We start from the raw sequence: 62,530 nt of genomic DNA, 5'->3' as shown, positions 1-62,530 counted from the left end.
ACAGAGACCCAGCCCCGCGCAATGGGATGTCCACGGGCGCCAGGTGAGTCCCCTGCCAGGGGGTCCCCTGCACTGCCACCCAGCGTCCAGCATAGTGGCCTCCGTGAGTCATGTGCGGGCGGGAAGTGGCCCCAAGGACGACCGTGTCCTGACCCCAGTGGGGGACGGGCTAATGCCTCAGAGAAGCCCACGTCCCAGTTCTCGAAACCTGTGAGCCCCGGACCTCAGGCCGGGTCGCTGGAGGCTGCAGGGGTGGCTTCTCTGTCCTTTCTCCTGGCTCCGAGGGCTTGCTAATGGGAGGCTGGACAGGGATGGCCTTCTTCTACAGAGGCCTCCTGTGACCCTCCTGACCTGCCCCGAGGACCCCTGGGGCTTGGAGCAGGAGCCCAGGGCTTCCTGGGGCTTGGAGCAGGGGCCTTGGGGCTCCCTGGGGCTTGGAGCAGGGGCCTTGGGGCTTCCTGGGGCTTGGAGCAGGGGCCTTGGGGCTTCCTGGGGCTTGGAGCAGGGGCCTTGGGGCTTCCTGGGGCTTGGAGCAGGGGCCCAGCATCAGGGTTTCCTGGGGCTTGGAGCAGGGGCCCAGTATCGTTGCTTCCTGGGGACCCAGCACCAGTCCACTATGCACCGAAAGGCACAGCAGGGCAGGACCCCTGTCCCCTGGCGTCACCTGTCACAGGGGCAGGACCCCTGTCCCCTGGGTCACCTGTCACGGGGCAGGCGCTGCAGGACAGGATCCCTCTCCTCCTCGTGCCGGTGCCTGGCGCTGTCGCGGGGCAGCTGCACCCCGGGCTCCGAGGTCCCCCGCGCCATGAGCCCCTGGACGCGGGCGCGGTGGGCTGGTCCGGCGGCCCGGGCTGCGCGTCGGCAGAGACGCCATTCAATTATCCCCGTCGGCCTCTTTTCCTCTATTCTTCTTCTTCTTCTTTTTTTGTCTCCCTGAAATTGCTTTTTATTCCGGTGATGGATTTTCTCGGCGGAGAGATTGTTGGGTAATACGATAACATTGCCTCTTGCCGCCCTCGGAGGGCGATTATGAATGTTTAATAAGGAGGGCGCCCGACGCGCGAGGACATTAGCGGCCTCTCCAGCCGGGCCGCTGCGTCCGGGTAATGAGAATAAATCACGCCGTTGCCTCGCGTCCAGAAATCAATTGGCGCTTCCCACGGCCCCGCCGCCGCCCTGCGCCCGGCAGTTAATTAATGAAGTCGCACGAGCCGGGGAGGCCGGCGTCGGCTGCGCACACGCTCATGCCCAGCGCGTGGACACGGCTTCCCTCCTGCTCGGGGTCCCCGGTCCCCGCCCGATCCGCGACTCTCCTGCAGTTTGGGAGGGTCAGGGCGCAGAGCAGGCCACCCTGGGTCTCCGTGGGTCCCCTGCAGCAGGTTGGGGACAGAGAGGTGGAGCTGTCATTCCCTGTCCTCATCATCAGCTCAGAGAAGGAAGGACCCTCAGGGCCCCCACCTCTGCCTCTGGTAGGAAATGAAGCGCCGATTTCTTGGCGGGGAAGATGGATGATTTTTCTTAGACCACGGCCTCTGCAGGAGACCACGGCCTCTGCAGGAGACCAGGGCCTCGGCAGAGCCGACCAGCATTTCAAGAGGTGCCTCCCCAGCACATGTCCCCAGGGCTTTCAAACGGTGGCTCTGTTTGCAAACACTCATCAAGGGCAGGACCCGGGGCAGGGGTGGCCTCTCCTGCCCTTGATCTGTGAGTCTGAAGTGGCTTTGAGCGCCCTTCAGGGCTACGTGTGTCTGTCCACCTTATTATCTACCCACCTCGTCTACCCACCTACCTGTCCATCTGTCCATCAGCTGCTCATTCCTCACCCTCTTCCTTCCTGTCTCATGTCAGTCAATCCCCTGTGGACACCGCAGTCCACGTGCTGCCCAGGGTCCCGGGACCCAGCCCTCTCTGCACCTGCTGAAGCGAGGCCCACCAGGGGAGCTCACCTGTGCTCCCCCCCCCGTCCCGCCCACCTGGGGCCTGGGCTTCTCCCAGCCGAGGCCCAGCTGGATATGGGAAGAGCAATGATTGACACCGCTGAGCTCCGCCCCTGCCGGGGTCCTGAGTCTGCGCATGCCTTGACTTCACCTGCAGCCCCCTGGCGGGCTCCGAGCAGAGCTGGGTCCTGACCCCCTCGGGCAGTGGACACCAAGTGGTTGGCGCCTGGGGTGGGGCCAGAGGGAGGGTCTCTGGCTGCAGCCTCTGGACACGGGTCAGTGCCAGTGGGCAGCGTGGCCTCTGCCTAGTAGACCTGCAGCCACGGAGCCTGTCCATCTCTGGGTGCACGTGGACAGCTCGCAGGAGGGCGGAGGTGCCCCACCGGAGGGATCCCAGCTCTGCCTCAGGGGCGGCCTCCTGAGGACTGGGTGGGCTGTGGGCTGCTGTCCACCCCCTGCTGGCAGTTCTCCACCAGTGGGGGTCCTGCTTGAGGGCCTGAATGAGGGGATTCCCTAGAAACATCAAGATTTAAAAGGTGGAGTGAGTTACGCCAGGCCCAGTGGCCCACACCCGGCATCCTGGCTGGGGAGGCCGAGGCAGGAGGATGGCGAGTTCAAAGCCAGCCTCAGCCACAGGAGGCCCTGAGCAGCTCAGGGAGACCCTGTCTCTAAATAAAATGCAAAATAGGGCTGGGGACGGGGGCTCAGGGGTGGAGGGTCCCTGAGGTCAATCCCTGGTACCGCCCCCCTCAAGAGTAGTGTATTTAAGATATTATCAAAAGTCTTATTTAAAGTATTGTTAAAAATAATAGCGACACACGTCGGCGCACCGCTGTTGGAAAGGTTGACTGACAGCCCCGCGCGTTCCCAGGAAAATCCAACTCACCCACTGGCTGCAGACACCGTGGACGACCCGAATTACCCCTTAACCATGAAATAAATTGGACCAGTCACAAGCCATAACTATGCTCCCCCAGCAAACGGAATCCGTTCCGAGCAGAATCTACCAAACATGTCAGGAAGGAAAAAATAATCCCCCTATTATGCAAATCCCCCCACCTGCCCGGGTTTCTAGATGTGCAATCTGTAGTGGAAGAGGAAGCGCCATCTCCATAATACACCCGAGCACGTAGGTTGCACTTAACCGAGAAATAAAGACGCTTGAAAATACCACACTGTATAAGAGAGTTTTTTTTTTTTTTTTTTTAAATGTTAAGGGCCTAGGAATGAATTTAGCAAAAGATGTCGGGGATTTATTTATAAGGAAACGGATAACACTTTACTTTTTTGGAAGGTGCTGTGTTCGTTTCCTGTTGCTGCGTAACAACTTACCGCCTAGAAGAATCAACATCTGCTCCCGGGGTCCCCGGGCAGCTGCAGCCTCACGGGTTTTAAATGAGACCCCATTTTTCTTTTCTTTTAAAATCAGGGATGGAACCCAGGGGTGCTGAAGCGCCGAGCCACGTCCCCAGCCCTTTTTATTTTTTATTTTGAGACAGGGGTCTCGCTGAGTTGCTTAGGGCCTTGCTAAGTGGCTGAGGCTGGCCTCCAACTTGCGGTCCTCCCGCCTCAGCCTCCCAAGTGGCTGGGATCACAGGTGTGCACCGTGGCACGCGGATAATTGTGGCTTTTCAGTGTCTCTTAATGAACTCGGTGCCGTTCCATTTCTGCCACACTGGGGAACGGGCAGAGCCAAGCGCTGCCATTTTGAGGGATGCATGCTTAGGTGCCTCAACTATCTTTAATTCTTTTTTAAATCAAGAAATCAAAGACGGCCCGATGCCGGGATGATAGCCGCGGGGCACCGTGTCTGGAAGTTGGCTCTTCGGAGGGACTTTGGGGTGGCTGGGCATGCTCCCTCCCGACCCACCCAAGAAACAAAGACAATGTCAACTATGAGCAGAGAGACGGCTCCGCCGCACCTGCCACCTTCTCCTCTGCCTCTGTTTGCTTTGCACACGCACAGCCCAGCGGTCGAGTGGCTTTTCTGAGTTTGTCCGGCCTTGCCGGGCGGGGGACAAGTTCCTTGCTCACAGGTGGCAGGCGGCTGCGGAACAGGGATCCCTTTCCTTCTGAGCAACCTGAACAACTGTCCTGGTCGGTCAGGACCATCCTCAGGCTGAGCCTGGGAAACCCCGATGCCTTCCTCCGACTGCAAACGATTGCTTCCTTTTTAAGCAGAAAGTCTGGGAATTTGGTGCAAAAAAAAAGGGGTCTTTTTTTTTTCCCCTTTAACAACCCCCTGAAGACCACTTTCCAGCTGTGACAGCACTTGGCTGAGTTTACAGACTCCAGGCCGACACCTCCCCCTCCACAAGTGGCCCGACGGTGACCTCTGGTGACCTGACATTCCTGGCGCAGGAAGGCGGGTCTCCTCGACAGATGGCTTCCATGTTCACCTAAGTGGTATCACATGGCTCCGTGCAGCGCGGCTCTCGCGGGAGGTTCGCAGGCAGCAGCGGTCAGGCCCGGGCAGTCAAGACGCCGTGGAAATGGAAGTCAAAAAGCACCAGAGTGCTGGGCGCGCTGCCGCCCACCTCCAGTACCCGCCCCTGGGGAGGCTGAGATGGGAGGATCCCAAGCTGGAGGCCCCAAGGCACCGAGCAAGACGGTGTCTCTCAATAGAAATAAAAAGGGCTGGCGACGGGGCTCAGCAGGTAAGGGAGCCTGGGTTCAGTCTCCAGTACCAAAAAAAGGGATCCCTGTGAGATTCATCCCGGAATCAGAGGGAAGGAGAATCTTTGGGTGGATGCTGGCGCGGAAGGCGGTTCGCTCTGGGGACGAGCTGAGGCCGGAGCTGCCCGCACCCGGGACGGGAGTGGACGGCAGGTGGAAGGAAAAGGCAGAGCCACGGGGGTCAAGGGATCCCCTGTCCTCCCCTCACCCCTCACCCTCCAGCAGCCCGATGGCTCCTGATGGCTCAGGAGGGACCTCCGTGACACCTCCTCACGACAGCTGCGCGCAGCTTGGGGCAGCGAGAGGATCCCACAGAGCCGCCCGGGACGTGAGGTGGTCCCCCTGGACCCTGTGTATCTTTATCGGGGACCTGTCAGTTCGCCTTAGGCTGGGGAGAGCCGCGTGCACGTCGGAAGGCTCCCCGCACCCTGCCTGGGTCTCTGCCCCCCAGGACATTGTGCTTCCTTTTGTCTTAAACCCTCGGTGCCTCCCAGGTCCTTGGGCCATGGCGGGTATTAGAGTCCCGGCTTCTGCGGAGGAGGCCCCCGGAGCCTGCAAACGGCTGCATCCTGCGCGGGGCAGACCCCGGGGCTGGGGAGACTGGCACCTTCTGAGTCGCCTTCTGCACAAACCCCCGTTGATTCCCGAGCATTTGCAGCCGTGAAACCGTAAGACACGTTCAGGTTGGGTTCTCTCAAGGTGCACTTCTATGTTAGGCCTTTCTGGAGACAAGTGGGGAGTGTCTTGTGGGCCTCGGGGCCAGGCACATGCTCACAGCCTCCTGGGGTGGAGGATGGCGGGCAGCCGGGTGGGGGAGGGACCCCTGGGAGGCCACCTGTCCACCTCCCTCCACAGCCAACTCTATTCTGTCTTCCACGGAGAAGCAGGTCCTGTGTGTGGGCTGTGTCCACCCCTAGGTGGATCCTGTCCTTGGACTCCACCCTGTCCCTGGCCTCTCTCTGTGCTTCTGCCGCCCTGGGCCTAGCAGGTCCCTTCCGCCCCGGGGTGGCCAGTCGTGGGCTGAGTCCTCTGAAACCGTGAGCCCACACCTAAGTCCTTCTCAGGGATTTGGGCCACAGGGACCCGAGGTTGAGGGGACCCAGGAATCCAGGTGTCTGCGAGCTGCGAAGCAAGAGGCCGAGAGAGCCACCCCAGGAAGGTGGGAAATGAGGTCTTGGGGCGGACCTGGGGTCCATGCCTTGCTGAGGCCCATCGTCAAGGGGCGGGTCCCTGGTGCCGTGGTACCTGGGGACGCTACTGTCCCAGACAAGAGGGGACCTCCGGGGGCTCGAGACAAGGTGGCCGCCTGTTGTTTTCTGCAGAGAACCGTCAGGTGTTGGCTAATGGGACGGATTCTAGAGAAGGAAATCCGGGGTCATTAAGGGGGGACCGGCTTGCAGAGCAGATGAAAGGTGTCCCCCACGCTGCAGCCCAGCGGCTCCCCGACTGGGGGGGCCAAGGACACTTGAAAGGTGGCGAGCCTGGCCAAGGGGGGACCCGCTTAGCATTGCATCAGGAGTGATAATGAGGTGAACTGGGATCCCAGGAAGAAAGGACGAGGGGGGGGCGCCTGGACTGTCGGGCTTCCAGTCCTGCGCAGACGGCGAGAGGCCTGAGCCGAGGAGCCGGCCACGAATGCGCGCTTCGAGGCTCCGTGTCCACCTTGGGCGGGGTGGACAGGACCAGTCCTGGGAGCAGGGGCCTGGGGCACACACTGGGACCTGCAGGATCGTCCTCGGATGCGTCCATCCACAATGGCCTGCGAGGTCCCGGGCCGGCTTCTCCCGGGGCGCACCGAGCGCGCCATGTGGACCCCATGGCCCCCGAGGACCCCGCAGCCGGAGGTGGCGACTCACAGCAGCCGGAGGTGGCAGAGGCTCCCTGGGTGGCCTGGAGCCGCCCGAGGCTGTGAAATGGCGCAGCTCAATTAGAGTCCAGCCTCCCCTCCCGGCGCCCACAGAAGGGGGCTTTTGTTAGGAGACCCCACCTCGCTGGCCGCGGCTGTAAATCTCAAGAAGGGGACGTGGGCTGGCCCTGGAGGAGGGGTGAGGGGCCCTCTGCGGATCGTGGGTCGGAGAGGAGGAGGGTCGGGGAGGGACCCCCATGTTTACGAGGCGGTGGCGCTGGGGAAACCAGTGGGTCCCCCATGGGGTGCGCGCTGACGCTCCGCCCGCTCCGGGGTCCTTTGTTCCCTTCCGCGATGTATCTCTCGGCGGATGGAAGTGAAACGAGGATTTATCCCTGAAAACGGACGCGTCTTCGTGCCAAAAAAACCAACAGGGCGCAGCCCAGGTGCCGAGGGGCCGCGGGTGGCTCATTAGCCCCGTGGTTTGTGGCCTCGCTGGGCTCCAACGGGGACGAGCGCGCAGAAAAAGCGCTAAAAATGAACACCCGGGGCGCCGCCGGGGAGCCACCCACCGCTCGGGTTGGACACGGGGCCTCGAGGACGTCACTCCTGGGGCCGGCCCTGCAGTGTCCACGTCCCCAGGCGGCGCGCCCCGCCTCAGCGCCCTTCTGTCTAGGCCCCAACCGCGGGGAGGGCTGGGCTCCCGGGGCGGGTCCTGCCCTGGGGGTTAGAAACCACCTTTCCGGACCCTGTTTATTTTAAGGCCCGGAAAGCGGCTTGGGGCCTCGCTGCTAGCCATCCCCGGGCCTCGGCTGTCCAGGGGCTGCCGGGATTACAGGCCTGAACCACTGTCTCTGTCTCTTTTTTGGGTACCAGGAATTCCACTCAGGGGACCTTAACCGCTGAGCCACCCCCTCGGCCCTTTTCATTCTTCATTTTGGAGACTGGGCCTCTGACTTGTGATCCTCCTGCCTCAGCCTCCAGAGCCACTGGGCTGACAGGTGTCCACTCTCACGCTTGGGCCAGGATGTTGGCTCGGAGTCGGTGACAACTTGCCCAGGGCCACTGCAGGGGAACAATCCCCTTGTCACTTAGTGATGGAGCCCACTGTCCATGCAGAGTGCTTGGGTCCCTGAAGCCAGGTTCCTGGGGTCCCTGTGTTCCGAAGGGACGCCCCGCAGGCTCCTTTTCCCTCCTTGTCTCCCGAAGACCGAGGCTGGACCCGGCCAGCAAGACGGAGCCCAGGAAGGAGGCCTCCCCTGGAGCCAGGAGTTATTTTAAAAACCTTGGTGACTTGGGCTCAGGCACCGATCCGGAAGTGGACGCCCACAGACGCGGCCTCCTTTTACCTCTATTTTTAACTTTTAAGGCCAGGAGACAGGACAAGATGGGAGATTAAAAAAAAAAAAATCATCTGGCCCTGAGTTGATCGGAAGGAAGACGCTCTTGGGAATTCCCGGGGGGGGCCCAGCCCGTGGGACGCGGCCGCCCACGCTGGCCCTTTGGTGGAGAATCTCCCAGCAATTTCTGGGTAAAACCGGAGGCTGAGACTGTTTGCAGTCAGGACTGCTCGGGCCCAAGGTCTGTGAATCCGGCGTTCTCCCGAGGCCACGGGCAAATGGGTGCCCAGGGGAAGGACGGTGCGAGACCATCTCCCAGCCCAATTGCTACCTGCACCCAGTGCAGAGGCCCCTTGGCCCGGAAACCAAGGATTTCAGGGTGACAGGTGAGGGGACCCGGGAACATGTTCCCAGGACAAAGTGTTGGTCACGTGCAGAACTGAAGGACACTGGGCCCCACAGGGCCTGACGTGTGAGCCCCATGAAGGGGACAGGCTGGGGAGTGCCACGTCCCACCCGTCTGGGGACGGCAGGGCGTCAGACATGCAGTGACTTGGGTTCTGTGGTGTCCCCAAGTGCCGGCGTTTCGTGGTGAGCACCCTCATCTGGACAGCTCCGGAATCTGCACTTCTTTTCAGTGACGCTCAGAAGGTCAGCTGCGAGGGGTCAGATGGGTGGGCCCACTCGGTGTTGGCAGGGAGGGTCTTTGGAGAGGGCGTGAGCAAGGTGACGCTTGGGGTCAGCTTTTTCATTGCTGTGACCAAAAGACCAGATGAGAACAACTTAGAGGAGGAAAAGTCTCTAGGGGGCTCATGGTTTCCGAGGTTCAGTCCCTGGGGGCCGACTCCATGGCTCTGGCCCAAGGGGAGGCAGAACAAGATGGCGGCAGGGCCTGGAGGAGGAGAGCAGCTCAGGACAGGGCACCAGGGATCAGAGAGAGCTCTGCTCACCAGGGACAGGACAGAGACCCCAAAGGCACAGCCCAGGGACCCCCTCCTCCAGCCACACCCCACCTGCTGCAGTCACCACCCAGTGAGTCCATCCAAGTGGATTAATCCACTATCAGTCTACACCTGTCATAATCTAATAATTTCACCTCTGAGCATTGGGACCTTGTCTTCTGGGCTTTGTGGGGAACACCTCGTCTTTTTCAAGGAAGGCATCTTGGCTACGAATTTCCCTCTGGAGATGGCTTTGGCTGCACCCCGTAGACATTTTCTGGGTAGGTGTCTGTGGTTATGAATCTCCCTCTTAGAACCGCTTTAGCTACGCCCGGCAGGCTTGGGTACATTCTGTTTCCCTATTCACTCGTCCCAGGAAATTTTTAAAAATCGCTCCACTGATCCACTGGTCACCACCCACATCCCACATGTTTGGGTCATTTCCAAAATGATGCAGAATGGCCCTCTGGTGGGACCTGCAGCCCCCGGGTCCTCTGCCAATGCTCCGTCCCTACAGTCTCAGCGGTGACCCTCTCTGCTTCTTCTTTGAGATCTTTGCTGGCATAACGAGTCTCAGGTCCCGTGTCTTGTGGTAGATTCTGCATTTCTGTCAACTTTTACCTATTTGTCTGTTCTCTTTAGATGCACACGGGACTAGAGCGCATTTCGGCACTTCCCACTTACGTGGTGTGTAACTTCCCATTCTTGCGGTTGGATGTGATGTGGACAGGTCGTGGGTTCATGTATGAACCCGGAAAAGTGATGTCTGAGTCATTCCACTCTGTTTCCTGTTCCCATCCCCCACCCCGTTTAATCCTGGGAACCTCCCCTCCCCCCTATTGTGAGTCAGCATCTGCGTATCAGGGAGAACATTCAGCCCTTGTTTTTTTTTTTTTTTTTTTTGGGGGGGGGGTGTTGGCTTATTTCACTTAGCACGATCGTCTCCAGATCCATCAATTTACTGCCAAATGCCGTTAGTCATTGCGTTCTTCTTTAAGGCTGAGTAATATTCCACAGAGTATATGCACCATATTTTCTGTATCTATTCATCTGTTGAAGGGCACCTAGGTCGGTTCCACAGTTGAGCTATCATGAGTGGAGCTGCTCTGCACACTGATGTGACGGTGTCCCTGTAGGGTGCTGATTTTAAGTCCTTTGGGTATAGACCAAGGCATGGGATATCTGGGCCACACGGTGGTTCCATTACGAGTTTTCTCCTAGATGGAGTGTCTCCCTGCCCTGCACACCCGACCTGCTCCAACCCCTGCAGGATGAACCCGGGCTTCAGGAGAGGCCCCCGGGGAGCATTCGTGTGACATCGTGTGACATCGTGTGACATCGTGCAGGGGTGTGGAGAGTGCACCTTTGCACCGACCCCGGCTTATGGAAGCATCAACCTGGGGAGTCTTCAGGACATTTTTTCTTTCTTTTTTTCTAATTTACCGGAGAACCCGGCCTTCCGTTGGGGGTGGCGAATATTTGCTAAGAGAGTCCCGCTCCATCGCTCAGGGGGACTGACAGCTTCCAAACACGGGCCGTCAGCGCGCGGTGACCCGACGCCGTGTTGATGCTCCGACTCTAAATGAACCAGACACATGTGGATCCAATTTACTTCTTAACGCGTGGGCTGAAAGGGCTTGGGCCAAAAAGCGATTTGGTGCGCAACGGGCGCGCTAATCCCCGACCTTGGAGCGATGGTTGGAGACGCCTCTGTAAACACCGGAGGCCCCCGCGGGCCCTGAGTGACAGCGGAGGGCGCACCGTCCCCCTGGGCTGCTGGGGAGGCCCGAGCCTCGTGTGTTAGACGTTTGCAGAAGGCTCGGGGGGTGAACAGTGGGTTTGGGGGCCTTGGAGAAACGGCGGGAAAGGACAGTTTGCAGGTGCCCAGGTGCGTTCCAGGGCTACCCAAGCCTCACTTCGGACCCTCTGGAGTGTACAGGTCCCTGTGCCCCAGCTTCCCCGGGAAGGTGGCCTGACTGGTCATGCTGGGGTGTGTCCAGAGCACGAGGCATCCAGGCTGCCCCCCGGGTCACCGAGGGCTGCACCTCCAACGGCCCATGAACCTTTAGCCGGGCCGACAGCGACCCAGGCACCTCCGCCAGCCCCGTCTCCAGGGTTCTCAATAGACCCCGCGGTTGGGGACGCCCAGATTCCTGTCCCCACCCCCCTTCCGGGGGTCCCCACCGTCTAATGAACGAGGGAGACGTTCAAGAGGAAAAGGGGGAGCGAGCCGTGTCACCAATTACACAAACACGTCGGTTTGTTTGTATCAATAAGGCTCACGGGAGCCGGGTCTCCTGCATCGAGTGTCGCTCGGGCCGCTGTCACTCGGCGGCGGGATAAGAGCGGCGCGGGGCGGGCGCGCGTCTCTCCCGCGCTCCTAATGGCGCTTGGCACCGCTGTCAGGAAGACAGGGCTGGAGAGGAGCCGCGGACCATTAGGGATGAAGCCGCGAATGATGGGAACAAATAGGGTCTTAATCTCCCGAGAAGGCGACGTCGCCGCTGTCCCCTGCGAGGGAGGAGCACCGGCAGAGGCGCTCGGGGGCGGGTGGCGTCACCTCCGCCGTCGCCGTGGCTCGGCAGGGCAAGGCCTCTGGACCCGGCAGGGAAGGGGGCACCCGGGCGCGCGGGGACTGCGCTCCGCAGAGGCCCCCAAACGCAGGCGGGTCCGCGGTGCGCGCGGCGGTTAGGGAGGGCTTTGCATCCAGCAGGAAGGGGACTGGACGCTGGGCACAGACCACCCCCCAGCCCCCTGGGGTCCCGTGCTTGCCCTTGGCTTTGGGGAGGTCGCCTCTGAAGGGCAGGTGTGGCTTGGGGTGGGGAAGGACCGCCTCAGGGTGGCGCGCACCGGGCCAGGACGCAGCGCCATTCACTGCCGAGTTTGGGGCCCAGGGACCCGTCGACTGGTGTCCGAGGCCTGCCTTGTGCCTTGTGCGCTGTCAATCAATCCCTGGTCCCCGGACAACCCTCTGTGTTGAGTCCACCCTCCTCAAAAGGCTGGTGACTGGCTCTTGAGTGGCTCCTTCATAGATTCACGTACCAACACCAGCCGCCTGTGGCTTATTTCAGGGTCATTTCTTGGAGAATGTATTTTCTCGTCTCCAGAAAGTCCACAACGGGGTCAGGAGCATGGTCTGCACCACAGAGAGCAGGACCTTTTACCCTTTTTCATGGCCGAATGATATTCCACCACATGAATCATGGTTTGTGGGTCCATTCACCCTTGGACAGTTGGGTTGCTCCAGTCGCCGAGTTTCTTGCACACAGTATGTGCTCAATAAATGCACGGTGGCTGGAACTCAGGCGGCAGAAGAGACGCCACCCGCATCTCGTCCACCACGCGTGGATCCAGGTACTGGGTCGTTATTTTCCTGATCGGTAAGTTTTCCCTCTCGGTTCTTCTCCCCTGTTTGTCGCGGCTCGGCTTCATCGCCACAGCAGACTGGAAGGTCCACTCCGGCTGTTGAGCCAGACGGACCCTCTTGCCCCTGAGACTGAGATTCTGTCTTTTGAGGCTTATTGAGGGCCCTCATCCTGGTCACGATTTTGTGCTTGTGAAACTTGGGCCCTGATGGCTGCTTGGACCCTGTCCTCCTCCTTGGCGGCCTCTGCTGGGCTCCTGGGAGACGGTCCTAAGGACCAGGAGACAAGGCCACTTCAGTTCTAGTTGGAGGGGGAGTCTGCGGAGTTCAGAGACTGAATTGGTGCTTGCTGATCCCTTGATGGTCTACATCACTTCCAAAGAGGCGATGTTAATTGATAATCAAAGGCCGTGAAAACGGATAATTCTGCCTTCGTCCCGAGAGTTAAGAGGCAGAAGCAACCCAGCATCCCCCCACGGAGGGCCACATAAACGGAACACGGCCCCTCCACACAATGGAGTGCTACGCAGCCAAGAAAAAGGGATGGGGCTCTGACACATGCTACCGTGTGGGCGGACCTGGGGCACGTCATGCTCGGTGACACAAGCTGGTCTCCAAAAAGCCAGTGACAAAGGACTCCATTTACACGTGGTCCCTAGAACTGTGAAAATCCCTGAGACAGAAAGTGGGGTGGGGGTGGGGTGCCGGTGGCTGGAGGGAACGGAATGGGGGGAGAAGATGGGAGGTTTGGTGGCCTCTGACCATCCTGCGCCCGGGGGAGGGTCCAGCCGCTGTCCCTTCCCTATGGGGACAGCTGAGCTGGGGCGGTGGCAGTGTCCACTCCCTCCGACTCTGATCTGTATACGGTCACTGTTGTTTGTACCATTTGCAGGAACGGCCGCTGGGGGCTGCTCGACCAGGGAGCTGCCCCGGGATCAGGCAGCTCAGGACAGTGCTGACCTCCGCCCCGTGAGGAGCCGAGCCTCCGGCCTCTGCGGAGCCGCTGGATCCTGCGCTAGGGACACGGATCTCGCCGTGTCCACCTGACGTCCAGGTTTCTGAGGTTGCACCAGATGATGGGCCTGCAAGGAATCTCCACTGTCCCTGTCCAGTCCCCTCATCAAGGAGGACCCGAGGGTCTGAAGAGGAAAGTCCCACATCCCTGCAGACCACATCTCCTCCTCTGAGACCAGAGCAACTCGTCCGCACTCACGGAACTACCCGGTAAGGGGTGGCCCTGGGATGTCACAAATGGTCAGCGTCCTGGTGGACACAGAAATAAAATCCCGGAGCCCTGCATTCCATCACCGAAGCCTCAAAGGAAACCGGAGACACCCCGCCTGGTGGGCCTCGTCCAATCAGGTGAAGGCCTTGGGGTCAACACAGACAGCAGAGGGAAATGGCTCCTGCCAATGACCTCCAGGCATGGCCGGGCAGAGGAGCTGCTGCCTGGGTCTGCAGCCTGCTGGTCTCCAATCGGCCTGTGTCTACCATCGTGTGACCTGACCTCCTCTGCAGGTTGCTTGGACGCACTGGTGGCCCCGGGAGGCTATTCCAAGCAGGGGGCCCCCTTCCAAGTGGCCACCTCTCCTGTCCCTGGTGCAGGAAGGCGATGCGCCCCACCTGTCCGCTCCCGGGAGTGGGCGAAGCCGGCCCAGCGCACACAACCGACCTCTGAGACTTCCTCTCTGGGGCTCAGAAGTGCCATCGAAAGTCTCGAGTCCCAGGGGGTCCGCCGACCTGGACAGACTTTTGAACCCGTAATGTGTCCAGTGACCCAGGGGACACCTCCTCCCCCCCTAGCAGGGCCGGCCCCGGTCGGTTCAGTGGCCCTTGTCCCCACCAACCTCGTTAGGACAGGGAGTCGCCTAGGGCCACCAGTCCCCTCCCTTATTAATATACATCAGCGCCGCTGGCCGGTCCCCTTCCCAGCCCTTATTGTGACACATCGGGCTCCTTTGTTCCTCAATATGGTGCTGATGCCTGTAAAGAACCCGTGTCACTTCTCGTTAGGGGGACGGAGCCGACCAGGATGGATGGAGCTCTCCACCTAATGCTGTTATCCCGAACCCGGTTGGTTTGTTTAATGAACGGAATGTCACATCGAATCTCCCTTCCGCTGACGTCTGCACCCGCCAGGCGGGCCACATGTCGGGGGCAGGTTTCGGTGCCAAGTCGGGGAGGGAGGGAGGGGGACCGGGCCGGATGCACTCATTTAATTTTCATGCCATCCCCCCGATAAAGGCTCCTCCGTCTCGACACAGGCTCGGGCCTGTTCTTCTTTAATCCCTCATTTGTCAGCACATGTCCTGGGTGGCCAGGGCCCGGCGCGGACTGACCCGTGGACCGGGTGGTGGACAGGGGCTTCTGAGAGCCACCATCCAGGCCCCCAGGCCTGAGTCTGGTGCATGGAGAAGATGCCCAGGGGACAGCTCCTTCCAAGGCCCCCCCGGGGCGTGGGTGCGTTTTTGCGCGGGGGGGAGCCTCGGTGCGTCCTGCGTTGCGCGCGCGCAGCGAGCGCGCCCAGACCCCGGGAGCGCGTGGCTGCGAGGGCGCGCGGTGGAGAGAGGCAAGACCCAGTTGCGAGACTGTGTAGCAATTAAAAATAATTGGGAAGCGCGCTCGGCGGAGCCCTGGAGAGGATGCCAGGCGCGATATAATGATGTTCCATTAGACATGCGGGCCGCCGTGCGCTCCGTATGGCACCGGGAATTAAAGAGGAGCCTAACGGGGGGAGAGGAGAGCGAGGACATTCAAAAACAGCCCGGCCAGGACGGGCGTCGCGACGAGCGGCCACTTCATTAGCTAATTGATTTCTTATTAGTTACAGGGGGGAAGCCCTGGTTAGGGGGCTCTGCACGCGTAATTAGCAGCATTTACACAATTAACTGGTGGCTCATTTTGGAGCCGCGCGCGCCTGCCATCGACCGGCGGCTGTCTCGCTCTGGGCCATGGGACTCTGTTTCATGTTATTTTATTATTTTTTTCTCCTCCCCGTTTGCTAATATTGGCTTAACCTTCCCATCAGAAATTCTCTCCCCCCCGAGGGCTGCTCCGGATTTAATCACCGTGTTAAATGCAGCCACATGGGTGACGTCACCCCAGCTGAGTCCCCCCCGGGACGGTGGTGGGGGGCTGCTCTTTCTCTCCACGGCTGAGGCTGCTGCTGCTGCTGCTGCTGCTGCGGTCGGTGGGTGCCGTGGAGCCGGCACCCTGTGCTGGGGGGAATGGGCTTCTCAAGACGGGGGCACCCCCAACCCCACATCAGAGGCTGTTGGGTTTGTGTTTTGCAAAAGAAAAGCAGGTGCAAACTCTACTCACGGCTTCCTTGAGGGGGGCCAAGCGGTTGGGGACCCTGGCTGGATGGACCAGGCTGTGCTTGGGGGCGTTGGCATTTCTAGACACCCCCCGGGGGCAGAGCAGATGGAGGTGACTGCCCCCCACCCCCCAGTTATGCACTGACTTGGGACACTCCTTTCACCTCCCTCCTCCCCAATGCTATTCCCCTTCCTCTACTTCTCTGACCTCCTTTCTATTTCCATGATATCCTACCTGCCCCTTTTATTTAAAAAAAAGAAAAAAAAGAACTCATTTCTCCCTCGCTTCTGCATATGTGAGAAAATATTTGACACTAGGTTTCTGAGTCTGGATTATTTCATTTATTATAATAGTCTGCAGGTCCCTCAGTTTACCAGCAAATGATGTAACTTCATTCTTCTTCAGGGCTGAGTAATATTCCATTGTGTATGTATACCACATTTTCTTTATCCATTTGGCTATTGATAGGCGCTGGGGCTGGTTCCGTAGCTTGATTATTGTGAATTGAGCTGCTGTGAACATTGATGTGGGTGGATCACCAGAGTTCACTGATTTTAGAACTTTTGGGTAAATACCGAGAGGTGCTGTGGATGGGTGGTTTGGTGTTTCCCTCCCTGGTCTTTATAGGCGTCTCCATACGGCTGTCCAGAGGGCTCTAATTAAATAGGACTGCTGTGACTGTGACTGGTCACTTGTAACCCTTGATGGTCACTGACCATGCTCAGCCAGAGCCCCGCGTGGATTCTCATCGACAGCCGCCATTTGGGGACTTGGGATTTCTGGGGGTGACCATCGTTTATAGACTCAGAAGTTGAAGCTTTTGACCTCTCCCCCAAATCCTCACCCCAGGTGCTGGTGTGTGTGTGGGGGGGCTCTGGGAGGGCTGAGCTCCCAGGTGCAGCCCGTGAAGGGGACCAGGGTCCTTCTCAGAGAGACCCGAGAGCCCCCTGCCCGTCCACCATGGAGGACCTAGGAGAAGGCGTCTCTGGGAGCAGGAAGCAGCCTCAGCTGACCCCGGTCACCCCACCTGGACCTCGGACTTCAGCCCAGAGCTGGGAGCTGTCGGGGTCTGGGGTCTAGAAGCCACCTGGCCTGGGGGGTTTTGTTACAGCAGCTCAGGGGGACTAATACAGATACTATTCAGGAAATAACCACAAGGAGAAAAGCACAGCAGAGATCAGCCACAGTTACCCGAATAAAGAAAAGTAACCAAGGATTCTAACTGTCTGCATCGGGGTCAGTTTGTTAAGCGGCAGTAGCTGACTGCTACAAGCTAATTTGGAAGCGTCAGTCAACGATGTTCCACGGAGGCAAAGACTGGACTGTGGAATCTTCCACTTGAATCCACGTGGGAAGTCACTCCGTCTTACCTGGTCTTTGATGTTACACATAGAGAGACTCCCGCCGGGAAGTTCAGCCTGTTATCCAACTCAGAAGAGCAGAGAGCCGACGTCATCCGAGCCAGGACGGGAGGGAGCTCAGGTCTGCAGCCTGAAAAGCACGAAGCGAATGGAAAGTGGGATCTGATGGAGCAGTTCCTTGTCCTGTGCCGAGACCCGTGGCCATCAGACTCTCAGGAGCTCATCTTAATGATGGATCATGCGCGTCTCCCTGATGGAATAGTACGCACCGCAGAGCTTCCCACTGCTGACGACGGGATGTTAGGCGCTCCCCGAGTTTTGATGGATGGTGTTCGCGCAGGCGGCCGGCCCCTCCGATAGACCATCACGACGACGACGCCGAACCTCGTAATTTCAGATGTTAAAAAAAAAAAAAAAGAAAAGAATCTCTTTCCAAGTCGCGGGAGCTCCGTCTTGGGTAAGCAATTACCTCTACGTCTCCCCTGAAATCCTGACTCTGCTAATCGACTCCGAGTCTTAATACCCAACGCGAAGATGAATTCCAGGCTAAATTCTGAATTTATGAGATTCCAATTAATGGGTTTTTATTGAAGAGACGTCTCGTCCCTGATGTGATTTTAATGTCATCGTCATCAATTATCTTGCTAGTCCAACAGCCCCATCGTAGCGAGGTTTAATTTATTTCTATTAAGGGAAGCGAACGCACAACAGACGCACACACACACACACACACACGCCCCAAGCGGAAAAGACACCATCCCCCCAGTTTCGGGGAGCCCACAAGTATTTTCAAGGAGGAGGGGAATGACGGCAGTGTCTCTCCCGAGTCCCTCCCCGGGGCAAAGCCACCGGAAGGCTCCCTGTCATCGTCCCCTCCCGGAGGAGAGGGAAGGCCTGGTAGGACCTCAGGCTCCTCACCAGCTCCTTCCCTGTAGATCGTCACACCTGCCACCAACGGCTTCCAGTTCCTGCGCTGTGTGTGACCAGCCCGAGGAAAAGACAGGGGAGGTCGTGACCTGGGGCAGAGAACACACCTGTGGGGTCAAGGGTCAGCGATGCGGTGTGGGTGTCTCACTATCAGTGGGGTCCACCCACCCGCCATCTCTTCACTCGTCCATCCGTCCCGCCTTTCATCCCTCCACCGTCCAGCCATCCACCCACCGTCCAGCCATCATCCATCCACCATCTAGACATCTGTCCATCCACCATCCATCATCCATCCGTCAATCATCCATCCATCCACCCATCCACAATCCAGCCATCTATCTATCCACCCATCCACCATTTAGCCATCTATCCATCCATCACCCATCCATCCACCCACCGTCCATCATCATCCATCTGTCAATCGTCCACCCGTCCATCCATCCACCATCCAGCCATTATCCATCATCCACCATCCATGATCATCCATCCACCATCCACCCACTCACCTATCTGTCCACCATTCACCCAGCCAACGTCTGATATCCAACATCCGTCCACCCACCCACCCATCCACGGACCCATCCACCCATCCATCTGCGCCAGGTTCCTCTGCTGCTGTCCAGCACCTTGAATCCCGGGCGGCCACTGACCGCGTCCAGGGCCACTGACACCTGGTCTCCCCCCTGCGTGCTTCTACCGAGCTCCTTTCAGTGGGCCCCTCCGGGCATCGTTGTGGGCATTTCTGCAGCTGGTTGGACGTGTGCAGACCGATCAACAGGACAGGGAGGAGGTGACACAGGAGGAGGGGACCCAGGTACGCAGAAGACAGAGCTGGGACACTGTGCAGTGCGGGGTCTGGGACTGCACCTGCTGGACACCTGCGGAAAACGAGGCTTCCCTCAATTACTGCTCTACATCACGGTGGGCCTCGGGGGCTGGGGGCCTCTGGGGTGGGCTGTGCTGTGCGCTGCAGGAGGTGGAGCAGCCTCTCTGGGCCCCACACACCAGGAGCCAGGAGCAGCCCCACCCAGGGTGAGAGAGCCCCCTGGACAGACAGCACGGGTCGATGACAGAGAGATAGATGGACGGACAGAATTGGTAGATGGCAGATAGATAGATAGACAGGTGGATAGATAGGTAGACAGGATGGATAGATGACAGATGATAGATAGATGAATACATAGATGGACAGACATGATTGGTAGATGACAGATGAATGGATAGATAGATAGACAGGTAGATAGATGATTGACAGATGACAGCCGGGTGGACAGATGATAGACACAGACTCTGTCCTGCAGGTCTCCTCTGCACTGTGGGTCTCTGGGGTGGGCTGTGCTGTGCGCTGCAGGAGGTGGAGCAGCCTCTCTGGGCCCCACACACTATGAACCAGTATTATTGACCTCCTCCTTGTGAGGACATCAGAAGTCACAACACACATTTGTCCATTTGTCCTTCGTCCTGTGGGGACCCAGATCCCACCAGGAGGCGTGGGTCAGAGCTGGGCTGTCCGTCCAATGGAAAGGCGGTCTGGGCAGTCGCTGTGCCCCCCTTGGGACGTGCCCAGGAAATGTGCATCAGGAAGGGAGACCAAGCAGGGAGACCTGTCCTGAGTGACGCCCCGGAGGAGACGGGGAGCAGAGTCGATGGATCACTTGAGTCCGTGTAGCCAACGCTGCAAACGTACACGCTTCAGCGCCGGGAAAACCGAGTCGACGGAGGGAGAGGGTGACAGTTCTCCGCGTTTCAAAGCTGATGTTTGACTTGTGCGTGTGTCTGTGTGTGCGTGTGTTGTACAAGCGCTCAGCGGCGGCATGGAAAATTTTAATATGACACAGAAATGAGTGTCAGAGATTTAATCCTTCAGGTAGAAGCCGAAGGAAGGAAGGAAGGAAACACGTGGGATCTTTATTAATAGATTTTTTTTTTTTTTTTTTTTACGACTCATCATGAATTTCTGCGCTTGGGGAATTATTCTCACTTTCTCAAAAGAATATGAGAAGATCCAATTTGGGGCTGTCACGGATGTGCTGATGGGCGGGGGGGATCTTTGCCAGGGGCCGTCGGAGGACGACCTGCGTGGAGCGGAGGCACCTGTGGGTGAGGATCGTGCACCGGCACCACCTGGAAATGCGTCTCCAGGGCTCACAGGGTCTGCAGACAACCTGTGCACTCCCTCCATCACCCATTATGTCCCGTCAGAGCCCAATGAGTGACATGTCACCGGTGCTGGAAGACAGAGAGACGTGCCTGTCAGGTCCCTGACAGCCCCTGCACACTGTGCAAAACGCCGGCCTCCTGCTCCGTCATGTTCCACTGTGAGAGGCACGTGGCTCCCTTTGGTCGACTCAGGGAACCAAACGGCATGGGAAATCTTTACCCCCAAACAGAGACGCTGTGCTTTGGGTCCCATCGCGTCAGCACTACGGCTGCAGAATCAGAGAGATGGCGGGTGCTGGCTGGGGACCGCTTTGTGTCAATCCCCTGGAATCTTCCACCGCCCGGCTCAGGGGGAGAGCTCAGGGGTGAGCTCTGGGGTTTTCCCACAGACAGGAGCATGGCTCTGAAGGAGGTAAGGAGACCCAGCTGGGTTAAAAAGCAAAACCACCCTAAGGACAGGTGCAGAAATGTGTCCCACGGTCCTGCCCAGCCACCAGGCGGACATCTTGGCACCACGATTGGTTCAGGATGGGCATGTGACTCAGTGCAAGCCCTGAGTTTGTGTGGGAAGGGAGCTGTTCACTGGACTGGGAGGAAGTCCTGGAGGGACTTGAGCAAGCTGACCTCTTAGGGAGGGAGCTTGAGGAAGAAGGCGCCAGTCAGTCTCACCTCCTTTCTCCTGCAGGTGGCCCCGGACTAGAGACCAGAGCTCATGGTTGCTGTTGAGACAGTCCACGCTGCTGCCCCGCCTCCCGGAGCAGGGGGTGGGAGAGGATGAGAGTGGAGGCTGCTTCTGGTTTGTCCTGGCAATCGAGTGAGTTGCCCCATCCGCCTTTTGAACCATCCTGGCCCAGAGCAGTGTGGACCACCTACCTGCTCTGTTCTTTCTGAACTGATGGACGCCCAGAAAAAGCAGGGTATTAGCCTCCTGTGGCTGCTATAACAAATTACCAGAAACATGCTGGCTGAAGCAACAGAAAGGTATTTTCTTATGGTACAGAAGTCTGAGATTGTACATCAGCAGGGTTGGTTCTTGATTTTTCTCTTCTTTTCTTTTTTCTTGTGTTCCTGGGGATTGACCAGGGTCACTCAACCACTGAGCCACATCCCCAGCGGCCCTCCCCCCTTTTTTGGTATTTTATTTAGAGACAGGGTCTCACTGAGTTGCTTAGTGCTTTGCTAAGTTGCTGAGGTTGCCTTTGAACTCACCATCCTCCTGCCTCAGCCTCTCGAGCTGCTGGGATGACAGATGTGCCACACCGTGTCCCCTGGCTCTTGGCTTTTGAGGGAGAATCTAGTCTATGCCGCCCTCTCAGCCTCTGGTTGTTGCCACCAATCATTGATATCCCTTGCTCCCTGGTGTTTTCGTTTTTCAGACTTGAGATACAACAGTCCAGCAACAAGCAAATACCACCTCCTAAAACAAGGGACGGGAAAAGGAGTGGTGTAGATAAATATGAGCCCCAGCGTTGCTTTCCAAAACAGACATTTGTTTTTGTAAAAACTGTTGGTGTTTGCCTTGGATTGGGTAAGTGAACCGATTACTTGCAATGTTTACTTTTATTAAAACGCCGTTTCAGGTTAAAGGGGAATGTGGACACTGGTCTTTATGCCCCCATACGGTGCCCCATGGCTGCTGTTTCAAATGACCACAATCTCCGTGGGATAAGAGAAACTCACTCTTTTATAAAATAAATGCTGTAGAAGTCTGGGATCCAGGGGTCCCAGGGCTGAGCTCCCTCCAGGGCTCCAGGGGGCTACTCCTGCCTGTCCAGCTCCTGGGCTCCAGGTGGCCCTGGGCTGGTGGCCCTCACTGCAGTCTCTGCCTCCGTCTCCACGGGGCTCCTCCTCTGGGTCTGTGTCCCCTCCTCTGTCTCTTGGGAGGACACGGCCATGGCATGAGGGCCCCCTGCCCCAGGAGGAGCCCATCTCAGGACCCTTCACTGACCACCTCTGCAGAGACCCTGTTTGCCAATAAAGCACTATTCCTGGCTTCTGGGGGGTTTGGAGAAGGTGGACATCTTTTGGGCAGTACTGTCCAAACTGGGCCATTGACCTCAATCCGCAGTGCATTTCTGCCAAGTGGACACCGACATTCCCATTTCACAGACGAGGCAGGACAGTTTGAGGGGTGGAAGACAAACTGGTAAGGGGTGGACTTGCTCTCTGTTCACAACCTCTGGTAACTTTGGGCCCTGAGGGCAACATCACCTCCTCTCCCTTCTCCATGACCACTCGGGAGACACTGAGAAGCGCGGACCTCACATGGCGTCATTCACCGTCACTTTGGCTGGCCTTGCTGGGCACCTTCTGCAGGGGAGGCATCTGCAGCTCTTGGTTGGACCTTGGCTGAAGGCAGGTCTGGGGCGGGGGGTGGATGGTCACCTAGACCACCCTAGATACCAAGTGACCTGCAGAGGGGGCCCCCAAGCTCTTCGTGAATGCAGAGGTCCCCAAGAAACGTGCCTTTCGACTGCAGAATCACAGGTGGTGTTGCATCTCCGTGGGAGACGCGGGTACTAGGTAGAAAACCTTGGTGATGATCCCTGTATGAGTTTTTTTCTTTTCTGTAACAAGTTACCTGACACAGACCACTTGAAAAGCAACCAAAGGTTCATGTGGCTCATGGATTTGTAGGGTCCCAGATTGGGCAGCCCCACGGGTGTGGTTTCTGGTGAGGGTGGTGGGTGGTGGCTTATCAGGGCAGGAACTCGTGAAGGAACAAAGGATCAAGTGGAGCAGAGAGTCAGCACAGGTGGCCTCCCCCAGTGGCATAAGGACTTCCCACTAGGTTCTTCTTAAGGGTCTTATCATCTGCCAATAGAGCCTCCCGAGGACCAAGCCTGGGCCTTTGGGACACTCAATATCCAAACCATAGCTGTTCTTGATACAATATGGCTTCCCTGTTCCAAGGACACAGACAAGACACAGGAATGGCCTGGGATCAGCTTCGTACCCCCATTTCAGAGAAGAAGTCACAAAGTCTGAGGAACAACGAATGGTAAACCCAAAGCTCCAGATTGGGAATGGATCCAACTGGACTGGATCCAAACCTACCTGCCCCCAAGAGCACCAGGACTTCCAGCAACATGGTGGCCCCTAAGAGAACCAGGACTTCCAGCAACATGGCGGCCCCCAAGAGCACCAGGACTTCCAGCAACATGGCTGTCCCCAAGACCACCAGGACTTCCAGCAACATGGCTGTCCCCAAGGGCACCAGGACTTCCAGCAACACGACGGCCCCCAAGAGCACCAGGACTTCCAGCAACATGGTGGCCCCCAAGATCACCAGGACTTCCAGCAACACGACGGCCCCCAAGAGCACCAGGACTTCCAGCAACATGGTGGCCCCCAAGATCACCAGGACTTCCAGCAACATGGCTGTCCCCAAGACCACCAGGACTTCCAGCAACATGGCCGTCCCCAAGGGCACCAGGACTTCCAGCAACATGGCCGCCCCCAAGGACACCAGGACTTCCAGCAACATGGCTGTCCCCAAGACCACCAGGACTTCCAGCAACATGGCCGTCCCCAAGGGCACCAGGACTTCCAGCAACACAACGGCCCCCAAGAGCACCAGGACTTCCAGCAACATGGCGGCCCCCAAGATCACCAGGACTTCCAGCAACATGGCGGCCCTCAAAGACATCATCAACTCCAAGATGGCAACAGGGGGTTCTTACTAGGAAACCTGTCACCAGGAGAGGAAGGAAGGGCTTCAAGATTGGGCCAGTGTCCTGAGGCCGGGGAGGCAGGGGGAACCAGGGGTCTTCCTGGTCTTGACCGCCATCCCCTTGGATGTACCCAGGAGCCTGCCCGCGATTCCTGCCTGCCGCGTGGTCACTGCATGGATGATGCTGGGCTTCCGAGGGCAGCCCCACCGTGGCTTTGCGGAGGATGATGTGAAACAGGTGCTCGGAGACAAATGTGCTTTGAATCATGCCTCTCTCCCCCCAGGAAGGTTCGCGGGGTCCTCCAGTGGAATGCACGCGGGGACCTGTTCAGTGTTTGGCGCCGTCGGTGCAGCCCCCATGTGAGTGGCTGCTCGTCAGCAGGAGGGCTGAGGATCGCCTCAACACTAACCAGGCGACCCCCAGAGACAGACGCGGGTCTGGGGGGGCAGGCGGGGCGAGAGCGGCTTTAGGGCAGGCCCCGGGGAGGGACGTGGGAATGCCTCGCCCTCCCCACCTCAAGATGTTCTGGGTCTGCGCATGGTGTCGGGGTGAGCATTCCACCCCCGACGTCAGACGCTAGAATTTGCTCTGACCTTTGTTTCCCCTTCGAGAGGCGAATATTCCAACAGATTTCGTTAATCTATGCAGCATGGACGAGGGTTTTACAGCATCAGGCTCGGAAAGGGACAGAGACGGTAGGTAGGTAGGTCCTTGCGTGGAAAGGACCTCTGGGAGATCCTGAGGTTCAGAGTGGCTCACAAGGGGAGAGAAAGGGGAATTGTCTTCCGTGACTCCATGACTCCTCCTTGGATTTGATGCCCACGCCTAAGCACTGGACTCACACTGGTGGACAGGCACCTAGGATGCCCCAGGACCCGGCTGTCCATCACCTCCTCAATGCTCATGCCAGCTTCCTTGAGGGGCCCAGTTCCGTCCCAGGGCCTTTGCATGTGCCGCCATCTTGCCCACATGACTCTCTGCATGGTTATCCACCACGGGAACCCCTCTCTGTTTGAAATAGGAGCCCGTCCCCTCCACCCAGTGGCCTCGCATCCATTCTTTTTCTTCTCGATGCCCCACGTACTAAGAGCATTTTTTGATGATTATTTCCCTGAGATTCCTGACTCTGAGGGTAGAAATCGGGTCTTGGCAGCCAGAGGGACTTCCCAGATCCACAGCAGCCCTGGACGGTGACTGGTAGATACCCGAGGCCTGATGTGCCCCCCTGGGGAGGGCCTGGGGCAAGCAGAGGTGGGCAGGGCATCCGGAATGACTCAGCCCGTGAAGTCCCCGGGACCCAGGCGGGGGCTCGGGAGGGAGCGCTGACCACACAGCCCCAGGATCATCTCCAGTGAGCATCTCCAGGGTGAGTCAGACCCGGGGACGCGCAGGGCTCATGTTGGCGTTGGCACACGGCACCGTGACTCTCCTGGAAGAGGAAAGTCGACTTCATTCCAGAGTCCGGCCAGTGTCCACCTCCCGCCTGTTTTTCCCCCAGGACGGGTCTGGAAACCCAAGCCTGGGGTCTGCACAGGGTCCCGTCACCCGCCTGCCCACTGGACCCACGGCCGTTCGTCCCCATTCCTGGGAGATGCTGGGAAGGGGCTCTGTGAGACCTCGAGTCGTGGGCTGCCATCTGTCCACCTGCGGTCACGGCTCAGGGGCCTGTTTGGCCGATTCCACAGGAAAATATTAGCCCAGCCCTTGATCTGGGACACGGCATGACGCTCTTCCCGCCGTCGAGTTTCCACAGGCTGACGCCACAGATTACCAAACCTTCGCGGTTAAAAACAAAAACAGTCCAGGTCCCCAGCCCTGGAGGGCGGAGGCTGGACCAGGGTCCACGGCTGAGCTCCCTGCACGGTGTCCAGGGGGCTCCTCCTGCCTGTCCAGCTCCTGGGCTCCAGGTGGCCCTGGGCTGGTGGCCCCCCACTGCAGTCTCTGCCTCCGTCTCCACGGGGCTCCTCCTCTGGGCCTGTGTCCCCTCCTCTGTCTCTTGGGAGGACACGGCCATTGCAGGAGGGTCCCCTGCCCCAGGAGGAGCCCATCTCAGGATCCTTCACTAATGACCTCTGCAGAGACCCTGCTTCCACACCAGGTCCCACTCACAGGTGCTGGGGTCCAGCTGTGGACAGGACCCACCTCTTAAGATGGTGTCCAGCTCCCTCCAGGAGGCTCCCTGAACTGGATGAGCCTCGGCAGCCCAGGGGGCACGGAGCCCACTGGACCAGCGCACTTGTGGGCCCCACAGACAGACAGACTCGGGTCTGCAGCCCCTTCCTGGGAATATCCAAAGCCCAGGGCCTCCTGAGGGGCCGGGACCTCGGAAGCAGGTCACTCTGGCCTCGAGGCCCCTTTCAAAGTCTGGGGAAGCCCAGGGATGCTTGCTTGAGGATGGGGTCAGCCGGGCAGAAATCCCGGCCTCCAGGACTCTGCAGACGCCCCCCACTCCTCAGGGGCCCAGGGTCCAAGGCCACGACCAGGCTCCGCCAGCCCTAGCATCCCCTCTGTCCCTCCTGGTGCCTGTGGGGACAGCTGGCTGCAGGAGCCTAGCTCAGGATCGCTCCTCTACTCGCAGGTCTGTGGGCCCAGGGGACAGTCACCCAGCCACACAGGGCCCTGGACGGAGCCCGGTGCAGAGCCCGCCCCTCCCCGCGGCCGCTCGGCCAGGCGGACAGTGTCGGGTTTCAGTGCTGTTTTGCGGCCCAGGCAGGACCTTTCAGAATGCTGATGTATGGATTCCACAGCCGCTGGCCAGACAGGGCGGGCGGCCATCAGAGGACGTGGGGGGGGGCCGGTTCCTCTCCTCCTGCTCCATCTCCTCCTCCTCCTCCTCCTCCTCCTCCTCCATCTCCTCCTCCTCCATCTCCTCCTCCTCCATCTCCTCCTCCTCCTCCTCCTCCTCCATCTCCTCCTCCTCCATCTCCTCCTCCTCCTCCTCCTCCTCCTCCATCTCCTCCTCCTCCTCCTCCTCCTCCTCCTCCTCCATCTCCTCCTCCTCCTCCTCCTCCTCCTCCTCCTCCTCCATCTCCTCCATCTCCTCCTCCTCCTCCATCTCCTCCTCCTCCTCCTCCTCCTCCTCCTCCATCAGGAAGGGGTGGCGACCCTGTGCCTCGGGTGGGTCCTGCAGCCCCTGGGTGCTGACCCTCAGGTCCTGGTGGGTGGTGCACAGAGGTGGCCACGGGGGGGTGAGGACGTCTCCTCTGCGGGCCCTGAAGAAAGACCTTTCGGTGACCAAAGTCCCCGCAGCGACCCAAGCCCCGGGCTGCACCCGGGAGGCAGCGGGGAGCCGGGAAGGGTACCCAGGACCCTCGGAATTGCGTGTCCACACCGAGCGCTGGGTGAAGGCCTGTCGCGGCTCGTCTTCCCACCAGACAGCACCACGGGCTTAAGTCGGCTTCGCGAAATGACCGGTGGCGCTCCGGGACCCGCCTGCCTTCTCTGGCTCCTTTGCCCGTCCTGAGGCCCCTGTGAGGTGGGGACCGGGGCTCCCTGCAGAGTCCTGTAGGGTCTGGGGACGGGGTCTTGCCTGGACACCTGCTGGTGGTCACTGGCCCCGAGTGCTGTCCTGCTCCTCAGAAATCTCCAGGTGAGCTGCATTCTTTAACAATCCGGCTGACCTCCCTTATGGGACATTTTTCTGTCGACGGGGGACAACTCTTGGTTGGCACCTGATGCATGCACATGGCACGTGGCGGAATCCCGCCGCAGAGCGGGGACACCCGGGCCCCGGGGCGGCCTGGACGCTCGGCCTGCAGGAAGCCTGGAGCCAGGACCCAGGCGGAGCCCGCAGCTGGGCGCTCGCCCAGAGGTGCCCCCAGAGTGCCCGCCAGCCATGGTCCCCATGTCCCCCCACGTGTGGAGACGGATGGCGGGGTTCAGAAATGGGAGGGGTCGGGGGGACCAAGGCCAGGAGACAAAGGAGGAGATCGAGAAAGGAGGAGACTGGGCGGAGGGGCGGAGGGCGGCCAGGCGCAGGGGAGGAAGTGCGCGCCTTCCGACAAGTTTCCTCTAATAGGAACCAGGTGGCCCGGCCCGCGGCTGACGGGGAAGTGCCACTTCTGAGAGCAACCTCCCCGCGCCTCGGACCACCTCCCAGGAGGTGACCTGGAGGGGCCTGGAGCCCGGGACCCCGAGCCCTTGGGCCCCCGAGGCCAGGGCCACCTGCTCCTGCCAAAGGGCTCCAGGTGGCCTCCCGAGGACAATGGGCAGTCACCACTTGAGACTGGACCTTGGTCTTTGCAGAGGTCGTCAGTGGAGGGTCCTGAGATGGGCTCCTCCTGGGGCAGGGGGCCCTCATGCCATGGCCGTGTCCTCCCCAGAGACAGAGGAGGGGACACAGACCCAGAGGAGGAGCCCCGTGGAGACGGAGGCAGAGACTGCAGTAAGGGGCCACCAGCCCAGGGCCACCTGGAGCCCAGGAACTGGAGAGGCAGGAGGGGCCCCCTGGAGCCCTGGAGGGAGCTCAGCTGGGGACCCTGGATGGCAGATTGGTGGTTCTACTCTCAGGAGGAGAAAGAGACTATGTGTGTGTGTGTTTGTGAGCACAAGTGTTTGTGTGTGTGTGTGTGCACCTGCTTTCCCCCATGGAATCTGAGGGTACACACTATTATTCCACTTAATTTTCTCCCTATTTCCCTGGACTCCCTCCCATCCTTTACATGGGGACACACCCTACCCTTTTCATGACTGCATAGTATTCCACACACCAACAGAACCCAGTTCCCTCTCCGTGGGTGGACACCAAGCTGTCTCATCTCTCTCAGCGTGGCCTCCTTGACCGGGACATGTTTAGTGTGTCCCCTGTAGGGTCCATTTGGAAGGAAGAGCCGGAATCACCACATCGGAAGCTCCAAGTGCTTAATTCATGGGGAATCTTTCCCTCGGGGACGCGGATCTGATGTTCACTGTCACCAACAGCGAGACAGAGGCCGCGTGCCCCAGACTCCCCAGCACCTCTCGGTGGCCGTCACGTGTTCCCATCTTTTCTTTTCCCCTCTAAACACGGGAGCTCTTCGTACGTGAAGCCAGGTCTCTGGGCCGTGATCTTGTCTCCCTGGTGGCTCTTTTCCTCGGGGTCACAGGGTGTGTCTGGGCAGAACCCTCCATGTGCGCGGAGCTGCGCATACCCAGGCCCTGCCCGGCCTTTGTGCAGTGTTTGCAAAGCCCCTCCTGTGGCTGGGAGATGGCAAAACTGCTCCTTTGTTCCCGTGTCCTCTCTGGCCGACTCCTTCCTCATCTGGAACTGTTTTAGGGTAAGTGCCGAGGGGGAGACGGCTCCTTCCCTCCTCATCTCCCAGCCACAAGCATTTGCAGAGCCCTCGCTCTTCCTCCGGAGATTGGAAGCATTCGTCTTCTGACGGGCCCCGTCGCTACACTCTGGGACACATGTGGACGGGTTTCTGGGCCCTCTTTGGGGACTGTCACGAAGATGTCTCCACTCTTTCTCTTTTTTTATTTTTTTGGATGTTGGGAATGGACCCCAGGGGTGCTAACCACTGAGCCACGTCCCCAGATCTTTTATCTTTTGGTTTAGAGACAGGGTCTTGCCAGGTTGCTGACGTCCTCGCTAAGTTGCTGAGGCTGGCCTCCGACTTATGATCCTCCTGCCTCAGCCTCCGGAGTGGCTGGGGTATCTGAGGCAGATTCGGGGAGCAGGTCGGAGACGGCGTCACCCCACGCCGAGAGACACAGAAAACATCAGAACCGGACGGAGCTTCTCTGCGGATTGGATGTTGGTCCTCTGAACACACCTGGGCCCTTGGACTTTCATCCCCGGGGACCTCTTTGAAGGCCGCAGGTGGCACAGACCCAAGATCAGCACAAAAGGCTCCAGGTGACCCAGCCCGACGTCCCAGCACAGAGATCGAAATATACCCTGAACAACGCCCTCATGGTTCTCGCTGAAACAGAAACCCTCACCGACATCCACGTCTGCAAAAGCAGCCTCGCCTCTCGTGCCGGGTAAACTGTCACCGTTTGACGTGCGTTGAGAGCTACGGAAACAAAAAAAATAAAAAATAAATAAATAAATAAACCAGCGTGCATGTTATTTGATTTGGCATCTCTCTCTTAGGACCATTTCTTAGCGGAAAAAAAAAATCGCTCCTTTTGCATACGGCGGAATATGTTTAAATCAGGGTCGGTGCCTGCATTGTTGGAGCAGGTGGCTCAGAAAATCATCATCATCGTCGTCGTCAGTAACATAAAGACCGTGTTGGACGCGCCCTGTTTGTGGCCCCGGCCAAAGGGACGCTGGGGAGGGGGGGGGTGACCGCAGAGTTTCAGGTGACGCATTTATGGATGGTGGCATTTGCAGAGGGGTGGATCGTGCCCCTGAAGGACTCGGCCCTTGTGTCCCTCCTTCCTGGTGCATTGCTAGGCAACCTCTGAATGGGGACCGCAGCTCCCGGGCGCACGGGCCGGAGCGCGCCTCTCATTGTGTGAGAATCCCTGGGTTCGCGCGCGCTCGGGGTGAGCTGTCTGCGTCCAGCACTGCCCACAAAGGCCTGGGCCATTCTAGCTGCAAAACCTACCCTGGGCCCATGCCCCCCTGTTGGACAGAGGGGGAAGGGTGGATCTCGCAGACCCTGGTGCCATTTGGAGAAGGTGCAATTATTGGGTCAAAGCCAAGGAGCGGCCCTGGGTGGCCCCAGGACGCTGCGCATCCTTCCCCCCGGCAGCCGCGGGCCAGTGACCCCTCGTCAGGCCCCCCTCGCAGCCCCCTCCCCCGCCCGGCTGTCGCAAAGGACCTGATTATCTATAAATTTATGGGCATCCGCTACCGCGGGCCTGGCGCAGCCGGTAATGCTTTCTGACACATTTCAGGACAGGAGGCTGATGTGTGCGCTGCGCCGCGCGCGGGCCGAGCCAGGCGCGGGCCGAGCCGGTCCACCCGAGACCCCCGGCTGCAGAGGAGGGGTCGCCAGGCAACCGGTTGCCGGGGCAACGCGCCCCACAGCGCTCGTTGGACGAGGAGAAATAGTTTTATGGTGATTTCAATGAAGTTTTATTTTCTATTTTTATTTTTATTTTTTTGGGGGGGAGGCTGGCGAGGTGCGGAAGAGAGGCCGGGTTTCTCGCACGGCTCGTCTCCAAATGCGGTGCGCGCGTCCGGGTGCGCACGGAGCGCGTCCTGTGGCAAGATGCTCCGGGGTGCACATGCAGCAGGGGTGCACACAGTCGGCGCTCATACATGCAGCAGGGGGCAGCAGAACCCAGAGCTGCAGAGAGGCCGCTGGGACTCCGCTTGGCCAGCCTCCCCCGAGGCCTGGGGAGGGGCGCTTAAATAATCCCAATTTCCCTCCCGCGCTCCCGAGTTGGGGCTGCACCCGGGCCTGGTCCCCTCCTCAAGGAAGGGACAAAGAGAGCCCCCGGCTGCGCCCAGGAGCCACCCGAACCTGCCGCGATCCCTCATTACCTCCTTCCTAAGAGTCCGCTCAGGGGTGACACGCAGCGCGGTCATTAGACAGCAGCTGCTCACCTTGACGGCCCCTGACAGGTAACGCAGCCTGGATTCTTGTCTTCTCCCCGCGACCTGCAAGAGCCGAGGCTGCTGGTGGGAGGCCGGGAGGCCGGGAGGCCGCAGGGATCCTGCCCTGCCCAGGACACCCACGTCCACCTGCGCCTGTCCCGGGGTCCTGACACAGGCCCTGGCTTCAGTTCTACTAAAGGACACCGCCTGCCACGGGTAAAAGCCCAGGGTGGTGGCACGTGCCTGTTGTCCCAGCAGCTCGGGAGGCTGAGGCAGGAGGATTGAGCTGGGTTTGGTTTTCAGCACCACGTGAAATAAATAAAACAAAGATAAAGATGCTGTGTCCATGAATAACTAAAAAAAATCTAAAAAAAAGACATTTAAAAAAAAAAGTCCTTAAAAAAACAAACCCAGAAATAACGAGCCTCCTATTTTGGCCTCTCTCCTGTGGCCTGTGCACGTTTGGGGATTATTGGAACAGTTCAGGTTGGGGACGGAGGCGTGGAGCCCCCACAGAGCCCCTACAGATTTAGGGAAACTGCGTCACAACATCCCGCAGGACTGTTGAGACGCCCCCAAGTCGACACCTGATCCGCGGCCCTGAAAAGAGATTCCGGAACCAGCCCTGTTTGGACACTTAGTGTCCGCTGATCCACGAGGAGAGGCCGACTCGGGGTCCAGTTGCAAGGATTCGGGGCCAGGGGAGGAATTAAATGGAGACAAGGAACTGCTTCAAATCCCGCACAAGAATTCCAGTGGAATACAGTGCTCACGCCCATCGACCGAGAGAGCTGCACGGGGCCATTTAGCAATGATTGAGACATAAGGATGGAGCCGGGTGCCGCGGCACATGACTGTCATCCCAGTGGCTCAGGAGGCCGAAGCAGGAGGCTCATGAGTTCAAAGCCATCCTCAGCAACTTATGAAGGCCCTCAACCACTCAGGGAGACCCTGTCCCTACATGACATATAAAAATAGGACTGAGAGGTGTCTCAGGGGTTAAGCACACCTGGGTTCAATCCTGGTACTAAAATAAGTCAATGACTTCATAGCCATCCTATGTAAAGAGTTTCTACAAAGCAACAAGAAAAAGGAAAGTTGCAAAAATCAGCTTAAGGAGGCAAGATGCACTTGAACCCGGCACTATGGCAGTGAAGGACTCCCGTTTGTGGGCAGAGTGGCTGTGCGTGACTCCCCACGGTGGATGCTGCGGGTAGAGATGACCAGAGCCAAAGACAGAGCCATTTTGGTTCTGGAATTAAAAGAAAAGAAGAGACACGGGGGTCATGTAGAGAGACAGCAGTCCCTGATGGGTCGACCCCTGAGCCATATCCCAAGCCCCTTTTTGCTCTTTAGTTCAACCCAGGGTCTCACTAAGTTGCTTAGCACCTCGCTACGTTGCTGAGACTGGCCTCCAACTTGTGATCCTCCAGCCTCAGGCTCCCAAGCCACTGGGATGACAGGTGTGCACCACTGTGCCTGGGTGGACACTTGCTACTGATCCCCCAAAAACATGGGCATCCTTTCTGTGGAAGATCCGTCCCGTCGGACACCTGTCTCTTCCTAGGGCTTCTGCATTAGAGGCCCATGTTACATTTTTTCCCTGTGACCCAAATTCCACAGCAAAAAAGAAGTCCTCTGCATTTTCACTCTCATTTTATTTTATTTTTGAGGGTCCACGGTGGTGCATCATCCTGCAAAGGATGTCAGGGAGACTATTCAGAAACAAAAGAACCAAATAGCAAAAGAGAAACCGGGGCATACAGAAGGTGCCACTTAAACCACGTCAGCGCGGCGGACGGCTCCTGGACTTTGGATGTGACAGAGACCCGGTGCGGTTCCCTCGGGGGCACCGGGTGCAGCCGCGTTGCTGCGATCCCGGGTTTAAGTGACAGGCAGCGCGAGGTTGGGAATGATAGAATAAGGCCAGGTTTCTCCGCCGACTCTTGGCGCCTCGGTTTTATTTATTTATTTTTTCCCTTTCTGTGTTTCCCTGAAATTAAAGGAAAAAATCGGAAAAAAAAAATCACAAAAAGCGTGGGATTCCAGGATTCGGTTCGTCTGAATCCTGCAGAAGAGCAAGTCCACAGAGACGGGAGTTGGACCCGGGGGACGAGGGGACGAGGGGGCTCTGCTAACGGGGCACCGGGTGACAAAATGTTCTCAATTGGCTGGGACGATGGGCGTGCCGCTCTGCGAATAGGATCCCAATTACGCGCTTTGAATGCGCAAATTGAATGTTTATAAAAGACACAGAGAGACTAGACCCGGGCCAAGTGGTGAATCCTGTGGGGTCCTGGAGGCTGAGGCAGGAGGTTGGCAAGTTGGAGGCCAGCCTCAGCAACTTAGCAAGACTCTGTCTCAAAATTAACAACAACAACAACAACAAAATTAAATTAAAAAGGTTGCAGATGGTCAGTGGAGAGCAGCCCTGGGTTCAACGTCCACTAGTGCAAAAAAAGAAAAGAGAAAGACCTTCTCTCCTAAGAAATCAGTAGTTCTGCCGCTTCTGTCGCGGCTGTGTCCTCCGAGAGGTGCTCGCCGGGGTCCTGGACACCTGCCCAGGAGCTCAGGATGAGGCTGTGCATGGACACGGCACAGCCAGGGCTCCAGCCAGCAGCCAGTCCCTCCTCATCAGGGTCACAGCTCGGAGCTGAAATGGCCACCCGAGGGTCAGGGGTTGAGGGGCTGGTGCGTGACGGCTCTCGACGCGTTGATGCTAGAATTTTCCACCTGGCTGACCCTCTCCGATGCTTCTTCACCGCAGAACCCGAGAGACTGACCCGGTTCAAAGACCCCTGTGACCACAGGAGGTGGGGACTCTCTCTCCAGCTGGTGGCCCCTCACCCCAGTCTCCACGGGGATCCTCCTCTGGGTCTGTGTCCCCTCCTCTGTCTCTTGGGAGGACACGGCCATGGCATGAGGGCCCCCTGACCCAGGAGGAGCCCATCTCAGACCCTTCACTAACGACCTCTGCAGAGACCCTGTCCCCACCCAAGGTCCCACTCACAGGTCCTGGGGTCCACCTGTGGACAGGACCCACCTCTCACCATGGCGTCCAGCTCCCTCCACGGGCTCCAGGGGGCTCCTCCTGCCTGTCCAGCTCCTGGGCTCCAGGTGGCCTTGGGCTGGTGGCCCCTCACTGCAATCTCTGCCTTGGGGACTCTGACAGCCCTTGGGATCCTGGGCTTGAGGACCCCCCTGGTCTCACCATGAGGACCCCAGGCCTCTCTGTGCCCGTCACTCTTTGAGGAGAGGGACACCTTTCCTGCACCCTAATAAGCACCCCACGGGATTCCCCGGGGTGGGTGCACATGGGAGAGGGGACCTCGGCCCAGCCGGGCCACCAGAGCGTCCTCCTATCTGTGCAGGCAACTCCAGGTGAGTTTGCAGAAGGGTCACCCAATCTGTCACCCGACGTCTTCTTATTCCCTTGAACTTGAGCCAACGCGCACCACCTGAGGGTCAGCCAGGGTCGATTTTCCAGTTCTTTCAGAAGCATTTCGCTTGGTGTCTGGGGTCCTGAGCTGGTGGCCAGGGTCCCGAGTTCGATTTCTCAGCCGTCGCGGGGGACCCTTTGAGGACCCGAGAGCACAGGGAGGCTGCAGCAGCCCCTAAGTTGCCGCATGGGTCCCTCTCGCCCCTGCAGCCCGGCGGAGCTCAGGGGTGACACTCAAGGGCCCCGGAGCCACTCCTCTGGGCCTAATGGATCGTAAACAGCACAGATGTCCCCGTCGCGGGGAGGAACTGGGCCGAGTAACCCCAAGAAGAAGAAGCAGCAAAAACACTCACCTTACAAATTAAGGGTGTCGCTATTTTTAATCCATTTGCCATCTTTTCCCCCAAGAGCTGGTTAAATTTAACAGCTGCGTCGTGCGCGCGCCTGACGCCCCGAGCTACGGGGCCCGGCTCCTCGCGGTCCCCTGGGTCTGTGCAGTGTGTATCATTTTTTTCTTGGGGTCCCTCTTTGCATATCTGGGGGGGACTTGTCCCCTGCACAGCGGTGGCTGCAGATAACTTAGGTCACTGTGGCTGGGCCTCGGGCTCCGGACCTCGTCCTGGTGGCTGCTGCACCCTGTGTATCCGAGACAGCCACGATGTGACTTCAAGACACGTCCCTGTCCCCCGGGGGGAGCTGATAATCACCTAATTAATAGCGGGGGGTTGGGGGACTCGCTGGTGCTTTACAAATAAACCAGAAATCCCGGGTCTGGGGCGTCCCTGCAGGAGCATGAGCTGACATTTGGGGGTGGCCACAGCTTTGCTGGCCCAGGCCACCCCAAGCCCCGTCCAGGCAAAAACAGTCCATCCCACGGGGGCGCAGGGGAGTGCCCGTTGGTGGGCAGAAATCCCAGTTAATCAAGGATGCGGTTCCTGGTGACCTGGGTCCCCACGCTGGTGTGACCTAGCCCCTAACAAGCCATCCGACGGTGACATCACGAGGGTCACCTTTGATTCAGCCAGGCCACCACGAAGCCTGTGGAACACGGAGATTGAAACACGGTGTCCAACGCCATAAATATGCGATTTTTACGCGTCAAGGGCTTTTCTGAATATTGACTGGGTGTTGATTTTTGGTCCCGGGAGGTGCTTTACCTCGGAGCCACATCCACCGCTTTTTGGATTTTTTTTTTTTTTTTTTTTTTTTTAATTTCAAAACCAGAGGAGAGTCTCCCTCAGTGGCTGAGGCTGGCCTCCACTTTGGAGATCCTCCGGCCTTGGCCTCCCTCCGGAGCCGCGGGGAGGGGCCGCGTGCCCCACCTGCCCAGCTGCTAGCCACCGTTTTGGGAGAACTTGGGTCCCTCCGTATCGTTTTGTTGATTGACTGATTTGCTGGGGACCCCGACCCAGGGCCCGGTGATGTCTCTGTCGCCGGTCCCCAAGCGGTGCCAGCATTTCTGACCTCCCGAGTCCGAGTGCGCACCCACTCTCCGGCCTCGCAATAAAGCGGCCTAATGTCCTTCTGCGGCTGGAGGAATCCTTCATGTGTCCGCCACCCGCTCCGCCGATTTCCAGGTGCAATCAACGCAGCCCGGGCCTCGCTGCCCGCGGGTCACGAGAATCTGTCCCTTTAGAAAAATGTCTCAAATACGCCCTCCAGGGCCGCGACCCTTGGATATCAACTCCGTTTCCTCTTAAAAATGAAAAAGAGCCCCCGACGCGCGACCCTGCGGCCGCCCGCGGAGGACGGGGCACGTCCGCCGTCGGGGTCACCGGCTCCGAGACGAAGGTCCGGCTCCGAGATGAAGGTCCGGCTCCGAGACGAAGGTCCGGCCATTTCATTTCTCACCGCAGCAAGGCGCAGAGCCCGAGGGCCTCGAAACCTCCCCGGGGACGTGGCCCTGCTCAGCTTGGCACTGTGCCCGAACATCTTCAGCGGGTCCCCGGCCGGTGGTCAGGGCTGGAGGACACCGCGGGCTCCCTGCTCTCCTCCCCGGAAGCTGCTGGACCCCAAGGACAGTGCGTGTCCCTCTCTGCTTTCTCAGCCGGCGGCCAAGTATGGCCACTAAGCTGTCACCTCCTTCCCAGACACTTCTGCAAACGTCTCCTCAGTGAGAGGGCGCGGTGGCCCTCGCCTGTGACCCCAGCGGCTCGGGAGGCCGAGGAGGGAGGATGGCGAGGTCAAAGCCAGCCTCAGCCAAAGAGAGGCCCTGAGCAGCTCAGGGAGACCCTGTCTCTCAATAAAATGCAAAATGGGGCTGGGGACGGGGCTCAGGGGTCGAGTGTCCCTGAGGTCATCCCCAGTACAAATAAAATAAATAAAATGAAATCGATCCTCCGCGTCCAGCCGCGTTGGCAGGCCTCACCAACGCCCCGACCGGGTGCTGATGTCGGGGGATGACTAAGGCGCAGGGGCGCTGTTTCCATCTTGGCGGTCACCAGGGGCCCAGCTCTGGGCCGAGGTGACCTGCAAGGACCTGCTCTCCTAAGTCCTGCTCTCTGCACGCCCCTGGGGTCCCTCAGGACGGGACCAACCCCGGGGCCCGCGGGAGGAGACAGGAGGAGGCCGGGCGCGTCCCCCAGCCGGTCCCTTGTTTGCTCCTGTGTCTCCCCAAGTCCTGCGGCCAGCGGGGGATCCATGTCCCCCCCATGTGGGGTCGCAACAAGTCACCTGGACTCGTTCTGAGGAGCCGGGAGGGGGTCCGTGAGCCCAGCAGGGTGCGGAGCCGGGGCAGGTATCCCCAGTGGTTAGCGCCGTGTCCATGACTGCCCAACGTCCCCGGCGACAGGAGCAGGTGGGCCGGGCTCCAGAGGCTCCCGGTGCCCAGGAGACCTGCAGCTGTCCTCTGTCTATCATCTGTCACTTACCTCTCTACCGTCTATGGTCCCCACCCTGTGTCTGTCTGTCCATTTAACCTTGGTCCCTTTCATCTATGGAGTCTGTTCTGCTCTTCATGTCTGTCATCTGTCAGTCATCTATCCGTCCTTCCTCCTCTGCCCTCTGTCTGTCTGTCCACCTGTCCATGACCCATCAATCCATCATCTATTATGCCCCTGGCTCAGAGCACTTGTGGTTTAGACAGCAGCCCCACCCGGGTTGGCACAACCCCCGGACAGACAGCATGGGTAGATAACAGATAGATAGACACACAGACAGATAGATAGATGATTGACAGACAGATGACAGCTGGGTGGACGGATGATGGACAGAGACTCTGTCCTGCAGGTCTCCTGGGCACCGGGGGCCTCTGGGGCTGGGGCTCTCTGGGGTGGGCTGTGCTGTGCGCTGCAGGAGGTGGAGCAGCCTCTCTGGGCCCCACACACCAGGAGCCAGGAGCAGCCCCACCCAGGGTGTGAGAGCCCCCTGGACAGACAGCACGGGTCGATGACAGAGAGATAGATGGACAGACAGAATGGGCAGATGACAGACAGATAGACAGATGGATAGATAGGTAGACAGGATGGATAGATGATAGGAGATAGATAGATGATAGACAGAACTGGTAGATGACAGATGGATAGATGATTGACAGACAGATGGATCACAGGTGGACGGATGTGAGTGACCCAGGAAGCCCAGGTGTGACAAGGCAGGAAGGTTCACAGGAGAGAGGATGAGGCCTTATTGTGGCCAGTGCATTAATCGGGTGGGACTCACCGAGGGGTGACGGGGTGGGTGGGTGTGGCTGGAGGAGGTGGCACTGGGGACGTGCTTCCCTTTGGGGCACACAGTCTGCACCTGGCGACTGGGGCTGTCCCTCTCTCTGCCCTCTGGTGTGATGTCCCCAGCTGCTCCCTCCGCCAGGGTCCCCCAAGATGTCCTGTGTCACCTGGAGCCCCGAGGGCTGTGGACTGAGACCCTGAGGCTTTGCCTCCTGTGACGTTGCTCCTGTGGCCCCAACGGGGAGAAGCCCATGGAAACAGGGCTGACCTTCTCCTTCCAGGACACCACGGGCCGGGTTTGCAGCCAGGTTTCGGTTGTCCCCGAGGGACCGGGGGACCTGGGTGCTCCCGGCATCGGGCAGGCGGAGCCCCGATGCACCTGCCCAAAACCCGAGCTCTCCACGGACAGCGGCTGGCCCTGCAGGCCACCTGGCGGGCTGGGCAGGGGGTGGACCTGTCCCTGTGTCGGGGACGGCCACGGGTGTGCAAGAGGGCAACTGCACCTGGAAGATGAAATCTAGTGGACGGCGCTTGCAGGTGGCTTCTGGCCGTGGAGGGACCCTCCCGCTCCTCCTCCTCCTCCTCCTCCTCCTCCTCCTCTTCCTCCTCCTCCTCTTCCTCCTCCTCCTCCTCCATCTCCTCCTCCTCCTCCTCCATCTCCTCCTCCTCCTCCTCCATCTCCTCCTCCTCCTCCTCCTCCATCTCCTCCTCCTCCTCCTCCTCCTCCTCCTCCTCCTCCATCTCCTCCTCCTCCTCCTCCATCTCCTCCTCCTCCTCCTCCTCCTCCTCCTCCTCCTCCTCCATCTCCTCCTCCTCCATCTCCTCCTCTTTCCTCCTCCTCCTCCATCTCCTCCTCCTCCTCCTCCTCCTCCTCCTCCTTCTTCATACTCGGGGTTGAACCCCAGGTGCTCCACCACGGAGCTGCATCCCCAGCCCTTTTTATTTGCAGACAGGCTCTTGCTAAGTTGCCGAGGCTGGCCTCCGCCTGGCGGTCCTCCTGCCTCTGCCTCCCGAGTCCCCAGGGTCACAGGGGAGCAGCTGCTAGGCGAGGAGCCGTTTCCAGCTCAACTAAACATCGAGAGCCCAGGGGCATTGTGGGAAAGCACACCAAGTTGTGGCCGAGCTGCTGACCACACAGGAAGACACGTTGGGGGTGACTTTCGGGTGGAGTTAAAAATAGAAAAGGCCCATGTGCTTGTGAAGCACCTGTCCCTCCGCAGCTGAGCTTCTGCTGACTGAAGCCATGTCATCGGAGCCAAGAGAGGGACAAGCGGCTGGAAAGGGCTGTGGTTCTCAGGGTGAGCTTTGGAGAAGCACATGAGGTTTTCTCCATGAGACCAGAAACGCTGCTTCACACTTGTCATCCCAGCAACTCGGGAGGCTGAGGCAGGAGGATGGCAAGTTAGAGGCCAGCCCCAGCACGTTAGAAAGACTCTGTCTCAAAATATAAAATAGAAAGGGTTGGGGTGTGGCTCCGTGGTAGAGCACCCCCGGGGTTCAATCCCCAGTTCTGGGAAAAAGAAAGAAAGAAAATTCCCAAAGAGATGTTGATTGATGCCTCTTGACTTTCCCTTTTCTACCTGCCCCCTAGGACCCCCTCCATAGGGTTACACATATGGACCACATAGGGGAAAGAGAGAGCTGGGAGAGGGCCCAGGTAGAAGACGGATCAAGCATACTGTTCCTGCACCAATATCTGGAGGTGAAGGGGGGTGTTCTGGGCTAGTTGTGGTCACTGGTTGAGGCTTCCCAAAGCGTCGTGTCCTGGGCTCTAAGAGAAGCCCAAAGCAGGACCACCCCTTCCTTGCTGGCTCCTGGCCAAGGCCCGTCTCTGCCCCGGAAGCCCCCGTGTTCCTTGGCATGTTGTGCACACGGCCCCTCCACTCGCGGAGGGGCAGACCGTCCCCTTGGTCCACTCTGGGACCCCAGCAGGTTCTCAGCGGGCACAGCTAGTCCTGCCCACCCGGACAACCTCCAGTCCCGAGGCTGTGTCCACAAAGCCCCCTTTGCCATGTAAGGTAGCCAGCATGGCCGGAGGTGCAGGAGAGGGGTGTGGGCATTCCGAGGGGCCACGACCCAGCTGCCCAGGGTCCAGGAAAGTGGGTTTCAATCCAAAGCTCCCGGGAAGGGGGTCTTTGTTGGGGTGTGGCCTTGATCCCTCTGCTGGACGGGGCATCTGTGGCCTGGGGCCCAGCTCCCCAGAGCTGGGAGCAGAACAGGAGCCGAGGTGTGGAAATCGCTGACGCTCCCTCCCGAGTGTGCTCCGGGGTCCACCGAGCCGTGGGCATCCTGCCCTGCCGCACACAAGGACCCGGTTCTGGTCAGGAGCATGGAGTCTCAGAGTCACCTGCAACAGGAAAAAAAAAACAAAAAAAAAACCCGAAAACAAACAATAACAACAAGAGAAAACACAGAAGCCATCTCAGCATCTGGGCCAAGACCCAGGGCCTCCTCAGACATGCCCCCGAGTGGCCCTGCCCTGCTGGGAGGAGGAGGGACCCTCAGGTCTCAGTTCCAGCCGGGAAGTGGCCCTTCAGGATGGGGCGGGCCTCTGCTCTAAGCAGCCACTAGGTTTCTTTTCCGGCCTGTGGACAGGACAGCAAGGTGCCCTGGCCCTCCCCTGGGCCCAGAGGGCTGGGGGCGACAGAGCAAGCTCAGCAGGTGTCCACTGGTGACAGCTGCCTAGAGACCGGCGTCTGGGGCCAGGAGCAAGCAGAAGGCAGGTCCACTTCCCTCAGGACCCTGCACCGTGAGCTGCTCCCAGACCCCAGGGCCCTCCGTGGGCGGGACCAGGGGACCCTGCGCCCTGTGCCTTCTCCAGCTGCTGGGCTTGTCACCAAGCAGGATGGGCACGTCCCCTGCCGCTCTTTGCCCTGTCCCCAATCTGGGCGCTGGAGCTCCCGTGCACCGCCCCTGTCCCTTTCCCTGCTGGGCGCCCGGCGGCCAGCGCTGGAGGGAGGACCGGGCGGAGGTGGGCTGCGGGCGGGGGTCCAGCTGCTGGAACTCGCTCTCTCGCCCCGAGCGTCGCCGCGGGCCAGGAGCTGAGCGGCGGCTGGACGGGCCTCCCCCCCCCCCCCCCCCCGCGCCGGGGCCTCCCCGCGCCCGGCCGCCTGCGCCTCTGCTCCCCAATTAGCCGGCCGCTGGCGCAGACCCCGCCCCGAACCCCTGCCCCGTGGTGGTGCCCGAGACGCCGGGTCCTGGCCTCCTGCCTCCCAGGCCGGCCAAGCTGCCCCGTCCACCCGGGCAGCGGCCTCAGCCCGGCCCCCAGGCAGCCCCGGGGCGGGGAGAGGGGCCGGGGAGGGAGAGCCCAGTCCCCCCCACCGCCGCCGCGGCCCGGTAATGAGGAGGGTCACCGTCGGGGCCAGGGCCGCTCGCTGGTCCTGGAGCAGCGATCTCGGTCCGGCCCCTAGGGCTTCAGTGGCCGGTGACCGATGTCCACCGCTGATGGAGCGTCTTCCTTCCCGGATGTGCTGAGGGTGACATCTCTGGCCCTGGGCACGCGTCCTCGGGAGCCTTCCTCGGAGTTGGGGTGACCGTCGAGTGTGGGTCAAGCCCTGGCAAACTTTGGGCGGGTGGACTCCTCTCCTAGTCCTCCCCAGGGCCTTGTGTGCGGCGCTGACCCCACGCACGCGTCCTGGGGAACCCTGGGCAGGGAGGCCAGGCAGTGGCCAGATCTGGCCAGCGGGGACAGCGCCCTGGGCTCCATGCTGTGATCCCGGAGGTCTGGGCGGAGGGTCCCCTCCACCACGCGGGTGCGAGTGGCTTTCTGCCCAGACTCTCTGCCCCGGGACTGTGATATTTTTTTTTTCCTCCGAAGGACACTGTTTGTCCCTCGCTGTGGACACGCGAGATGAAGTCCTTCTTTTCATTTGCATTTGACAATTCAGAGAGCAGCGGCCCCAGATGTCCATCCAGCTCCGTGCGCGGGGTTTCCCAAGCCCGCGGACCCCAGCGGCCAGGTGGGGAGGGGCGCGCGGCCCCCGGGGGTCGGGTGGGCAGCGCCTGCAGGCCCCTGCAGAAGTGGGCGCGCACATGCAAACAGAGCCCTGGAAAGTGTCGCTGGACCCCGGGATGACCGCAGGAACTACCCCCTGCCGGCGCATAATTAATGCACGTCCAAGGAGACGCTGCCCATTGTACTTAATGCTGGTCTCTACCCACCCCCCCCACCCCCCCAAAAAAAATCGGGCCCTCGTTAGCGCTCCCTGGGAAACTGCGTTGCTCACTGAAAAACAATGTTTTTCTTAAATAAAACATAAAGCCGAGGCCCCGTGGTTACATCTGGAAGGAACGAGATTGAAAGTTCACCATATGTTGCGGGTACGTGGCGCGGGGGCGGGGATCGCGGAGCTGCCGGGAGCAGACAACGGACGGATTGCTTTTTTTTTTAATGCATTTTAGGCAATTTTACTTCATCTCCCTCTTAGATACCGGGGCTTGTCTTAAAACTGAAAGGAAATGAACAAAGTTAAAAACAAACAAACAAACAAACATGTGCCTTGTTGGAGCAGGCCCCGCGGGGACCGTGCTGCGCGCAGGCAGCGCAGGGTCTGCAGGGGTCTCCCGGGGACCGGGGCAGAGGCCCCTCCGCCCCCCACCCCCGTGCCCTTTATTAATATTATAGATGTCACCCTTGTCGACGGGATCAATCGGGCCCACTCAGGGGCTGGATTAACAAAGGCCACCGTAATGAAAATCTATTAGGCTGCCCCTCGGAAGCGCGCGCGTCGGCGGGGATCGATGGACAAGATGCCAGGGACCCGGGGCGCGCGGCTCTGCACCGAGAGGGGAAAGGTGGGCGGGTGGGTGGGGGGCAGGCGTCCGTCCAGGAAATGGGTTAAGACATCTATCTGTACAATCTGCAAGCTCGGATCGATACTTATGCATATTTAATGGGCTGGGAGGGGCCTCGGCCTGGTTAGAAGCCTGGCCCCTCAGCCAGGACCTGACCAGCCGCCCCCCCGCCCGGCCCTGCGCCTTGATGAATAGAAACCGTCTGTGGAGTGAGGCGCGTTTTCTGCAAAATAAATCCCCCCCACACACTTTCCAGGGAACCCAGGGGGGAGTTGAAGGGATGGAGGGGGGGGGGTTTGGGGACAGGAGCAGGACTAGGGTGAGAGGGCCCAGATGGCCGGTGCCCAGGGCCTGCCCAAGCCACTGGGCGATCCGTTGTGGGCATGAAATTCGATTGAGAGTAAATGTCTTTGTAGGAGGAGACGAGAGCTTTCTCGGGTTGGCTCTAGCAGGAGGGAAAAAAAAAATCAGATCCGTACTTTTTAGGAATCAAATAAATCAAATGTTCAATATTTGAATATTTATTGCTTCTTTCCCTTGGGGGGGGAGAGAAAGAGAGAGAGAGAGAGAGAGAGAGAGCGAGAGCGAGAGAGAGAGAGAGAGAGAGAGAGAGAGAGAGAGCTGTTGGTGGCGATGTCTGGTTATTAAAATTTACCTGGTTCACATATAAAAAAAAGCCAGGTGGTGGCTTAAATGGAGAAGGGCCAGTGTCCACTCAATACTGACCCTGGGGTCTGCACGCCCAGGTAGGGGCCTGGGGCACAGAGGGGACCCTGGGTGCGGGTCCCCTGCCCCCAGTGGTTCCGTCTGGGAGGATTTCCCGGGGTGCACCTTGGGCCGGTGCTTGCCCTGGCCAGCCTTCGAAACCCCAGTCCCAACATGGACACTGCTGGCCAGCCTCTGTCCTGCTGTTGGGGGAAGGAAGGGGAAGGAGAGAAACACCGGCCATGACCGCACTCTGCATTTCCAAGCCAGCAGGACAGACGCGGAGGGACAGCCCCAGGGCTGAGTTCTGGCCATTCGCTGCCCGCTGCTCCCGACCAGGGTCCCCAGAGAGCTCCTCGGAGCAGCCTGGGCTGGGCCACCGGACACCAGCTGGGGCAAGGTTGGGTGGGGGAGGGTATCCATCAGACCCCTGCCTTCCTGGCCTCTGCTGGGTGGGGGGCCAGGGATCCAGGGAGGGTAGCCACAGCAGAAGTGAGGGCCCAGCTTCCAGGGGGCAGCCTGGGGTGCCCAGAGGGAGGGAAAGAGGAGCCCTCCACCGGGTGTCCCTGCCCATCAGGGAGCCGGGCAGAGCTGCTACTCCAGAGGGGAATGCGGTCAGCTCCTGGGCTGGTGCACTGGGGGTCAGTCCTGGGCCCAGGGGCCCATGCAGCCCTGCCAGTCCCTGGGATCTGCCCGCCGTCCTGTTTCCAAGACCCCCTCCCACCTCCTCCCTCTGCCCAGGACCCTCTCTTTGGGCCCTGGGATGAGACCGGGCAGCATTTTTACTTTATTTTCTCTGCTCATCTCTTGCCAGCTGAACTCTAGAGGGCGGGGTCGGGGTGGGCAGCAGGAGCTGGCCAGATGTCCACTCCAGGTTTCTGGGAGCAGGGCTGGAAGATGGGATGGGTTGGGGAATCCCCTCCGGGTCTGCATGGAAGTCACCTGGTGGAGTATGCTAATGAGCGACCCTCCCTCCTTCCCTCCCTCCCTCCCCTTCCTCCCTTCCCTCCCTCCCTCCTCCCTCCCTCCCTCCTTCCTCCCTCCCTCCCTCTCTCCCTCCCACTCTCCTCCCTCCCCCATCCTTCCCTCCCTCCCTCCCTCCCCTCTTCTCCATCTTTAGGAGAGAGAATATGGTTTCATTTCTAGCCACAAACTTTTCTGAAACCCATTTCCTTCTGAGGAACTGGCGAGATGCACCGAGGCCCTGAGGCCGTCCACATTTGAGGCCCCTGGGCACCTGGAGTCTCCCTCCAACTGGGGGGACTGGCTACAGTAACTGAGGCCAGCACCCCTGGCACCCTGCCAGGAGGCCAGCACCCTTGTGGGGCTGCCAGGTGACCCAGGCTGGCCATGGGGGTTGCACTCTCCTGGGCAAACAGACACAGCCACCATTTCCTGCAGATCCCTGGGCAGTGGGCCTGAAATGAGCCAGCGGTGCCCGGTTTGCTGGGCTGAAGTACTGAGCCCAGTACCCACCGTAGGCGTTTCTGTCTCTAAGGTGGACACGGGAAGGCGCCATCCTCCCTGCTGGAGAGGGGAGGGGTCTGCAGGCACACTGGGTGCTCCAGCTGGGTGCCACCTTGCTCCTCGGCCAGGGGAGGCTGGATCTCACCAGAGGACCTCACTTCCCTAACTGGGGGGGGGGGTGAGAAAAACTGGGTTCCTCTTCTCTCTGGGACACTTCTCTGTGCTGGGAATTGAAATGAGGGTCTCAGGTGCAGGAAGAGGGCTTTATTTCCCTCCCAGCCTGAAGGGTCCTGGGTGTCCAGGGGTCGTGGCCAGTGGCCCCCTCACTGGAGGCACCAGGAGCTCTGGTTCTCTTGTGTCCTCCTGGGCAGCTCTGCGGGGCTTCTGTGAAGAAGGCTGGTGGGACGCAGCCCAGGGGGACCCTGAGGAAGCAGGGTCTGTGGGGTTGTAGGGACAGCCCAGAGGAGGGGCAGGGGCAGAAGCACGGGGTCCACAGGCCAGGAGAGACTGGTCGGATCCCACCCTGCTCTGAGGACCCAGGAAGTAGCTGTGGCCTGAAGCCCCCTCCCCAGACCCCCTCCTTCCATCTGTCTGCCCATCCCTGTGATCCCCTCCCCCACCCTGCAGCCAAGATGCACCCAGCAGGTGGGTGGGGAGGGGACAGAGGGGCTCTGCCTGGGCCAGGACCACCAACTCCCAGGCTGCCACAGGCCCTTTGCCCATGCCACGACCCAGGTCACCCCTAGAACCCCCCCCCCCGTCCCTTATCCCCTGAGCCAGCCAGCCAGGTGCTGTCTGCACAAGACAGGGGTATAATTTGTCCTTCTGGGTGACATCCCCCAGCCTCGGGGTTGATACAGGGCCCAGTGACGGAGACCTGTTGGCTACATTAGAAGTGAGGCGAGGGACTGAGGTCCCCCCCAGCAGCCGAAGCCCAGAGTCATGCTACAGGAAGACACTGCTGCCCGGCCACTCTGTCCAGGGGATGGCAAGAAGGCCACTCTGTCCAGAGGATGGAAGGAGGGAGGGGAGAAGGAAGAGGGAAAGGCCTTCCCCCTGGGCCAGAGCCCTCCCCCAGGGCGCACCCCACTTGAACCTGACCCAGGGAGTGGACCAGGGCCCTGGGCCCCCACTTAACCCGGAGACATCTCTTACTTTGCTTTCGGCGGAAGAAGAGCCACTCCCCGCTGCCCAGGGTGCCCGCGGCTGGCCAGGACACCAGGCACCGCCCAGGCGCGTTGGATCCTGGGGTCTGAGTGGGCCACACGCCTCGGGAGGAGGAACTGGCTTTAAACAACGCGAAAAACAAAAACAAAACCCAGCAACGACAACGACCCACGCCATCTCCCACGAATTAAAAAAATAAAATAAATGGACACCCCCTCGGATCTCGCCCCACCCGTCCCTGGCCACAAGCTACCCCACGCCGAACGCGGTAGGCGAAGGGGAATGAGAAGATATGTTCAGGAAAAAAAAAATTTTTTTTTTAAATGAAGAAGAAAGCCACACTTTATTCGCAGATAAAAATGTTGCAGCCGGGTGACGTGTCCACGGTCAGGGTCATAAAATGAATTTCCTAGTGCCACTGCGAACCGCGGCTCCTGCCGGGCACAGCGCGATCCGGAGGAGGCCGGAGGGGCTTGGGCGGCTCACCCCTCCCCTTGACTTAGGTTCCCAGATGAGTGTCCGAGACACCGGGGGTGACCGGCGGCGTGCCCGGGAGGGGCTGGGTCCCACGCGCGTGCAGAGAGGACGGACGGTACCAACCGGTTCTCCTTGCAGCCCTCGGCCTTCTCCGCGTCCGGGTCCAGGCGGCGCGGAGTCGTGGGCCTCGGCGGTGTCCGCCCGCCCGAGGAGGAGGTCTGACAGCCTCTTTCCCTCCGTCGCCGAGGCTCGGGAAGCCTCGGATATTCCCACTTCTTTCTTCTTCTCACTTTGGGGGTCCGGGAGCCGCGCGCCATCCCAGCCCCGCGCCCCCCCCCCCCCCAGCTCCTGTCGCCGGCTCTGCGGGGCCAGGCCGGCCGCTCCCGGAGCCTGGCCATCCAAACGCGCCTCCAACTCGAAGTCAGTTCTCGGGGAGGGGAGGCCGCGCGTCCCCGGCGCGGGCATCTCCGCAGGGCCGCGCGCACAGACGCGTCCTGGAGAGACAGAGACAGATCCAAGCCGGGCGGCTCGGGCTGCTGGGCACCCGGGCTCGACGAGGACTTCTTTCCAGACCTGGACAGGATGCGGATACCTGTTTGGGGGCGCGGGCGCCTGCTCCCTCCCGTGCGCGCGCGCGCGCGCTCTCCTCCTCTCTTCCTCTCTCTCTCTCTTGTTCTGTCCTTCTCCCTTCAAAAAATGTGATCGTTACCTCTCCACACCAAGGTGCCCAGACGCCAAAGACTGATGAAATCCAAGGAGGGCCAATGGCCGGACTGGGGGTGGGGGAGAGAGAGCGTGGCGACGTGCGTCCGCCGCCCGCCGAGCCCGGAGTCGTAATTGCTCCAGACAGGGAGAGCTGGGGGTTGGGCGGAGGTGGCCGCGTATAAATAGTGAGATCTCAAATTGAAAGGCATAAATAACAGCGGGAGGGATCCACCCGCACACCGACCGTCCTCTCCGCGCGCGGGGAGGCGTGCGGACCTCAGCCCGGCGCCCAGCCAGCACCGCCGCGCCCCGCGGACCCCCGCAGCCCCTCGCGCAGCCATGGAGGAGCTCACCGCTTTTGTATCCAAATCTTTTGACCAGAAAACCAAAGAGAGCGGCGGAGGCGGCGGCGGCGGCAAGAAGGATTCCATCACCTACCGAGAAGTTCTGGAGAGCGGACTGGCGCGCGCCAGGGAGCTGGGGAGCTCGGAAACGAGCCTCCAGGACGTTACCGAGGGCAGCGGCCACTGTCCGGTGCATTTGTTTAAGGACCACGTGGACAATGATAAGGATAAACTGAAGGAGTTCGGCGCGGGGAGGGCTGCGGAAGGTAAGGTCGCCGCGCGCCGGCTCCGGGCCCCTCCCGGGGAAGGCGCCGCCTCGCCACCCGGCCGGTCCGCGGGGGCCCTCGCTCCGCGCCCGCGAGGGGAGGAGGCCCCCGGCGCCGCGGCTCGCCATCAGCTCGACCCCAAACTCTAGGAATGCGCAGCCACAGCTGAGCCCGAAAGGCTCGGGCAGCCGAGCGCCAGCAACCGGTGGGGAGAGAAACCTACTGCAAGGCGCAGAGACCGGAGCCGGCGGGAGACAGGCGGGCGGCCAGGGCGGCCAGCCGCCGCGGGAGCCCGGGCCTCGCGCGGCCCGCAGCCCGCAGCCGCCTCTCCGCGGACGTGGGCAACTTGTAGGGCTGCGTCCTAACGCAGGCCGGCGGCAGGGCCTCCTCCGTGCGCGCCCGCCCGCCTGTCTTCCTCCGTCTCCCGCGCACGCAGCGCCAGTCCACGCTAAGCTCCTCTCGCCCAGCCGTGCTGGGCCCCCGCCGCCAGAACCCCGCAGCGCAGGGGCCGCGCTGGCCGCGCGGTTGGAGAGGGTCGGGGTCCTGGATAACTGGGGCCCCTTTCCTGGGAGGAAAACTTTCCCCTTGAACCTCCGGGGTTGATGTTGGGTCTGTAAATTAAAACCACCAGCCTGTCCGCAGGTGGCCGGGGTCTGGACCCCGCGTGAGGGCCTCGGGACCCTCCCCAAGACCGGCAGAGAGCACTCTCCCGGGGGTGTGCGGACCCTGTGCTGGGTCTCCTTCGCTCTGATCCTGCCCAAACCCTCACTGAGAATGGGCAGGGTTGGATGGGACGAAGACCATCCATGAACGCAGGGGATGTGTGGGGTTTGGGCAGAAAGGGACCCACTAACAGCGATAAATCAGAGCGAACGAAGGAACTCCATTTCTCAGGGACGCTGATGAGAAGGCTATTCATTTATTATTATTATTATTATTATTATTATTATTATTATTATTAAATGCACGGGCTGTCAGTGGTCAGTGCAGCCTTTTTAATGGACAATCAGAGCCGAGGCCTCCGAATGAAGTCTCCAAGAAGTCTCCCTGGCTTTGGGGGAGCCTGGTGACAGCATTGGAGGGAGCCACCTCACGGTCCTGGGGCTCACTGTGACAGCCTCTGTGGCTTTGACCTTGGCGAAGCAGACGTCTGGCTTGTTAGCTCACCAGGGCTGCTGCCCCCCGCCTGGGCCAGCCTGCCTTACCTGGGGTGGGTCTCCATTAACAGCCTCAAACACCTGGCTCTATAATTCACCCGCCACAGAGCTTCCCTTCCCGGGGACAGGGCTGGGCTGGGCGCTCCTGCAGGCCTATGTTTAATTTCAGGGATTTACACAGCCAGTGGGGTTCCGGATACATGGGTTCCTAACTGCCTGTCCCTAACTCCCAGGGTCACTGGGAAGAGTCCAAAGTGCTCTCAGGACCCTTCCAAAAGGAGGCATGGGTTCGGCACCGGGGAGACGGATATCGATTTCCGAATTACTCTGTTCCTTTGGCTGAGTGTGCCGAGCCTCCCAGGGAGGGCTGAATCGCAGCCGGCTCTTGCAAGTTGGGGACACTCCTGGACTCCGGGTGGAAGCCCTGGGCTTGGGGGAACAGCATGCCTCCCCCAAGGCCAGCCCAGAGCCCGTGGACTTTACAAACCCGGCCTCAGGTTCTTAAAGACCCGTTTTGCAGCTGGGCTCCGTCCTGGGGTCCAGACTCAGAGACCAGAAGCCTGTCTCTGTAGGGGACTCTCCGTGGGTCAGAAACCGGCTGCACCTCCCTTCTGGGAAGGTGAAAGAGGTCTCCAAATCTAAGTTGGGGACAAGTTCCCAGGGCTTCGAAGCTTCCCTGGAGGCGTTTGAGAAAGATGAAGGACTTTGCGGCTACTGATCTCCAGTTCAGGGAGTCAGTCGAGCACCAAGATCTGCTTCCTCCTCAGACGCCGCTGGGGCTTTGCAAGTGTCTGGGTGGGTGGGGACTTCTCAGGGGTCCTCTGGCTGCTTTGACATATTTCCGAGCTGAGCTCTTTGGAACTGCTTCCTAAAGGCCGGTCTCTGATTCTGGACACCAGGGGACAGCTAATGAGGGCACCGGGCAGCCCTTTGCCTGAGCCCAGCAGGCCCCGTGTGATCAGGGAGAAAGAACACAGCAGCCCGAAACAGAGGGGTGGTGCGGGCGGCAGGGACCACTAGCCTCTGGCCTGGATGGGGAGGGGGTGCTGGTGGCTTTTATTTCAAGACCCTGCATTCTCAAAAGTGGGGAGGGGAGGGAAAAGCTTCCCAGCGAGAATCACCAGGATGCGGATCCCTTTGCCCGCTACCCACTCGGGCCTTCCCGGAGCAAACACGAACCCCGTCCTGGTTTTTGGACATGTTGGGGGCCTCTTGGTGGGATAGGGGTGTGACTGCGTGTGAGCCCAAGAAGGATCCCCCTGGGCTCCCGGTGGGTGGTGGGATTTCGGATATGGCCCTGCTTTGGGGTCAGAAAAGAGATGGATTGGGGCTGTGCCCTGTCCAGTCTGAGACTGCCGGCCTCGGGCCTGTTTGCTGAGCTGCAGCCCCGGGGGTGGGTGGTGGGTTGCACAGCGGCTTCCCGTGGGTCCCTCTGGGGCTCCCACACTCGGGTAATTCGTCCTCGGCTTCTTCGCCTTAAAAAAATAATATTTAACACCAGAGTCTCCTTCCAAAGAGGGGGGGGAGGTGAGGCTGTGTCAACAGAGGAAAGTGGATAATTGAGGAAACTATTCAGAGATTAGGCCAAGACACACCGCGGTGTCGTTGTGCCCGAGTTGTTACAAAAGAAGTGTGTGTGTGTGTGTGAGTGTGTGCGCGCGTGTGTCCCCCCTTTTGAGTGAGTTCGTTTTACCGATGTGCCCAAGCCCCACCGAGGGCGCGTTTCTTACCGAGGGTCCCATCCACAGCCTGGGCACAGAGAGGCTTTTATACCACGTCGCGCAAACAGGGTCCACTTCGCGCGCGCGACCTTTCGGGGGGTGGGGGTGGGGGACCGAGGCTGGGCACTCGGGGGTAGCCCCGGGGCTGAGCGACTCCGGGGGGGCCCCTCTCAGTCCCGTGTCCCCCGCCCTCCCCGCAGGCCTCTACGAATGCAAGGACAAACGCGAGGACGTCAAGTCCGAGGACGAGGACGGGCAGACCAAGCTCAAGCAACGGAGGAGTCGCACCAACTTCACCCTGGAGCAGCTCAACGAGCTGGAACGACTGTTCGACGAGACGCACTACCCCGACGCCTTCATGCGCGAGGAGCTCAGCCAGCGCCTGGGGCTCTCCGAGGCGCGCGTCCAGGTAGGGCCGCCCCGCGCCCTGGCACCCGGCGCTGCGCAGGGCCTAGCGCGCGCCCTGGGCCCCGGGAGCGCCTCGCCTCGCAGGAGCGCGGGGCGTCTGCGTGGAAAGGCCGCGAGAGCGGCCTCCTGGAGACGCCCGGGGGGCCTCCGGGATGGGCGCACCCCGAGCGCACGTGCCCTGAACCCCGGGGTCGCCATCCGCAGCTGGGAAGTCCAGAACTGGGTCTCTCCTGTTCTCCTTCTTCCCACATCCCCGACGATCGGCTCCTTCTCCTCTCCACTCGCTTCCCTCCCGCTGCAGGGAGCGCAGGAGCCACAGAGGAGCAGAGGCGGGGAGGGGAAGCGAGGGGCGGGCGGGCGAGGGGCTCGCCCTGCTCCCGGGGCATCGGAGGCGAGCGACGCTGCTACCCGCGCAGGGTCGGATTAGCAGGGGGCGCGGGGGGCTGCCTCCCTCGGCCTCCCCGAGGAGCGAGCGCATGAATTCTTGATGCCCATCTGGCCTGCCACCGAGGCTGGGGCCCTGGGTGTGCGCTGCACGTGCGCAGAGAGACGCCTGCGCGGACAGCAGCAGCTATTCCCCTGACGTGGGGAACACGGGGTGGAATTCGCTAATTTATTTACTGTGTGTGTGTGCGTGTGTGTGTGCGCGCGCGTGTGTGTGTGTGCGCGTGTGCGCGCGCGGGCGCAGGGGTGCACGAAAATTCCGCTTCTGGGTCGGGCCCTCTGGATCCCGCTTGGGAGGGAGGTCGACCTTGGAGGCTCCGAGGGTCTTGTCCTGGTTTTCAAGTTGGCTCCGCAACTGGACAGAAGGGAGAAGGAGGGAGGGCGCGAGGGACACGGGGTTCTGAGTCAATGACATTAACATGGCCCCCCGGGCTGGGGGCTGGGGAGGCCCATTCAAAGCCGAGCGTTTGGAGAGGACAGGTTTTCCTGTTAGTTTTTTTTTTTTTCTTTTTGGGAGGGGGTCAACAAATTCAGACACGAGTCCCTCCACCCCGCCGTATCTTATTTCCAAAAAGAAAACACAAACGACTTGGGTAGTTAGTGTGGCCCCGAAATGTTTAATTTCTTTTTTTTTGAAGTCTCTGTTTTGCTCACTGTTTGCTAACCTTCCTTGTTTCCTGTTGCTCCAGTAAAAAGGTTTTCTTAAAATTAAATCAACGCCCCCCCCACCCCCCCTCCTTCAGGCCTCTTTGGCTGGATTCTGCTGTGTTAGCACCCCCCCTTCCCTGCACTTAACTGTGGGCTCCGTGGGGCCAGCTCTGTGAGCATCTCTGGCCTCCACCCCAGAAGAGGCTGGGCGGAGAGGGGGGGCCTTCAGCTGGACACCCTGGCCGGGGGAAGATGGATTAGGTGGCACCATATAAATTAATCAAAAGATTAAACTTTTGCTTCAGGGGACTTCAACTTTTATGTCATTTGCCGGTGTCTTTCTGCCTGGGATCTGTAATCATCTCCGGGGCCCTTGATGTACTGTTTCTATAAAAATAAATTACTTGTAATTTAATTCCGCACTATTTCTTTCAGTAGTCTATTACTGCACCGCACCTTAGCACAGAGGTACCCCGTCGTCGTTGTCGTCGCAGGGAAAAATTGGTTCTTGGGTGTCCTTACCCGTCTCTCCCGCCCCATCCTGAAAGGCAGAGCCCAGAAAGGGAGTGTGGGTGGGTTGGCAAGATGGAGGGGAGGGTGTGTGTGTGTGGGGGAGACAGGAGAAGGTAGAAATAAAGAGCCATCGATTGGATTCAGGGGGCGAATGAAAATTTAATGGCGGTAAATAACAATAAAAAAACACACACACACACACACACACACACCAAACCCAGGAACGGAATCAAAGACGTTCATTTTTTTTCTATGGGCCACGGGGAGAAGGGTCACATCATAAAAGAGTTGAGGTGGCAGAAAAAGGGATCATAAAAATCAATTAGTGATAAACACTCAGACGGTGGGAGTTGTAGGGGGTGGGTGGGTGGGAAGAGGGGAGGGAAAAACAGGGGAAAAAATCCATCCTATCTGAATCCTGCCTCTGGATTTCTGGGCGATCCTCCTCGGTGGCGCGGCCTGTCCCAGGCTGTTAAAAGATTGAGTTTCAATTTAGTGTGGAAATTCGCCGTAAATAAATTGAGTGTCCTGTGGAAGCGAGTCCTTATTAACCTCTTATTTTTTTTAGTGTGTGTGTGTGTGTGTGTGTGTGTGTTTGTCGTGCAAACTCACATCGCCCAGCTGTCAGGCTCATAATGGAAAGTTATGAGACGGTGGTGAGGGGCAGGCGGTAATTTAATTACAACAAATATCTTTGGGTTTATGGCACCGAGCTAAATTAAATGTCATTATTCACTGTCGGTAATGGAAATCAAAAGGAAATCAGATTACACCGTCGGTGCAGGGAATCAGCAGCAGCGGCCTCTCGTAATGAAGCCGCCATGTCCGGGGCCACGGGTAGTGCACTTTAGTTAGCATATTCCGCCCTAATTGGAATTGATCGCGGATCACCCCAAGACTGATGGATGGTCGCTTAATGCGGCGGCTAATTCATCACTTTTATTCTTCATCATCTTATTGCTTCTCTGCGTCTCTCCCCCCCACCCCACCCACCCTCCTTTTCCTCCGTCTTGCTAAAGGGAAAGCGAACGGTGTTGCATTTTGCGGGATTTTAAAATTCTCCCTTTTGAAAAAATGTGCCCTTCCAGGGCAGGGTGGCTGGGCCCGTCTGGCTGGACCTGGCCAGGGGGGTGGCTGGGATCCGGGGCCCTTGGAGGAACAGGGGACCCTCTGAAAGGGATCTAGTCCCCCGGGGCTGGGGGTGCGGAGAGGCCTGCAAACCGAGCCCTGGTTTGTGAGTTTGTGGATTTGGATTCCGGACTGGCCGGAGGAGGTGGCTCGCTCACTAGCTCTCTTACTTTCTATTTCTATTTTTGGGGTTGTTTTTTTTTTTTTTTTGGGGGGGGGAGAGACCACTTTGCAGGGGAACTCGATAAAAAGTTTTCCAGGCTCCTCTGATGCTGGAGGGAAGGGCTGTAGGACCTTCTGGAAAGCCAGTCCGCTCAGCTGGGTCCAGGGCAGGAAGCCGGTCCCCAAGACGCCGCAGGCTCTGGGAAGTTTCGTTTTTGGAAGGCTGGGTGCCTCCGACCTCCGTGCTTGGTTCAGGCTCCCCCCCAACCCTCACCCGGCGCCCGTGGTCGCCCCGGGCCAGGCCCCAGAGAGCTCCCTGGGTGACTCTCGACCTAGAAGGCCAGCTTGGTGCTAATTATTCCGCGTGGGCAGTGGCTGTCACCGAGGCCGGCCGGGGTTGGAGAGCAGGTCGCAGACTGAGCAATTAAAAGAGTCCTAGGGAGGGGCAGTGAGCTCCTGCAGAGACAGGGGAATGCTCTTTTTGCAACAGGGGGTGTGCGTGTTTTGGGGGAGCAGTGAGCCAGGATAACAGTGGGAATTGGGGGTGGGGAGGTCGTTGATACCCAAATCCTAATGTCAGGAGTGTGACTTCGGCCGAGCTGCAGGAAGGTCCCAGAGCCCAGCTTTGGCAGGTCACCCCTAGTGTGAGGCCTTCCAGAGGCCGGTTATTGGGGAGGGGGGTCCCCTAGGTCATGTTCATGTCTCTTGTAAGATTAAGAGGGAAACGATTCCCCCCCTTTCCTTGGGGCTTCCCGCGGGGGTGGGGATGCTTCTGCGCTCACGGTGTTCCAAGCTGGAACATGAGTTGGAGGCTGTGTGTCCCCCAGCCCGCTGGTGGCTTCTCTGTGCCTGTGTGTGTGTGTGTTGGTGCCCACACTTGACTGATCACTTGACACAAATGCCTAGGTGTCACTTGGGAGGTGGAGGGGGGCAGGCGGGAGTCCCACAGTTCCCAGCCCCAGGCGGGAAAGGAGGGTGGTGAGGGGCGCGAGTCCCCCCCACAGGACTGCGCCCTGCTCTGCGCAGCGCGTGGGTGGCTGGGCTCACGCGCCCCTGTCTGTCTGTCCCTTAGGTCTGGTTCCAGAACCGGAGAGCTAAGTGTCGGAAACAGGAGAACCAGATGCACAAAGGTGGGTGGGGGCGGGACGGGGGTGGGGGTGGGGGTGGGTGGGGGCGGGACGGGGGTGGGGGTGGGGGTGGGTGGGGGGTGGGCGGTGGGCGCCTGCGGGGCGGCCTGGGTGCTCACCGCTCCGCTTCGGTCTTCCCTCGTAGGCGTCATCCTGGGCACCGCCAGCCACCTGGACGCCTGCAGGGTGGCGCCCTACGTGAACATGGGCGCCCTGCGGATGCCTTTCCAACAGGTAGTCGCGCGGGTCCCCCCTCCCCGCCCCCGCAGCCTCCCCCTCCCTCCCGCCCCCGCCCCTGGCGCCCTTCCCGCGCCCACCCCTCCTCCCGCCCCGCGGACTTCTGGCCTGGCGCTCAGAAGAAAGCCAGCCGCTTTTTACAAGGGGACATTTATAGACGCTTTGGCACATATTAAAATCAGGCCGTAAAACTCCACGAGTCACCTTGGGGAAGGGCGAAAACCAAACCCAAGCGCACTTTGACAACACTCCGAGGGGCGAGGAAAACACACCAATCCCACCCACCGAGGCGCCACCTACCCGGAGCCCGGCTGGGGAGGGGTCCCCTGCGCCTGGGTGTGGGGCTCGCATCGCTCAGCCCCTCGCAGCCACCCCGCCCCCCATGCCCGGTCCTCGGCTGGAGGGAACTGCCAGGTTCCTGGACCCGCACCCAGGGCCTGGGGACCCAGGGGCCCAGCTCAGGCGACCAGCATCGCCCGGGGTCCCTGGCTCGGAGGAGGGGGTCTGCCAGGGGACCGGAAGAAGCCCAGGGAGCGCCAGTATCCCCAAAGGGCCCTTTTCGCCCCTGACCAAGGGTGGGTGGATTGTGGGGCAGGAGGCCCCGTGTCACCAGGGCCAGCACTGGGGGCCCTCTTGAGCTCTCCAATGGAAGGCCCTTTGGGGCCCCCACTCGGAGGGTGGGAGGGCACAGGCAGGTCGAGCTGGGGTGCTGTGGCAGGGCGGCGGCGGGCAGTCCACACACGCAACGGGTTTGTTCCAAGAGGGCAGCCAGGTTTATATTTGGACATGTTTGCGGGAGGGCAAGGGGGGGGGTCCACCAGTCTGCGGTGGCTTGGGCTGGCCGGCGAGGGTGGGGATGGGGCTATAAATAGCCTCAAGCTCTGCCACTCTGGGTGCGCCAGGAGCGAAGGGCCTCCCTGGGGATCCTGCGCAGTGGCAGTGTCCGCCTCTGCTGGATTCCACCTCTCGGCGCCTGGGCCCATCTTCATGCTTGGGTGGCCACGAGTCTCCTCCTGGTGGCCACAGCCCTCCCCTGCTCCGACCTGGCGCCCTGTCCTTAGGCCCCACTGAAATTGGGTGGCCAAGTCCGCTCAGGCCGACTTCCGGGCTGCGTCGTCGAGGGGTCAGAGAGAAGGAACTTGGAGCTCCTTCTAGACGGGTTGCAGCCCGAAGCGCCTAGACTGGGGTCTGTCCAAAGTGACCAGTGGCTGGCCACCGGTTTAGAGGCTCCTCGGGCTGGAGGGGGAAAGGGGCGGTGGTCTTGGATGCAGGAGAAAGGGAGATATCCCCAGGGGGCCAAGGGAAGGGAAAAGGCGGGAAACCCACCCCTGTCCACCAGGGCGTCCTAACTGACTGCGCCACGTCCGCCCCACAGGTCCAGGCACAGCTGCAGCTGGAAGGGGTGGCGCACGCGCACCCGCACCTGCACCCGCACCTGGCGGCGCACGCGCCCTACCTGATGTTCCCGCCGCCGCCCTTCGGGCTCCCCATCGCGTCGCTGGCTGAGTCGGCCTCCGCCGCCGCCGTGGTGGCCGCGGCGGCCAAAAGCAACAGCAAGAACTCTAGCATCGCTGACCTGCGGCTCAAGGCGCGCAAGCACGCGGAGGCCCTGGGGCTCTGACCCGCCCCGCGCCCGGCCCCGCGACCCCGCCCGCACTGCGTCCCGCACGGTCCCTTCCGAGCCCTCCCCACGGCAGGCTAGACGCCCCGGAGCCCGGGCGCAGTGGCCTCCCTGTGCCGGGCAGCCTGGGGAGGGGGCCTCCGGGGACGGCAGACACCGCACAGCGCAGCCAGACCCCCGCCGGGACCCTGCGGAAGAGCGAGCGCGAGGCCGTCGGGGCGCGCACCCGGCCCTCGCCCGCGCAGCGCAGCCCGTGCCTGCGTCCTGGAACCCGCGCGCGGGGGAACCCCGCCTCATCTGCTCCAGTCCTCTGCATGCGGCCGACCACACACCTTTCGGGGTGGGGGGTCCTAGAGTCTTTGCAGCCAAAGATTCTGGGGCTGGTCTCCACTCCAGATGCCATTGCTGAGTTGCCCGCGACGTTCTCCACTGCCACCACCGTGTTCACCCACCTGCCCAAGAGCCCGGTGTGGATTCGAATCCTGGACCCTCGCATCCGAGGCAGGGGCCTGCCCTCCTCCACGGTCCCCACCTCCCCGCCCCGAAGGCAGCAATAACGCAAGGCGCGGATCGTGTGATCGTGTCGCTCGGGTGGCCAACGACTCGAGGTCAGGGAAGGCCGAGAAGACCCCATCTCCCAAGTCGCGACCTTCCGGGGACCCTCGTGAGGAGCAGCACCCTTCACCACTCCTGCGCACGTTTAGCACCCCCCGCGGACACCGGAACGGATCGGGATTCCTTGTGCCCTAGAATAGGCGACTTTATAAGTTTTGCAGTCTCTGATGCTCGGATTGACTTTTTTGGGGTGGGGTGGGGTGGGGAGGGGGCGGGTTGGCTGTTTGACCGAATTCAGATGCAAATGACTTGCGTGAGAGACGAGGGGGGCGTGGTGGGAAGGCGACCGACCTACCTACCCACCCAGGCGGTCCCCTTCAACTTTAACGAGATGCAGTCAGGTGCAGAAAAAAAAGTGCAATATTGTAAATATCATAGATTAAAGAGAAAAAAATCAGCCGTGCACTCTTGGAAGCGTGCTGCGGGCGTGGCCGTGGGGTGGGGTGGGGGGCGAAGGGCGTGGAGGGGTGGGCATGGCCAAATCGAGGGGTGGGGGAAGTCGCCCGGGTCCTGGGGAGCGCGCGCGCGCAGGAGAAGAGACGCGCGTCTTGGCGAGCGCGCGCGCGGGAGCCAGGACACGGGTTTGGAGTTGAGCTGTTTTGGTGGCCCGAGGGAGAGAGGCCTGGCCAATGTCTTAAGAGGACACGTGGCAATTCTAGGCAGCGCCCCCTCCCTCCTATTTTCCTTTCTCCCCAACCCCAGACCCCCCCCCCCTCCAGTGTGTCCACAACCAAATAGCAACTTGTCTTACCCGCGCTTAGGGGACCCAGAAGCCCCCTTTGCAAAGCCACCCAAAGCTCTGTCTCTCCAAAAACAAGGGCTTGCTGTGTCCACGTTAAAGCCCGACGACTTTCTGCTCTTACCCCTTGAATTGGATCCATTTCTCCAAGGAGGGAATTTTTCCCCCCCTTCCCTAGAAGGGGTGCTGTCCATCTTTCCGCGGAGCGGAAATGTAGATTTATTTGGACACGTCTCATTTGTATCATCGGATACTCTTTATACAAACCAGAAGGCTCTTTCCCCCCATTTTTTTTTAAGTTTTGAGATTCCAGCGGTGCGTGGAAGAACTGACGGAGAGACACCGAGGAGAGGAAGAATGTGAACAGGGAGTTCGTAAATCTCCGGCCATTAGGCCCCCTCCCCAACCAGGCGGGAGGGGGTCGGTGTCCCACGTACAGAGTGGCTTCGTTTTTTAATTAAAAAATTTTTAAAAAAAAATTCTTATTGTTTTTGGTGGCAGATTGAGCCCAGATCTGAAGGTGCATGCGCTCTGTCCCCTGAGCCACAACCCTGAGCCTCAGTTTTGCTTTTCAACAGCTGCAAAGAAGCACACAGTAGGCCCACGACTGCTGCTGACGGAGAGGCCGAGTCCCCCTGCAGGGAGCCATGTGGGGCTGCCCTCTGGCTGCTTCCTGGGGACTTCAGCCAGACACCAAGGAGGACTTCCAGCCTGCCAAGCAGCCAGCCGGAGTTCTGCCTTCCGGTCTCCTCCTTCCCTTCTCTTTGACTTTTAAAGAGGCTGAGCGAGATGTGGGCTGTGATGTGGGCCATCTTGGTGTCCCTATAAGAGTCGGTGACACAGGGAGCCTGACTCAGGATGTAAGAAATCAGGTGGCCGGGGCGGAGGTGACTATGCTAAGGTCGGTCGGGGGACATGTGTGCGAAACTGTGGGTCTGCTGACGTGAGCATCTGGCTCCTCACACGGGTCCAGGGGCCATGTCCAGCAAGACGGGCCCAGCCGTGGAGGACACTGGCCTCCTTAGGAAACGAGGCCAGCCCGTGAGTCTGGGATGACCAGGGCCCTGTCCGGCCAAGGCCCACTTGTCCTCTGACGTCCTTGTTCCAGGGAAATCTCTTCCCCACAGAGGAACCTCTGTCTCCCGTCTCTCTGGGAGACCGGGGTATCCGCAAGCCGCCTCCTGGGCCAGGCGTGGGGTTTACTGGCCTCTGTCCTGATCCGGAGGAGGTCGGTGTGCGTGTAGGTGGGTCAGCCACGCGCAGTCGCTGAGAGTTGGAAAAAGGTCCATTTCTAAGGGAACGAGAAGGTCTGTGGCAGTGTCTCTGTGGATGGGGGTCCGCCCTGGGGCCGTGGCACAGCGTGGGCTGAGGTCCATTCCTGGATCCTTGAGTTTCTGCAGATGACAGATCCCACCCGGCTGGGCATCCCCCTTAGCTCCTCGCGTCACCGCCTGTCCTTGGGGTCACCTCCCGCCCTGCTCTGGGGACACCCAGATGCACCCGTGTCCGGGATGCAGGAAGGGGTGGCTTGCCCTTCCGGGTGGTGCAGGTGGACGACGCGGGTCCTGCCCACTGAGATCCTTCCGGTTGTCCCCCAGGAGCCAGGGGGGACCCTTCCTCTCCGAGTTCTCCTTGGGCCCAAAGATGACCGGACGCCAATTCATACAAAAAAATTTTGTTTCTTTTTCCACGAAAAAAAAAAAACTTCTTTCTTTGCTCCAAGTCTTGGCGGTTCCTGGGGTGGAACAGACTGGGCGAAGGGTCCACTTTGGGTGGACGAGTTGGAGACGTTCGAACCGCAGGCCTGATGGACGGGTCCAGGAGAGAAATCAGCCGTGGCAGATAGACAGACAGACTGTCCCAGCCCCGGAAACTGGATGCCTCCGAGAAGCCTGGCCTGGAAATTTGGTATTTCAGGAGCCCGCCGTGGGTGGAGGAGGCAGCGGAGGCCCAGCTGAGAGGCTGGGCAACGCGCTATTTATTGGTTTCCGGCCTCGGAGGCCAGTCCCCGCTTCCTGAGGACGGATGGATGTGGACCTGTTATTTATTTCCTTCTCTTTTGTCGTCGTTGATGTGGAAAATTCATAAAAATGTGCTATTTTAATGATGTGGACTGGAAATGTGACATTTACAGGCTTCTCTGTCCCCCGCCCGCGGCCACCCCTCTCTCCCAAATGATGAGTAGCCAGAGTGATTGACAGACGGCGGACACGGGGGCCTATGGAGCCGTGGGGACCGGCCAGGATTTTCAGGGATTGCAAAGTGAATAGTAATAATAATAATAATAACAACAACAACAACTTTCCCCCCAAACACGCTCTGCCAACCCGCTCTGTCTCCCCCTCCGCTGTTTGGGCGAAAGGCGATTTCCGAGGATTTGGGTTTTCTGTGCTGTCCCCTCCCCTGGCCGGGCTGCATGTGCCTGCTGTCCCTCAGAGCCCCCGTGTCCAGCTCCAGGACGCCCTCGGCGCCCCGCCCGACCCCGCAGGCTGAATGTACATCTTGTAAAATGGAGATGATATAAATAAACTTATAAATATTTGTTCTCAAGTGTGAAAGCAAACACGGCGCACCTCACCGCCCGCCCCGGAGGACCGCCAGGAGCCCGAGAGGGTGCACAGGGAAGCTGGTGGCTGGTGCCTGGGGGTCCCCCGGGGGCATTTTAGGAGGCTTTGACTCGCAAGGCTCCTCCGGCCCCCGGGGGGCTGCCGTCCCCCCAGGAGAAGGCGGACCGGGTGCCAAGCCCCGAGTTCGAATCCAGCCGGGTTCTGGGCCCTTCCCGAGATGCTGCGGCGGCTCCAGGGCCAGGAGATGTGCGTTTCGGTTCCAGGGATTCAGCCAACGGGCGCGAGCCATTTTTTGGGGAGGGGAGCTGGAGGGTGAGGAGTTAATCAATGAGAGAAAAATGTCACCTTCTAAAAATGGCGGTTTTCTTCTTTTATCTTCTTGTGGGAAGGGAGGTTGGCCACGGGCCACCCTGAGCGCTGTTTGCTGTCCATCAAAACCACAGGTGGCAGGAAGGGACGGAACGGAACGGGGGGGTGCACCTGGGAACATGGCCCCGGGCGGGTGGCGGGTCCTGCGGGCAGCACCGTGCACAGGTGCCCGTGTCCACGCTCCCTGCGTGGGTACCGAGTGCAGGAACTTGTGCCCAGGGCTCGGAGGAGACCGGCTCCTGGAAACCTCAGCAGCTGGAGAAGCCGTTCCAGGGGACCTGGGTGGGGACTGCAGGATCCAGCTGCCCACAGTCTGCCACAGTGACCATCCAGCTGCAGATGGACCCGAACACAGAGTGCCCTGCCCAGGCCTCAACAGGGGCTTGCAGGACACAAGCCTGTGCTGTTGGCTGAGGCGGAAAAGCCAGGTCATCGAAGGGGACGGCTGCTCCAAGGTCCCACATGAGTGACGGAGTCTGACAGCTGACCAGGATGCTGCGGGCTAGGTCTACAAAGCTCCACGCTGTGGAAACAACTATCATCAGGAAAAAGGTCGGCAGCACAAGACTTCAATATGAAAACACTGCGAATACCCATCGTGAGTATTCATATGTCCCCAGGCGCGGCATAGGGACCGGCCCGGTGTCACCAAGGACAGGAGATCATGTCTCTGTGGGGTGAGGGGGACCCCGTCTCTGTGACAGTGATGTGGTCCCCTCTTTTATGGGGTCCTGTACATTTATTAGGAGTTCTCATTGAGTTCCCTCACATTGGTTGACGGGGTTAGTGACGGCTGGTGACTTCTCCCGTGTCAACTGCTGATTTTTATTTAATAACGGTTTCAAGACAGAAATGAATCAGGAAATTCCGCCGGGAAGTGGGAGCCATTTGCAAAATGTCTGTCTCCTGGGAAAACAATTTTCAAGACGGAAAGTGGGGATTTCCTCTGGGCTTGGTGTTCTCCTTCCCGACTGTATTATTTTTGTTCGAGAATTTTTTTTTTGTTTGTTTTTGCACCAGGGTCTCC

The 62,530-nt window shown here is 59.8% G+C and overlaps 1 protein-coding gene across 1 annotated transcript; it reads left to right on the top strand.

Moving 5' to 3' along the window:
- The first annotated feature begins 47,776 nt into the window (after positions 1-47,776).
- On the top strand, positions 47,777-57,213 carry Shox (SHOX homeobox). Its single transcript, XM_046443471.1, has 5 exons — positions 47,777-48,047; positions 51,126-51,334; positions 55,301-55,358; positions 55,501-55,589; positions 56,968-57,213. The coding sequence occupies exons 1-5, from the start codon at positions 47,777-47,779 to the stop codon at positions 57,211-57,213; spliced, it is 873 nt and encodes a 290-aa protein (XP_046299427.1).
- The last annotated feature ends 5,317 nt before the right edge of the window (positions 57,214-62,530 follow it).

This window comes from Marmota monax, unplaced genomic scaffold (assembly GCF_021218885.2).
Source record: "Marmota monax isolate L192 unplaced genomic scaffold, Marmota_monax_Labrador192_F-V1.1 WCK01_AAM20220418_F8-fsc00168, whole genome shotgun sequence".
Taxonomy (NCBI): domain Eukaryota; kingdom Metazoa; phylum Chordata; class Mammalia; order Rodentia; family Sciuridae; genus Marmota; species Marmota monax.
This window is presented reverse-complemented; position numbering and strand designations above follow the sequence as displayed.

What these genes read in the sequence shown, in the direction of transcription:
- Shox (XM_046443471.1), top strand. Translation starts at nt 47,777, where the DNA reads ATGGAGGAGCTCACCGCTTTTGTATCCAAATCTTTTGACCAGAAAACC. An exon ending in TCTCCGAGGCGCGCGTCCAG is followed by an intron (nt 51,335 to 55,300) that starts GTAGGGCCGCCC and finishes TCTGTCCCTTAG; the next exon opens with GTCTGGTTCCAGAACCGGAG. An exon ending in TGCGGATGCCTTTCCAACAG is followed by an intron (nt 55,590 to 56,967) that starts GTAGTCGCGCGG and finishes TCCGCCCCACAG; the next exon opens with GTCCAGGCACAGCTGCAGCT.